Raw genomic sequence first — 71,504 nt, forward strand, 5'->3', positions numbered from 1 at the left:
GTTCAAACCAGGGCTGCTGCTCCTTTTCTTTTTAAAATTTAATTTTTAAATTTTATATTGGAATATAGTTGATTTCTGGAGTAGGAAATGGTAACCCACTTCAGTATTCTGGCCTGGAAAATTGCACAGACAGAGGAGCCTGGCAGGCTACAGTCCATTGGGTCACAAAGAGTTGACATAACTGAGGGACTGAACATGCACATAGCTGAATTACAATGTTGTGTTCGTTTCAGACAACAGCTGAGTGATTTAGTCATACATATACCCCCTCTTTCCCCCAGATTCCTTTCTGAAACTCAGAATACCGAGTAGCGTTCCCTGCGCTATACCATAGGTCTGTGTTGACTAGCTTATACATATTAGTGTCTGTTTACCAATTCCAAACTCCTGATTTATCCCTCCTTCCCATGTTTCTACTTTGGTAGTCATAAATTTGTTTCCATAGTCTGTAAGTCTGTTTTGTAAGTAAGTTCATCTGTATCATTTATTTTTTAGATTCCACATATGATATCATATGATATGTTTCTTTCTCTGACTTCTCTTAGTATGATAATCTCCAGGTCCATCAATGTTGCTGCAAATGGCATTATTTCATGCTTTTTATGGCTGAGTAATATTCCGTTTCATATATATGTACCACATCTTCTTTATCCATTCCTCTGTTGATGGACATTTAGATTGCTTCCATGTCCTGCCTGTTATAAATAGTGCTGCAGTGAACACTGGGGTGCAAGTATCTCTTTGAATTATAGTCTTCCCTGGATATATGTCCAGGACTGGGATTGCTGGATCTTATGGCAGTTCCATTTTTAGTTTTTTAAGGAGTCTCCATACTGTTCTGCATAGTGGTTATACCAATTTACATTCTCACCAACACTATCAGAGGGTTTCCTTTTCCACACCCTCTCCAGCATTTATTGTTTCTAGATTTTTTAATGACAGCCATTCTGACCAGTGTGAGGTGATAACCTCACTGTAGTTTTGATTTGCATTTCTCTAATAATTGGCAGTGTTGAGCATCTTTTTATGTTCCTGTTGGCCATCTGTATATCTTCTTTGGAGAAACATCTACTTAGATCTTCTGTACATTTTTTAAAAATACTGTGTTTTTAGAAGAGCTGCATGAGCTGTTTGTATTTTTAGTGATTGATCCTTTGTCAGTTGTATCATTTGCAAATATTTTCTCCCATTCTGTGGGTTGTTGTTTATGGTTTCCTTTACTGTGCAAAAGCTTTTAAGTTTAATTAAGTCTCATTTGCTTATTTCTGTTTTTATTTTCGTTAGAAGGTGGATCCAAAAAGATACTACTGCAATTTATGTCAAAGAGTGTTCTGCTTATGTTTTTCTCTTAAGAGCTTTATAGTTATCTGGCCTTACACTGAGGTCTTTAATCCATTTTGAGTTTATTTTTGTGTATGGTGTTAGAGAATGTTCTAATGTCATTCAAATGGTGAGACTAGGAGGTGAGGTAGGGCATTTTGGAAACACTCAAGGACATTTTTTGTCAAGATGACTGGGAAATAATCTATTGGCATTTAGAGAGTAGGAGCCAGGAATGCCAGTCTCCTGTGCTATGTGGATAGTTCCACACACAGTTAATTGTCCTGCATGATTTCTGGTGTTCCCTCTTGCCCTAACATTAAGTATGGAAAAGGAAAAAAAAGTGGTTTGAGTGTAACACAGAGAAAAGGCAGAACCGAGGTACCAGTGGAGTTGGTGCCTGTAATCCTGGCCTTCCAACCATGGCAGCTAAGACTGCAGCCCCAGAGAACCCACTAGTGGCAGTGGAGGCAGACACATGACTTGGGCTTCCTTGGCCACGGCAGTGCCCGCAGCACAAGAAGCTGGGCTGCAGTGGCAGTTGTACATGGGACGCTGGCCCACTAGCTGCTGAGATGCCTGTGGCTCCAGCCCCCTGGTCTACCACCTGCGAACCTGACAACACCACATGGCAGACGCACCCGCCCATCCCCAGCCTGCTCCCACTGTCCGCCTCTCAGTGTTGATGCAGCCTGAGATTCAGGGGATCCTGGATGAAACAGGGATGAAAGCATCCCGGTGCATAAGGCAGCCACACCTGCAACACTGACCCCAGAGGAACAGATGTGATAAGGAGGGCATAGGGTCACATCTCTGACAGTCGTGGTAAAGAGTGCAAAGTACTGATTCTTGAATATAATTTATCAGAAGCAGTGCATGGAAGAGAAACCAAAAACTTGTGCTGCAGTGCCACCTACAGGAAAACAAAAGAAAGGCCTTTAATTTCTAATCTTTTGTTTTTTTTGTTTTTTCTTTTGTGTATATGGATGCATTTTTATTTTATTTTATTTCATTTATTTTATTTTTTATTTTTTATTAGTTGGAGGCTAATTACTTCACAACATTTCAGTGGGTTTTGTCATACATTGATATGAATCAGCCATAGATTTACACATATTCCCCATCCCGATCCCCCCTCCCACCTCCCTCTCCACCCGATTCCTCTGGGTCTTCCCAGTGCACCAGGCCCGAGCACTTGTCTCATGCATCCCACCTGGGCTGGTGATCTGTTTCACCATAGATAATATACATGCTGTTCTTTCGCAACATCCCACCCTCACCTTCTCCCACAGAATTCAAAAGTCTGTTCTGTACTTCTGTGTCTCTTTTTCTGTTTTGCATATAGGGTTATCGTTACCATCTTTCTAAATCTTTTGAATTAGAATGGGGCAGAAATGTTGGCTACTTCAGGAATTCCCAACCTCCAGTACTGGTCCATAGCCTCTTAGGAGGTGAGCAGTGGATGTGAGCAGTGGGCAAGTGAGTAAGGCTTCATCTGTATTTACAGCTGCAGGAAAACAAGTTCACCGATTCTGCATTATGGTGAGCTGTATAATTATTTCATTATACATCACAATGTAATAATAGAAATAAAAGGTGGCAAAGTGGTATAAAGAGTCTGCCTGCCAATGCAAGAGATTCGGGTTTGACCTCTGGGTCAGGAAGATCCCTCGGAGTAGGAAATGGAATCCCACTCCAGTATTCTTGCCTGGAAGATTACACAGACAGTGGAGCCCAGCAGGCTACAGCCCACAGGGTTGTGGAGCTGGACATGACTGAGCACACACACAAAGTGCACAGTAAATATAATGTGCTTGAATCATCCTGAAACCATTCCCCGACCCCTGGTCAATGGAAAATGACCTATGGAACTGGTCCCTGATGCCAAAAAGGTTGGGGACCACTGGGCTACTTCAAATGCACTGGCAGAAGAACTATGCATCAAGCACCATGAAGAACCACAGTAACAACATATTACAAATTGAAAATGACAGTTCTCCAGAAACCAAACTTAACATCATAGAATATTGCAATCACACTGGTAGAGAATTCAAAGTAGCTCTTGTGAAGAAACTCAGTGAGCTAAAAGAAAACTTAGGCAGTTCAACGAGCTTACTAATAAAATTAATGAACAGAAGGAGTATTTCACCATAGATATTGAAGCTTTAAAAAAAAGAACCAATCAAATTCTGGAGCTGAATAACTCAATAAATGAGATAAAGAATGTATTAGAGCAAGCATTGGAAATAGAGCAGACTATATGAAAGAGAATTAGTGAGCTTGAGGACAGAAATCTAGAAAGGATACAACTAGAAGAGGAAAGAGAAATGAGATATTTAAAAATGAGGAAATTCCGTGAGCGTTATTTGACTCTTTTAGGAAGTGTGACATTAGGGTAATGACTGTCTCAGAAAGAAAAGCTTGAGAAGGGAGCAGAGAATTTAAATACCTGAGAATTTCCCAAACCTGGGGAAGGAACTGGATATACAAGTCTGTGAAGCTAAGAGAGCATCCCAGACACATGCCAAAAGACCTTCTTCAAGACACATTAAGACTGTCAAAAGTCAATGACAAAGAATGAATTTTAGAGGTTTCCCTGGTGGCTCACTGATAAAGAATCCACCTGCCAATGCAGGAGACACAGGTTTGATCCCTGGTCCAGGAAGATCCCACATGGATCAACAAATCCTGTGCACTACAACTACTAAAGCCTGGTGGTCCAGAGCCTGTGTTCCACCACAAAAAAACAACTAAAAAAAAAAAAACAAAAAAACACAACTGCGATGAGAAGCCCATGCACCATGGTGGAGAGTAGCCCCTGCAACTAGAGAAAGCACAGTGGCAGCAACGAAGACCCAGCACAGCCAAAAATAAATAAAATTATTTTTAAAAAAGAATGAATTTTAAAGGCAACTAGGGAAAAAAGGATGGTAACATACAAAGGAACCCCCATTAGGCTTTCAGCAGATTTCTCAGCAGAAACCCTGCAGGCCAGAAGGAAGTGGAATGACATTCTTAAAATATTGAGAGATTAAAAACTGTTGCCCAAGAATACTCTATCCAGCAAAATTATCATTCATATATAAAGGAGAAATAAACACTTTCCCAGGCAAACAAAAACTGAGGGAGCTCATCACTACTATACTTCCTTATAAGAAGTCTTGTAAGGGGCTCTTCTACCAGAAAACAGAAAGGCAAAATACATAAAACTTTGAGCGAGGTGATACATAGAACCAGAAAATTGCAACTCTCAATAAGATTAGATTTTAAATACTATTATAGCATAAAGGTTAAGGAGGAGAGCAGAAAAGAAAACAAACTAGTGTATACTTCAACTTTGTAACAATGTAAAGAGATAATGTGAGACAACGGAAACAAAAAGAGGGGAAAGGAAAAGGAAGAAGCCTATATAGGTAAATGAAGATAAGATACTACCAGCAGAAGGATTATTTTACCTATGAGACATTTTATACAAACCTCATGGTGACCACAAAACAAAAATCTAGAGCAGAGACATGAAACATTAAAAAAAAAAAAAAAGAAAGAAAAGAGGAAATTGACAAAAATATCACAGAAAACCACCAAACTAAAATAGCAGACAGAAACAAAAGGAAAAGGAACAATGGCGATACAGAGCAAATAAAGGATAAAATGGCAATATTAAGTCCTCATTTATCAATAATCATCCTAAATGTAAATGGATTGAACTCACACATTGAAAGACACAGAATGTAGGATGGATTAAAAAGTTAGACAGATGGAAACAATTTTTGGTGGTAAGGGTGCTGTAGGGTATACAGAGATAGAACTGAAACACATAATATAAACCAGCCTTACCTCGATAGATAAACCCAACAAGACAAAACCAGAGGAAGGAGCTCAGAAGTTCACCTTTATTAGGCTCCTACTTCTCTGTGATTGCCTCAATTTTTGGTTTGCGAGGATTTCATCTTAAAAAGTTGACTGAAACAAAAAATTCAAAAAAAGATTATTCAAAATTCACAGAATGAAATAAATGTAAAAGAAATAAACTTTCAAGGCCCTTTTAAAAGGAAAGTTTGTTAACTCACATCTGAAATTATTAAAGCTTAAAATTGCAGTAAGACTTCTGGACATCCTATATATGTTATAAGAAGGCGTTCTAGATCTGACGTAGTGGAGAACTACTAACCTGCGCTTCACACCTACTTAGAAAGAACAGCCAGTTGAAAATTCATGAAAGTTGGACCCAACGTGGCGTGGAGATTAGTGTCTGGAAACCTGCTCACCGTGACCTCCACCCTGGGGTTGAGAGCGCTGCAAGTTTGGAGGCTTCTCTCAGCCGCGGTTGCCTTTTACGTGTGAAAGAAGCGCGGGACAGACAGACATGGGGACCAGATGAGAAGCACAGGGCTCACTGGAGGACCGACACAAACCGCCAGGGCCTCTACCCACAGACCCGCCTTCACCTTTGTCCCTCCCAGTTACGCAACAGTGCGGGCACACGGGATGGGGGGTGGGGGGGCGCGACAGGTGGCCTCCGTGCCCTCCTGGGAGGCACCCAGGGGTCCCGGCTGCACGCACGGTGCGCTGGCGGGTAGCGGCGAGTCTGCCCTGCCGGCGGTGCCCCTGACCCGCTTGCCCCGCGCCCCAGGCTGTCCCCCGGGCGCGCTGGAAGCCCGGGTGTAGCCTGCACTTGGCCTTGGCTCCCCGGGCTGTGGCGCCGGGCAGGGCAGCGGCGGGACCTTTCCGGAACTTTCGTCGGGGGGAGGCTCGCTCTCCCCGCCTCCAGCCTCCGCCCGGGGGCCGGACGGGCCCCAGCAGAGGCGGCGAGCCCTCGCAGGGAGCGGCAGCTTTTGCTGCGCCAACGCTGTGGCCGGAGGCTCCGCGCACCTCTGGGTAAGAGGCATCCCGCGGCCGATATCAGGCACTTGGCCAGGGAAAAGGGACCCGGCGGAGGGAGAGGTTACCCCTAAGGCCGATGGTTAACCCAGCTCTGTCCCGCATCTGGGACAGCGCGGCCCCTGTGCATCGCGTTCCATTCCGCTTCACACTTTTCTTCTCCACCGGCGGCATCCACAGCTCTTGCAGCCCCTGCAGGAACCCGGGTTTTGCGAAGCCCTGGGGTCGTGGAGCTGCTGCCCTGCGAGGGGAGGTTAAAAACCAATGTATCCGTGGTCTTGTGTATGGGAATTTCTTGGTGCCCTGGTGTGTAGGAATTTCTGGCATCTTCCACTTGTTGACCGTGTAACCCCAGCGTGGTCCCAGCGCCCAAAGGGTTCTCAGCCCCCGGGGGTAGGAGGTGACGTCTGCTGGTCTGCCCACAGTGGGGCGCGTTTATCCACACAGCCTGTGGGACGGAGGGGAGGGGGCTCAAGAAGTATCCTTCAGCTATGGCCGGAACCAGCCTTGGAGAGCAGTTAGGGCCCGTGCTAAACAGGAACTGGTGGAAAGGGTCCTCTGGTGAAATTGGGGTGCTTTCCTTTCTTTTCGTTTCTCTCGTTTAAAAATAAAAATCCCAACCTAGCCTCTTACTCAGAGACACAGGGAGCCGAGCTTTGGATTTGCCTCGGCTGCCCATTGCTGTGGTGTAGGGTTCTGACCCATTTTTGTGCCATATACCAGTTTGGCAGTTTTGGGGAGACTAAGCACCACTTTTAGGTTCAGTGCTTTTGAAGGTGTAAATAAAAAGCAGAGTGTTTTAAAGGGATCCTATTCCAAATCACCTGTCCAAATATTAAGAGAATTGATGATATAGTAGTATATATGCCTTTTAAAAATAATGTGTTAAGTAACATCATCTAGCAGGATCTAATAGCTATAATAATTTTGAGATAGTAATGAACATAAATAATTTTCCAGATTTGGGTAATGCCTGTAATATAAGAAAATATCTGTGATTTCTATTGGTGATAAAGTCATAGGTACTGCTTGTATCTGCTGGGGTTTGTTGCCTGAGATGAATGAAGTGTTTGTTACTCAGCTGTGTTAGATTCTTTGGGACCCCATGGACTGTAGCCTGCCAGGCTCCTCTGTCCATGGGATTCTCCAGGCAAGAATGATGGAGTAGGTAGCTATTCCCTTCTCCAGGGGATCATCCCCACCCAGGGATTGAACCCCGGTCTTCTGCATTGCAGGTAGATTCTTTACCATCTGAGCCACTATATAAAATTGAAGGAAGTGCTAAATTTCAGTTAGTAATGAGTGAAAATGAAGATATAAATGTTTATTTTCTACCCAAGTTCCTGGTTAAGTGGAAGGTACTGCCCAGGAAGTCAGGTCACATGACTTCTGATCTTGATGCTTCCACTGACTAGCAGCATGAGCTTGTCTTTGGGACTTCTTTTCACCTTGACTTCTTCATTGTACCGTGGAGACAATCATACTTTCCCCTGGGTTTAAGGTGTCCAGTCTATACCTGGCACAAAGGAGTGAAATAAGTACTGGTTATTAGAACTTGTGGCCCTCTCTGGACCCCAAGCCATTGCCATTATGTCCCCAATCCTGGTACATAGAATGTGGTGGTGGTTCAGTCGCTGAGTCGAGTCCAACTCTTGCCATCCTATGGAATGTAGCCCTCCATGCTCTTCTGTCCATGGGGTTTCCCAGGCAAGATTACTGGAGTCGGTAGCCATTTCCTTCTCCAGAAATTAGTCAATAAATATTTTTTGAATGAATAAGTACATTGGAAATTATTGCTTGTAACTACAACTAAAAAACTCAGAATTTATCTAGGGGACAGCTGGTGGTTTGTGAAATGACTCTGCTTAAAATAATTTGGGTTTCTTTTTCCTGGTGGCTGAACACATCTGGAGCTGGAATGCTTGAAATGTCAGCCAGGGCCCTTGGGTCTATGTGTGTGGGTCTTTGTGACTAGTGTTCTGCCAGAGAAAATGAAATTTCGTGTTGATAGGAAACTAGAACTCCTTTGGAGAACAGTTTCTCCTCCATTTTACCCGTATCTAGGCTCGTTAATTTGATGTGATGTAACACAGGAAGTTGTCTTTTAGGGAGTGGAGACTGATCCATGATGAGGCATTTCTGCGCCCAGTGGCACATTTCTCTTTCCTCTTTTCTTTTCACCTTCCCCTGCCCCATTGCACATTACCCTTGAAGATTTGGTAAATAGGAGCAGTAGATAGAAGTTGCTACAGGCTGGCCAGATTAGATCTAAAGCCAGCTAGCTGCTTCTTAATGCCCAGCCTTAAAAGTCTATGTAATCCAATAAATGTGGATGTTAATAGGAAGAAGAAAGTCAGACTCAGCCAGTGACCCCTGTGATTTACTTTGTAAAATTGCTAAGTTGGGGTGGGAAGATGGGGAGAGAGCTTTGTAAAGAACAGTAAATTTAGAGCACACTGGGGCTATGGCCGCAGCTTTGGAAGGGGCAAATACTGGTATTACAGACTGAATTGCATCCCCTCAAAAATTCGTATGTTGAAATCCTAATCCCCATACCTTAGAATCTGACTGTTCAGAGAGAGGGCCTTTAAAAAGGGAATTAAAGTTAAATGAGATCATAAGGGTAGGACCCTAATCCATTATGACTAGTGTCTTTATCAAAAAAAGGAAAAGATACCAGGGGTGCAAGTAGAGACAAGACCACAGGAGGATGTAAAGAGGCCCAGGCCTAGGAGAGAGGCCTCAGGAGAAACTATACATGCTGACACCTCGATTTTGGACTTCCAGCCTCTAGAATAGTGAGAAATAAATCTCTGCTGTTTGAGCAATCCAGTTTGTGGTATCTTGTTATGAAAGCCTGAGCAGAATACTATACAGGCTGAGGAATGTTAGATGGAATGTGAGCTCTTCATTCTCTTTCTTCCTTTGTTACACTGACCTTCAAGACTATGTGTTCCAAATGATGCTGCTAAAAGATGGAGGAGGAAGGCTCAACTCAAATAAGTTTTTTTTTTTTTTTCGGAGCCACTGACATTACTGGTTCAATTTTTGCTGTAGGGTAGCCTTGTGTTAATGAGGCAGACTAATTAAATCTGGACTTTGCCCTTTGAAAACAAAAGCTTAAGCATCTGACCCTTTGGTTTTGCAGATCCGTGGGATGAACCCTCCATGCCAATTGTCTGGTTGCCTGAGTGGGGTTGACTCCCAGGGTAACTAGGAATATCAAAGTGAAAAGAGTTGGTTAATATAGCAATATTATACTGCTGTCATTACACAGGGCCTCAAGGGCCCCTGATCTTGAACTTCCAGCCTCCAGAACTGTTAGAACATAAATTTCTGTCGTTTAGCCTGTTTTTTTTTTTTTTTTCCCTTGTTTGGTTTTGTTTTTAAGCGCAGCCTAGCAAGTAAATGGCAACCCAGTCCAGTATTCTTGCCTGGAGAATCCCAGGGACAGGGGAGCCTGGTAGACTGTCGTCTATGGGGTCGCACAGGGTTGGACACGACTGAAGCGACTTAGCAGCAGTAGCAGCAAGTAAATAGATCTGGGCACTCTATTCTAAGTCGTGATCCCAGCAGGTCCTTCACTTTCTCTTAGGACCCCTCTCCCTTACCTACCTAAGAGAATCTCATATGCTCTTTCTAGAGATACTCTGTATTGTCCCTTGGATCCTGTCTGAGGTTGTTAAGGCCTTCTTCCCCTTTGTGATCTGTTTTTTAGGAAAAAACAGAACTTGACATCTTAAGCAAATGACCAGCCTAGCTGCTGAGCCATGGACAGAGCAGATGCTTTATAATTGCATGGTGGGTGATGGGTTGATGGTGCTGGTAGTGATTCTTAAGGACCAAGGGGTAATTCCTTTCTAATCATAATGATTTTCCAAGTTTTGACCCTAGCTTGGTCCTCAGGGAGCTTTCATTCCATGCAGCAGCTCCAGCCCTATCTACAGTGATAGAGAGGAGATACCTCTGTCTTTATCCTGGGACCAGTCTCTGACTTCTGGGGCCAATGGTGATTTCACCCTACATGCTTTTTTTCTTTGGCAGTTTGCTTTAAGGCAGCCCATGATGTCTTCGTAGGAAAATAATGGGTTTTAATAATCACCTTGCTTACAGTACAGAATGTGACGGCATCCCAAGGAGGTTCTGGGTTTAGTAGATGTGGTTTTGTGTTTCTGTGAGCCTGTGAATGGTGCCTGAGGTGGGGGACTAGATATTCTATTTTCTGGCCAACTGGGTTTGCACGGTAATCATGAGTCTTTCAAGGTCTAGGTAGTCAAATCTAAGCTTGTTTTGAGTCACAGAGAAGGAGGGGCCCTTAAAATCAGCTGGACGAAGTGACTTATTTTACACTTCTGGAAATGGACTCAAAGTGGTTGTGACTTGCCCATGGCTCCACAATGTCTGTTTTATTACTTATAAAACAGGGATAATAATACCAACCTCTCAGGTTGTTGTGAGAAATTATGTGAAGAACATAGCCTGTGCTGTCACATAGAAAACCCTCAGTGATTTATTTTTCTGGTGTTTTTCTTGTATCTGGGATAGTGCACAGCGGCTCCCAGTGGATCATGGTCAGACTTGGGGGAACAGAAAGGGAGATATGGTTTCCATTCTGATTATGTTCAAGGCCTGGTTACAAACCCTTGTCATTCTTTGCTGCAATAACTCAGAGCCCAATCAATTTAAAGAGCTGGTAGAACAAGTATTCCCATTTGAGTATCTGCTTGTGAACCTGTTTCCCTTTCCCCCTCATTTAGAGGATCACAATGTTTAGAGAAGGATGGGACCTTTGAACCTATGCAATTCAATCCTTTATTCCATTGTTGAAGAAAACATGACTCAGAATAGTTAAGGACAAGCCCTGCCTGGCACTACCTGGAATATGGATTTGGGTCTCTGACTGCTGACATATCCTCATACGAGGTTTATGCAGTAATGGGGAACTGTGCCATTTATCTAGATGTAGGAAAGACATGAGTTTTAGGAACCTGGCACACCCGTTACCTGGTACCCCCTCATTCTGTCCTAACCATTAAAGGATTGAATTCGGCATCTCTTCAATCACATTCAAAGAACACTTGTATAACTTATAATTAAAGAGTCTCTTCTCATTGTGTTAAGACCTCACACGCTGGATTCCAGGCAACAATGTGCCTGACAAATTGGCCAGTCCCTGTTTATAATGAAACTCCATTCCTCAGAGTCTTCTTGTATGTGAAACTCTGAGTGGGAATCACAGTGCTCCTGAGGCTGATGCATGCTTTTATTGTGATCATTGAGTGGGTTCAGGAGACCAAGGCAAAGCTGGGTCCTTTCTGTGTGACTGGAAGCAAATTAATTCTATGTTAGGCTCCCCCTCCCCTGTGTGCCTTGTTCTACAGTCTCAGGATGGACATGCACAGGCTTATGCAAATGTTGAAACCTTCAGTATACTTACTTGACCTGAAGGCCAACAGTGAATGGTGGGGTAAAAGGGGAGCTAAATTGTGATGTTTTATGCACTAGAACATGAGCGGTCGAGCTCTCATTGGCTAAAGCAAGCGAGGAAACAAGGCACTTCCCCCCATATAATTCAGTCAAAACCTGAAATTTTTCAGTTGCAATAATCCAATTGACTGACATTTTCCCCTTTTCTGGAGCTGTAATGTGAGCTAATTTCCCTTCCATGAACAGAGTTTCGGTTTTCTGCTTAGTTAATGTATGGTTAATGTATGTAATGAAATCATCAGTCCTTCCCTATTATGAGGCTTTCTGACTCTGAAATGTATATAGGCTAGGAAAACTTGTCGGAAATTTCTCAGCAGCAAAGGGAGCCAGTGTTTCATTGCTGCATCCTCATTAGTAACCTTTAATCAGCAATTCTTTAAAGAAAATTCCTACAGTTTCCTCCCAAAGAGTTAGGGAACTAAAGAACCCCAATGTGACTCTAAGCCCTGAATCATCAAGGAGCTGTGTGGAATTGTTTCCTGGATCTATTTGCTCCTGGTCCACTCCTAGAGCACTAGTCTCACAGCTTAATATTTAAACAAACATTTGGCATTGCAACAGCTCTAGAGGTAGAGTTCTGACATGGCCCTGCAGGCCTACATGAAGGTTGCTCCATTTTCTTAATTTGTTAACAGTTCCTGAATACACAGGCGAGGCCATTACTCAAGGGGAGGTGAGCCAAGAGGAAGGTTGCTGCCTGTGTAATCCCTCGGTGGGCTCCACTCCTTTGGTTCTCAGGGTTCCCAGAGGGTGTGGTTTCCTTCTCTCCCCTGGTGCTTTGGACCTTTGCTGCACTTTGAGTAATCCAACCCCGTGACTTATACCCTCTCTTCCATATAGCCACCCAGAGCAAGGTCCCATTTCACATCCTTCCTTCTTTATCCCCTGTGGCTAATTTGTCACAAAAATTGCTTCAACATCGGTTTTGCATTCACACCTTCATCTCTGTTCTCATGTCTATTCCAAACCCTTGCTGGTTCCTAAATTTCTGAATCAGCCACTGAATGACCTTGACATCCCTGGTCTTCTTCCTCATCCCGGGCTCCTCAGTGCTTAGCACAGTGCCTGGCACATAGTAAACACTCAAAAATGCTGAATTCAACTGAATTGCTCTAAGTCATCCTCTCAACTCCCCCACGGGGATCTTCTTCAGTTTCCTTAAGAGCTTCCAAGGGCTCTCATTGCCTTTAGCAGGGACCACAGCTCACACGCAGCCAGGGCTGAGCAGTAACAAATACGAATCTTGGCTCTGTGGGGCTGGGTGAGCTTTAACTTCGTCCAGGGTGTAGACGGGCAGTTCCAGCCAAGAGCTAGCAGGGGAGAATGTGAGCTTAGGGTTGTCAGAGAAGCCAACGACCTGGAATGTTGAAGGTGTGTGTGCGCTCCCTTCAGTCCCGTCTGACTCTTTGCAGCCCCATGGACTGCTCCAGGCTCCTCTGTCCATGGGATTCTCCAGGCAGGAATACTGGAGTAGGTTGCCATGCCCTCTTCCAGGGGATCTTCCCAACACAGGGACTGAACCTGTGTCTTTTATGTCTCCTGCATTGGCAGGTGGGTTCTTTACCAGTAGCGCCACCTGGCATATTCAAAATTTTTAATGTTGGTACTAATTCAGAATTTAGGCAGAATTTGTGAGTCAAACACAGCTCTGGTCTGCATTGGGCCTGCAGGTTGCTTCTTTGTGACCCTTAGATTAGATGACTATTGTCTAGGATTAAGCTTCCAACCCCAAGCTTTACTTACGTATGCCCACCCAGTCTTCTTTCTCCCTCTTCCCAGTGGACTCTGGCTTAGACTCCCTTCCTCCTTGCCCACAGTTGTGCCATGCTCATTCTAGGTGATTCTGTTTCCTAAATCTCTTAACTGTCCCAGACTAGCCCAGACAGGCCCTTGCCTAGACTTCCCTGTTTCTGCCCAAACAATTCCTCTCTCTTCAGTTGCCTAGATGTCAACTTTGGCTTTTGTTTTGTTTTGTTCTCCTGCAGGGGCCCTTCCTACCTCTCATTCAATCATTCTCTTTCCTATCTAAATTTTTATTTGTATTTCTAATGCTAACACTGTATCAGGCCCTTATCATTACACCTGGACCTCTGCACTAGTCTCCTGATTTCCAGAACTGGTTTTGCCTCTCCTTCGATTTAATTTCTCCCTGACACCAGATTCATTTTCTCAAAGCTGCCTCCTCTGTTCTATCACTTCTTAAAACTTTTTTTGTTTTTCAGTATAAAGCCTCAATTCCCTAGCATGGCCCTTTATAATTGGACTGTGATGTTTCTTTATTATCTACTCCTCTCAATGTCAGTCAATTCTGGTTGGCCTTCCCAGCTTATTAGTCACGGTCTTGGGAAACACTTGGCATGCTCAAGGCTGTTAAGAGGGTTTAATGAAACAACTGTTTACAAAGGTGTGGGCAGGGTTAGAGGGAACCAGCAAGGGTAGTGAAGCAAATGTATTTGATTTGGGGCCTGAAGAAGCAAGCAGAGGGAGTGATTACTGGCACCTTGAGAAAAAGCTGGATGAGGAGAGGGCCACCCCACAAGAGCCAAGGCCTTTGGCTGGAGGAATCCAGTTTTGCTGAGTGAAAGCTTGGTTGGGAAGGTCTGGACAACAAATATCATAATTTCATTCTTTTCCCATCCTCTAATCTACTGGTGCCACCCATTGGCTGAATCCAACTGGAAGCCCGAGGACCAGGGAGGCCAACTGATGCCCATCTCACAGGTCAGCTCCCAGGGCTTGGAGAGAGCAGAGAAGGCTGGGGGGAGGCCTAGAGGGTGGTAGCCCACTCTTTTACTTACTTATGCTGTTCCATCCCATTGACGTACCCTTGCATAGCATCTCCACTTGTCCAAATACTGCCAGTCTTTTATCTCTTGCTCAGATCATGTCTGTTTCACCAAACTTTCATTGGTTGTTTCTTCTCTCCTCAAAACACCAGGGGTGTTTAGCTCCTACTGATTACATTGCATTTTGCTCCTTCAAGTTAAGTCTAAGAACTGGGATATAAACCCAGAGTTTTGGAAGCCAACCCCAACTTTCCTCCCCACCCCGATCCGGAGATGATGTAGGTGGTGAAAAATACAGGAGCCTCATTTTTTGGCAGCTGTTCTTGAGAAGGTGGTTAGAGAGTGCTACACTCTTGGTAGGGTACAGAGGTTTTCTGCCTGCTGCCCCCAACTGTCTGGACCCAAGGGATGACAAGAACTCAGATACTCCGTAAGTGTTGTGAAGATAGATGGGACCAGAGTCTTGAACCATTGAACCAGAGTCTCAAACCATCAGGCAATTTCAGACTCTCTGGGAAAACAGATGCGTCAGAATGCCAACAAATAAACGATGACCACAAGAAAGTTCTAAGAAGAGCAGGATAGGTACTACAGTTTGTAGACCAGCCTGGCTGGAGGCACTACAGAAGCTGGGACTTGGGCTGGACTTTGGGCCATGGCTAAGATGAAGAAACGGCAGGAGGGAGCATTTCAGGAAGGTGTTATAGTGGAGGGTGAGTGACTAATATGTTCTCCATTCCCCTAGAATGCAAGCTCTGTCAGCACAAGGACCTGGTGTGACATGTTTGCTGTTCTATTCCCAGCATCCAGTACAGCTTCTGTCATAATGAGGGATAAGATCTCAGTCACTGCCTTAGTCCTCTTGGGCCCCTATAACAAATATAGTAGCCCCCTCTTATTGGTGGGGGAATATGTCCCAAGACCCCTTCAGTGAATGCCTGAAAGCATGCATAGTACCGAACCCTGTATATACTGTTTTTCCTTCTACCTACACATCTGTGAAAATGTTTAACTTATAAATTAGGTACCATAAGAGATTAACAATAAGAATAAACTAGAACAATTAGAACAGTGTAGTATAATGAAAGTTGTGTGAATATCATCTCTCAAAATATCTTATTTATGAATTTAATATGAATTTAATTTTCCATCCCAGCTAAGCACGTATCACTCTGGGGTTGTAACTTTTACAGTCTGAGGTACGACAGCAAACTAGCATGAATTTCTTTTTCTTCTTCACAGTCTCATGATAGGTTTGTTCTTACCATACCTCTTACCAATCTCAGCATAAGGTTTTTTTTTTTTCCTTTATTGAAAACTTTCACCTTCTAATTTAAAGGAAGTACTTTACAGCTTTTTTTTTTTTGGCCTTATTCAAATTGTCAGAATCATTACTCTTGTGTTTTGGGACCTTTATTAAGTAGAAGAAGGGTAACTTGAACACAAGCACTGCAATACAGTTGATCTGATAGCTGAGGTGGCCACTAGGTGACTGACTGGCGGAAAAAGCTGGACTAAGGGATGTCATGTCCCAGGTGGGATGCAGCAGGATGGTGTGAAATTTCATCACTCAGAGTAGCATGCAGGTTAGACTTTGTGAATTGTTTATTTCTGAAATGTTCCATTTAATATTTGTGGACTGCCATTCACTGTAGATAACTGAAACCATGGAAAGCAAAACTGTGAATAAGGGGACTGTGGTACCACAGACATATGCTGCTGTTTAGTTGCTAAGTCATCTCTGACTCTTTTGCGACCCCATGGGCTATAGCTTGCCAGGTTCCTCTCAGGCAAGAGTACTGGAGTGGGCTGCCATTTCCTTCTCCAGGGCATCTTTCAGACCCACGGATCAAACTGGTGTCTCCTGCATTGGCAGGTGGATTCTACCATTGAGCCACCTAGGAAGCCTCTACCAAAGACTAGCTGGCTTATATACAACAGAAATTTATTTCTTGTAATTCTAGAGCCAAGTCCAAGATCAAGGTACTGGCATGATTGGGTCAGGGCCGATGTCGTTTCTTTGTGTCCTCACATAGTAAAAGGGGTGAGGAATCTTTCTGTACCCTCTTTTATAAGGGCACTAATACTATTCATGAGGGCTCCACCCTCAGGACCTAATCAACCCCAGAGGCCCCACCTCCTGATTAACACCATAACCTTTGGGAGTTAACATTTCAACATCTGGACTTTTTTTGGGACACAAATGTTCGGGCCATAGAGTGAATTAACAGATGGCTGGATTTATTTACTACCTTTACATGTCAGAGGTATACATGATGAATGAAAGCAGAACTTGATTCAGAAAAACTGTATTGGGTGTGGAGGAAAACATAAACACTTTCAAGCTAGAAAAAAAAAAAAGATGTGCACACATCTCATTACCTTTAATTTTCCAATATTTAAATTCGACTTTCTAACATTAAAAAAACAAAACTTTCCCCTGAAATTTGGCTCACCTTGTTCTTGGCCTGCATTATCAGCAGCTGGCAAGCTCTGCTGTTCTTGCATTAGCATCTAAAGCTACTAGGCTGGGAATGGGACCAGGGCGGATAGGGAAATTGCTATGTGTCAGCACAGGTCCTTGTGTGTAGTAAGTATGTAACGCATACTTGTGGAAACACTCTTAGCTATAGCAGAATTGTGATGATGCAAATTTCATGTGACTCTTTCTTTTCATAAAGATATACTTGCACATTTAGTGTTGCTAAATAATTTAATCTGAATACCTTTTGTGTAGGAGACAAATCTGTAAATAAAAATATAGCTTAGACAATGTTTTTTGAGCACTTCTGATTGATGACACTTCCCTTTTTATCAAGGTTAAATGGGTAAAAAAGACGTGAGAACTTTCCTTTGTGGGGAAGATATCTTGTTTCGATACCGCAGGTGAAAGAGTGTGACAAAAGAAAGGAAGGCCCCATGCTGTAATCTTCAGGAGTAATTATTGCATTAAAAAAATCATACCATAACTGTGTTATTTAATTGTAAAATTTGGCCCACTCATTCACATAATTATAGCATTCAACAGTAATACATAATTAAATTGCTTTCTAAATGCCACCTGACAGTTGAGCGGATTTGCAAGGAGGAGCAGAGCAAAATTTGTTAAACATGTAAAATCTTTCATCTGACTGAATCGTAGTGAATGCATTTTGGTGTAAGTATATTAAAATGTACCTGAGATTTGGTTTCAAACAGGCATGGTGAGACCAGCCCATCAGGAGATGACTGCCATGAAAGACGAAACTTTGACTCCCAGTTCCCTAGGAACAGGAGGCCTGCTCCACCACGTTGGGTCACATGGGGAAGCCCCCAGATTGGTCAGGAGGCAGGCAAATTAAGGGGAAAGCATGGACAAAACCTGGGTTTCCCTGGTGGCTCAGATGGTAAAGAATCAAGACCTGGGTTTGATCCCTGGGTTGGGAAGATCCCCTGCAGATGGGAATGGCTACCCACTCCAGTGTTCCTACCTGGAGAATCCCATGGACAGAGGAGCCTGGCGGGCTATGGTCTATGGGGTTGCAAAGACTTGGCCATGACTGAGTGACTAACACTTTCACTTTTCGTGGGCAAAACCTATGGTCTGATTTTCATGAGGCAGGGGGAGCAGACTGACCAGGTTTGCTGCTGGCTAATTTGAATAATTTTAGTGGACTCTGGACTGTAGGGGCTGCCCTTGTTGTCTTGATGTCTGGCCCGGGGATGATTAGGGGCGAGGAATATTGCCTTCTGGAATGTAAAAGCCAGGCAGAGGAAGTGGTTCAAGTTTGGGCTCTGGTTTGGCTGGTATAATTACCAAAGGTGTGCTTCCAGGCTGAGGTGTTTACATTTTTAGAAGTTGGCTAGTCCTAGAAACAATGTTTCTTTAAGACTAACAAAACCCCCAGATGTCAAACAATCATAAAATACAGAAATTAAAAATGTGATTAATACAGTAGGATTCAGAATATCTCCAGGAAGGTTTCAGGAAGTGTCTTATCCAGTGCCACTGATAAATGCTGCAGATATGTCTGCAGACTTGACTTGCATGTGCTTCAGATTGAGATGTGATCACATTAAGGAACCATAGCATTTTGAGGGGCAGTGTGTGTCACTTTCGTGGCAATCCAGTCATGGTGACAATTTCCCTTTGAAAGTTTAAGTCAGAGGGTGTGATGGCTACTGTTATGTATCAACTTGACTGGGCCATAGGGTGCCCAGACATTTGGTTAAACATTATTCTGGGTGTGTCTATGAGAGTGTTTCTGGAGGAATCAGTAGACAGGGTAAAGAAGGTTGCCCTCCCCACTGTGGGTGGTGTCATACAATTAGCTGAAGGTCTGAATAGAACAAAAATGCTGACACTCCCACGAGTAACAGAGATCTCAGAAGAATCTTGAATCACCAAGGATCCAGACATTTATTGTGACTTATTTTCTCATTCAATATTATCTAATTTTGTATCTATAAGTTTGGTCCCCAAGTTGTATAGGCTTCCCTGCCCATAAAACTTGGATCTGCTTATGAGGCTGCCCTTCTGGGGCATGGCATGTGAGAGCCCAGCAAAGAGGTCGTCCTGAGATCTAGAGCTGGAGGAGGTCCAGACTGGGAGCTTACCACCTCTGAATTGCTGGCTCCTTCTAATGCCTGCATTGCTGCTCCTAAGGGCATTCAGGAAAAATTGCTTTATACAGAAAGAACTCATTGTGGCTCTGGTCTCGCTGCAGATTCAAGTGGCCTTTGGGAGATCACCTTGGGTGTCTGAGCCTCAGTTTTCCTATTTGTAAAGTGCTATCAATACCTCCAGTGTAGGCTCAGGTATGGGCCTTGTGAATTGTAAAGTTCTAGGCACATGGGAGGGAAGTATGATTATAATTGTGTTGCTACTTGTATTTCCATCATCTTGCTATTACTTGGAATATGCATAGCCGTAGCATTTCAGTGACTAAAGAGCAAAGCTAATGTCCATCCTGGCACACTGTTTTTTGCTGTTTCATTCTAATTTTTTTTTATTGTGGAAGCTTTCCAGAATATACAAAAAAAATCACAGATTGCCACAAGGAATGCCCATATAAATCCATAAATTGGCTTCAAATTATTATCAACTCTGAAATAATGCCATTTGTAGCAACATGGATGGACCTACAGATTATTATACTAAGTGAAGTCAGACAGAGACAAATATCATGTGATGTCACTTATATGTAGAATCTGAAAAAATGGTACAAATGAATTTATTTAAAAAACAGAAATAGACTCACATAGAAAACAAACTTATGGCTACCAAAGGGGAAAGGAGGGGCAGGGATAAATCTGGAATTTGGGATTAACAGATACAGATCCATATAAAATAGATAAACAGCAAGGACCTACGACTGTATAGCACAGGGAACTATATTCAATATCTTATAATAACCTATAATGGAAAATAATCTAAAAAAGTATGTACACATACATACACACATACATATATATCTGAATCACTTTGCTATATACTTGAAATGTAAATCAATTATACTTCAATAAAAAGTTAAAATTTAGAAAATATCAACTCATGGCCAATCTTGTGTCATCTACACTCCTACCTACTTGTCACTTGTAATATTGTCAAGCAAATCCAAATGATTTCAACTATAAGAATATCAGTATGTGTTTTTAAATTTTAAGAGCCCTTAAAATTATATTAATATCAATACTATTATTCTACCTGACTCACTCCCCCCAAAACTTAAATTTTTTCTTCCAATTTGCTTAGTAAGATAAAATTTAATATCATATTTTCCCTCCCATCTCACTCCATGGGGCGTAATCTACGTTATATCTGAATGTAAATAATATTCAGCTGGTAGGCATTTTCCTTGAGTTATCTCTTAAGTCTAATGCTGTGAGACTCCTCAACCGAGGAGTCAGTTTGAATTAAACTCTCCTCTTCAATTAGTGATGTGACCTTAAGCAGGTACTCCACTTTACACTAAACTTCAATTTTCTTGTCTGTAAAATGGGGATACTAACACATTCTTTACAAAGTTATTGTAAGGAGTCTGTCTCTGAGATAGCGTAAGTACAACTAAAACACTCGGTAAGTGTTAGCTGTTCCTGTTATGACAGTCTCTCCCTGCTTTTTCTTATTGAATCCTGTCTTCTGGAAGTAATTTGGTGGAGAGAGATAAATAACCGATGATGGCCTTAGTTAAAAGGCCCAGAAAGCCCAAGGGGGAGGAGCTAATGAAGGAGGAGGCGCCTTCTAGGCATTTTGCCACCTGCGCACTAGGTGTAAGCCCAACTCATGTTGTGTGTAGATGAGGTTCACTTGTGTCTCAGACACTGGGGCCCAAAGAGATCCAGAACTTCAGGACTTCACAGCTCTGTGTAAGCTTGATAGGGAAGCTGGAGGCCCAGAGGGCAGGTAGGAGAAACAGGGAAGGTGACAAAAGCTGGAGGCTGCCTGTTGTCTGTTTTTCTCGTTGGTTTTGAAAGTTTATATGAAGGTGATATGTTAAAAAGATGGCCTTGTGGTTATTGAAACCCAAAGCAAAGAGGGCCCAGCCTGGTGTGGGCTTGAGATAAAATAATAGTGACCCATACAAAGAACCCTCAGTTTCCTCAAGAGCAAAAATAACTGAAAGATTGACTGTAAGTCCTATTGGCCTGATGGATCTTTCGTTAAGATGCTCTGAATAATCCTTGTTCAGAGTTCAGCTCTGTTTGAACTCAGTCAAGTGTCCTAGCTGACACCCAGTGAGTGGCATGTCACACGGCCCGGGATTAGGGAGCTCTCGGCTCTGGCAATCTGCACTGATTTTCCCTGAAGGGCTGGCTGTAGAAAGGTGTGGAATTCCAAAGATTTGTCTGGACCAGGACCCCAGATCAGCAGCCAGCAATGTAAGTAGGAGGCCATCTTATCTTTCAGTTAGCAGGGGTTTTACTTCTTCAGTCAGACTACAGATATAGTAGAGCATTTATTTTGATTCTTTGAAGGAAGCACTCAATTGATTTAGGATTAATTGAGGAATTTTTATCTAACTTAAAAGTATGACATTATTTAATTAGAACATGTATTTGATAAATGAAATACATTTATTTCAGTTAAATAAATGTGGCACTTGTTAAAAGAAAGTTAACTTTGCCTTATTGATTCTTTCAAAAAGAGTGTGTGTTTCACTTTGTAAGAGTGTAGAGCGAAAGCGGCTGTGTTTCCTGCATTGTTAGTTGGTAATTCTTATTTCTTAACTTCAGGTACATGTGTTTCAGGCTACCTTCTAGGGAGACTCAGAGACTTAGATTTATGCTCCTTAGTTATTTTGTTGACAGATTTTTTAAAAATTTCTTTGCTGTTGACTCCAGGGTCAAGTTTGGTCTTTTTTTTGGCTTTTTTTTTTTTTCATTCTGGTTCAGATTATGTGACTTGCTTCCTTCAATTGTCTGGTTTTTCGATTGTTTCTCCAGTCTTGGCTTAGGTCAATGTTCCCACATTCCAAAGTGGGATCTAAATTATGATTTTGCATTATTGTTCTGGCTTCTTTCTGGTCTTTGACTTTGACTTTGACTACCTTCTCTACTGATAGTGTTAGATTGTAGTTCTGGTTTTTCTGATCTGAAAGTTAGGATGACGTTATATTGTTAGAATGAGTGTGTTACTGAGATTTTCAAGTGTTTTGAAACTTGGAACATTTCCTCTAACATGTTATTTTATGTTTGTGAAATTTTTGTTTATGTTGAAATTTGACTGCAAAGGCCCGGACATTCTGCTTGATGACGATTATTAATGAAGTTGATAGAATTAGTTCAGAGGACTTTGTGTTTATTACTACAGAATCCAGAAATAAGCTATGGGGAACTGCTGAAGTAAAATAGAACTTGCCTTCTTGGCTGAATGAGGGAAGTATTTGCATAAACTTTTCCTCTTTCAAGAGGAGAACCATGGGATACTAGGCTGGAAGGGAATTAGGAGGTTGAAGGGCCTCAGATTGTGTGGCTTGAAATCAGAAACTTTGCCAGGCTTCCTTTCAGGTCATTATTTTGTAACTCCATGGAGTAAAGGTTCTGTGTCAGGGGAATTGCCTGGTGGTCCAGTGATTAAGACTTCCACTGTTCAGTCCTTGATCGGGGAACTAAGATCCCACAAGTCATGTGGCCAAAAAAAAACCAAAACAAGATGTTGTGTCAGGACCATGAAAAAGTGGTTTTCCTAAAAGTCGAGTGAGGAGATTTGCTGTCATATAGAAAGGCAGAATATGAGGACTGTCTATTCATCATAAAATATCTTCTTCCCAACCAGAGAGTAACATTCTACTTGGTGATTTCCCCCACTCCTCAATCATTAAGAAACAAAAAACAAACAGAAAACTCAAACAAAACCAAATTGAGTGATTTTTAAAATTTAAAGCTTATTAAAGAAAATGTGGGAAAAGCACATGCAAAGAAAAGGGAAAAAGTAAATTATAGCTATATCAAAACATTGCTACTATTTTAGGTGTCAATACCATGAAAAAATGGTTTCCCTGTTGTGGAAAGTATGGAAAATATCTGGATTTTTTCATTCAAGATTTTCATGTTAGCACTGTTTATTGTTGATAGACATAGTAGATATAGTGGTTTAAAGCAAACACCCTGGCACTTAAGTGTCCAGGTTCAAATCATAATCCACATGTGAGCTCTGCCTCAATTTTATCATCTGTAAAATAGTGATGATGATAGTCAGCTCACAGGTAAAATGTTTGTGTAAAGGACTTAGAACATGTTTGTTATTGTCATCAAAATAGTTTATTATTATAATATTAATGTATGCATATAGTAGAGATTTTATAAGATACAGAAGAGCAGAAGAAATCAAAATCACCCATTATTCTAAAACCCAGAGAAAACTGCCTGTGTTAAAATCTTCTTATTTTTTTTAAATGCAGTTTTCAAAAAAAAAAAATAAATAAAATGCATGTTTCTCTTACATAGTTGAACTTGTATTTCCAATTTATATTCTGATCACAACATAAGCATTTTATATGCTCTTTGTAAACATAATTTGAAAAGACTACATAGGTCTTCTTGTGTAACAGTATTTTATGTAACCTTTCCTCAAAGTTTGACATGTGGATGGTTATCTCTGTTCCCCCTACCCATTTTAAATAGAAGCAATCATAAATTAGCCTTGGTTAGAACAGTCTGGAACCTGAGCCTTCCCTTCCAGTCTAGAGCCTGCAGTTGTTTTTTCGGTAACCAGGATGAAATCAGATCCAATCCATAAGCCAGTTAACTCAGATTTGACTGTATTATGAATGAATATGTGAGATATATCTTTGTAGAATCTTGTCTTCTTAAGTATTAGAGGTTATTTCCTTAGACCTGAGTCCCAGAAATGGGAGAGCAGAGTCAAAGGATGAGAAATGTTTTTGATAAGAATCATACTGACTTAAACTTGCAGCAACCGTGAATGAGCCTGCCTCAGTTTCTATAACCCCAGGTACCCTCCCCCAGATCCGGGTTGCCTGTCAGATCTGAAATACTGAGGAAATTGTCATGGGTGCCAAAACACTGGAACAGAGTTAATCCTAATTAAAATCATCACTCTGGCTCCTCCTGCTCACTCCTCCAGGGCGCTTTCTTCTTCCTTTCATAGCCTTTCCCCATCCCAGCTTTCTCTAATTCCCTTGTGTAGCCTTCCTCTTCTCCACCGGTGGGAAGTCATATAATTATATTGTTCCCATTTAGAACTTAGTGATCTTAGAAGCTAGAAATGTTATCCCCCAGCTGGGTACTTGCTGGGTACCCCCAGCTGGGTACGTTTTATAAAGTGTTCCTGGAGCATAGGAACCCACAGGATGGTGCTAGATGATGAAATTTGGGGCTCTGTAATACACAAGGAGGGAGATATTTTGGGCTGGGCCCCTCAACTTACATGATAGATCACATCCAAGATATAAAGCCCGTTCTGAGGATGGGATGAAGTTAAGGCCAGTTTCTGAGTAGGCTTCATTTCCTCACTGTCAAAGCACCAACTGCTAGAGCAGAAACACCTTTTCTTAAAGGTAAAGTACATCTCTTGGAAAACCTATCAAGGGGAGATTATTTACTAAATTGGATATAATAAAAGACTTGTCAGCAGGATATGCAGATTCTTTACATAAAATATAGCTTTATGATGCTAGGGAAGGACTCCTTTTATGGCTTTTTAATCATCTGGTTGAAATTGCCAAAGGTGTGGAGGGCCTTTGCTCATGTGTCTGTAGCCAGTGATCTGATTAAATTGCATGTCCCTGGGACAGCAGATCCAGGTACTTCAGAGTGGGACCGAGGCTCTGATTTCTGTGACCTGAACCCTGAGCTGTAGAAGGTGGGTTTCTTGCGGAACTCTCTGTTTTAAGAAAGGTCTCAGGTGGCAAGGAATTGTAGACTCATACATCTCTGATGGACCGAAAAGCCAAAGAAAGAGCTGAAGAATGTGCCAGAGAGGAGAAGAGGGTGACAGTGGGTTATGCTAGATGATGCCCTCGCTTTAGGGATGGACAAGGATGGGGACAGGCACGTTATGAGAGAGAACTTAAAAGGTGAGGTTTACCTGGTTCACACAAAGCCTGCGATGTCCCAAAGGAAGAAGGAGAGGGAGAAATGGAAAGCTTAGCCAGTTGTTAGCCATCAGTGGAGCATTCCCAAGAAGCTCTTGATCATGGCCAGGTGGGAGGGTGGTCTTGAAATAGGCCAGCTGGAACCGGCCAGATGCCAGTCTCCCCTTCTTCCCTAAAAGAAAATGCTTTGGTCCCATAGTGGCTCTTTCCTTATTTGGAGTCTTATCTGTTCCTTTGTAGCCTGATCCGGCCTGAAGATGACCTCCCTGGCCTCTGTGGTGTCTAGCTCCCGTGCCCGGCTCTTCGCCTGCTTCCTCAGGCTGGGCTCTCAGCAGGCCAGCCCCCTGCAGCTGCACACGGGGGCCAGCCTCGCAGCCAAGAGCCACTATGAGGTGCTGGTGCTGGGTGGGGGCAGTGGTGGGATCACCATGGCCGCCCGCATGAAGAGGAAAGTGGGCGCAGAGAACGTGGCCATCGTTGAGCCCAGCGAGGTAAGTCTTCCCCTTATGAGTGTGTGTTGTGTGTGTTGTGCACATGCACGTGTGGGTTAGGGGCTGAGGTGGGGATGACTGTCATGCCCTGGGCCTCCATGTCCCCAGGTTCATGCTTCTCTTTCTGGGCATAAAAAGCTGGTCTTCCAAAAGGATTGGGAGGAGGTGGGGGGAGGGAGAGAGCAAGGACAAATCTCTTGGCTTCTTATGATCTCCTCTGTGTTAGTTTCTTAGAAGTACCATAACAAATGACCATAAACCGCATGGCTTAAAACAGATAATTTATCCTCTCACAGTTCTGGAGGCTGAAAGTGCAAAACCAAGGTGTTAGCAGGGCCATGGTTCCCCTAAGGCTGTTCTGGGCAAGGGGAGGCTGTCCCACGCCTCTCTCCTAGCTTCTGTGGTTGTGGACAGCCCTTGGTGTTCCTTGGCTGGTTGTGCATCACTCCAATCCCTGCCTCTGTCTTCACAAGGCCTTCTCTGTGTGTGCCACTAGTGTCGGCACAAGACCTTTCTACAAGGACACCAGTCATTGGATTAGATTTTAGAGACAATCCAATGGATAAACATTAGAGAGTTGAGGACACTCTAATCCAGTATGCGTGTGTGCTAAGTCATTTCAGTCGTGTCTGACTCTTTGTGACCCTATGGACTGTAGCCTACCAGGCTCCTCTGTCCATGGGTCTTGCCAGGCAAGAATACTGGAGTGGGTTGCTGTGCTGTCCTCCAGGGGATCTTCTGGATCCAGGGATTGAACCTGTATCTCTTACATCTCCTGGCAGGCAGGTTCTTTACCACTAGGGCCACCTGGGCATGCCCTAATCCAGTATGACCTCATCTTAAATTGATTACATCTGTAAAGACCCTATTTCCAAATAAGGTCATGATCACAGGTCTCAGGGTTTGGACGTCAGCATATATTTTGAAGAGAGACAGTTCAACTCACATTACCCTCCACCTTCAATCTCGTGTCTAGAGGAAAATCAGTGGTCATTGCACTTTCCTTTCCCTGTTCCAGTCTGGAGAAAAGATGAAGAGTTGATGGGTGAGGAGGCCTCTGAAAAGGTGTCAGTAAGTTTGAGAAATTTAAATGCAAGGGATTATAAACAGATTATGAAACAGAAAAAGATAGCAGACACCAAAAGGGAAGTTGGGAAGTGTTTATAAGGCACTATTTCATGAAAAACATTTTAAGGTTGTCCAGAGCTTCAGAAGAATAGTCAAGATTTTTGACAGTTTGCCTAATATTTCCTAAGGAACCAGACATGCACCAGTGGGGAGTTGTATCTTTGGGAGGAAAAATCAAAATGGGCCTGATGCCTATTTAGTGGAGAGGGTAGGGCAAGAAAGGCACACTTCTTTTCAGCAAGTCTTCCCTGAACCAAATGAGGCTGCCCAGGGCTTTGCTATATTCTCTGATTGGTATGCTGTGATCTGCGGGGAGATGGTAGGGTGCTGTCTGTCAATTTCCCCCTTTTTTAAATAGAAGAGCTAAGTTTAAGTTTAGCTCTCCCCACCTTTTAAAAAAACTATTTAAAAAATTTTATTTATTTGTTTTTGGCTGAGCTGGGTCTTTGTTGCTGCACACTGGCTTTCTCTAGTTGCAGTGAGTGGGGCTACTCTCTAGTTGCACTGCAAGGGCTTCTCACTGCCGTGACTTCTCTTATTGCAGAGCACAGGCTCTAGGGAGCTCAGGCTTCAGTAGTTGTGGCACGTGGACTCAATAGTTATGGCTCATAGGCTTAGTTGCTCCGAGGCATGTGGGATCTTCCTGGATTAGGGATCCAACCTGTGTATCCTATATTGGCAGGTGGATTCTTTACCACTGAGCCACCAGGGAAGCCCCAATTTCCTTTTTAAAGTGACTTTAATTCAGGGACAACATTTTAAATGACAGTGGTCTGAGAGCTGTATTAGCTGGCCTCTGGTGGATTGTAGTTATCCCACAGAGGGTCTCCCGTGGGGCTACTCTTTGTAATGCAACAGGCTCCTCTGAGGAACTAGACACAATTCAGGAGGCCGGGATGGAGTCTGCCCTGCTCCATGAGGACAGGCATAACAGGGCTTCTCGGAGGAGCTGCCAGTGGCTCAGGTGTTTGCTACTTTCCTTCCTGTGTCTGGTTTAGGGATTGCTGGAGCGCATGCTTGTTGGCACTCTAAAAAAATGATCCGAGCTTGTATTTTCATTCCCTTTTCTGTTCAAGATGGACTTGACATCATTGAGCTCTCATAGCTGGTGACTTCTGCCCCCGTTTGATCCCATGCATTATGGCTGTAGGGAGACTGCAAAGTTGTTCCTATGTCCTCTTCACTGTCTGGGGCTGTTGGCAATTCTGTCTGGCCACTTTGAGGCATTTTGATAATGTTGAGATCTCTTGGTCCTCCAGTCTACTCCATGGATACATGGGAATTATCAGAGGCCATTAAACCAATCTGCCCTTTGACCCTGAGTGTAGGACTTCCACAACTAACTGAGATCAAGAGTGGACCATCTAAAGCAAGAGAACTCCAGAAAATACTGAAAGTTTGGGTATCAGGGGGTAGGATCTGATGCCTCCTGGCTTTGGGTGTAAAAACCTCTGAGAAAGGAGAAGAGGACCTCTGAGGGCTGACTGGGGATATCTGCTGTCCTCCCCAGGGGCTTGGGAAACACAGGGGGAAGTTAATGAAGTTCTGAGCATCCCCAAAGTGGCAGAAAACTTTTCAGACTCACCTCACAAACTTCTGAGTAACCATATTTAGCCTTCTGGATTTAATTTTTCTTTATATCTGTATACATGAAATGGACTGATAATATGTGTGTGTATGTGCTATGTGCTAAGTCACTTCAGTTGAGTCTGACCCTGTGTGACCCCATGGACTGAAGCCTGCCATGCTCCTCTGTCCATGGGATTCTCCAGGCAAGAATACTGGAGTGGGTTGCCACGCCCTCCTCCAGGCGATCGTCCCAACCCAGGGATCGAACCCTTATGTCTCCTGCACTGGCAGGCAGGTGCTTTACCACTAGTGCCGCCTGGGAAGCCCGTGTATGTATGTATGCTTGTTTATATAGCATGTGGGCTTTCCAGGTGGCTCAGCGGTAAAGAATACACCTGCCAATGCAGAAGACGCAGCTTTGATCCCTGGGTTGGGAAGATCCAGTGAAGAAGGAAATGGCAACCCATTCCAGTATTCTTGCCTGAAGAATTCCATGGATAGAGGAGCCTGGCGGGCTACAGTCCATGGGGTTGCAAAAGATTTGGATGTGACTTAGTGACTAACACAACAACAAATATAGCATGTACATGTTAAACACCAGATCTACTTTGTGTAGACGTTCAGTCGTGTCCGACTCTTTGTGACACCATGGTCTGTCCATGGAATTCTCTAGGTAAGAATACTGGAGTGGGTTGCCTTTCCCTTCTTCAGGGGATCTTCCTGACCCAGGGATCTAATCTGTCTGCATTGCAGACAGATTCTTTACTATCTGAGCTACCTTACCTACAAAAGAATTCAGCCAAGATCAGCAAAGAAAGTCATAAACTATCTTTAGTGACCACTGTGTTATCTATTGCTTAAAGTGGATTTAAGGTAACTGCCCTTCAGAATTTAACATAGTAGGAAATAGCAGTGGAGTTGGTGGGGGAAGACTAACCTTTTGGAGACTTCTCTGTGATGCTTCAAGGGTCGGGAGGGAGGAATTGGGAGAGTCTAGCTCATGTATCTTTAGCTATGACTCTTTTGATCAGCCTCACATTGTAATGAATCTCCAAATACTTTGTTTTTTAGACACATTTCTACCAGCCCATCTGGACCCTGGTGGGTGCTGGTGCCAAACCATTATCCTCATCTGGCCGTCCCACAGCAAATGTGATTCCATCTGGTGTGGAGTGGATCAAAGCTAGGGTGGTTGATCTGGATCCAGACAAGAACTGCATCCACACAGATGATGACAAGAAGGTAACCACTGGGGTCCTTTGGCTTTTGTTCACCTGAGGGTTTATACTGAATGCACATTGTATCAGAATGGACAGCTTCGTGGTGAGAGGGTGGGGTATCTCTGTGTGTGTGTGTGTGTGTGCATGTGTGTGTGCTGAATACTGTGTGAGATGAGACAGGTGTGGGAAAAGGAGGACGGGATAGATGGAAGGACTGAGTGATGCTGAATTAATAAATGAACAATGAAGACAAGCATTTGTTGAAAACCACTGTTTGCCCTGTTGCTTACTACAGTATCATGTACCTGAATTCTTATTGAACAGACACTACTGCTCTGTGTTAAAATACCAGGTACCTCCCTCCTTTTTCCTTTGAAGCAGTGGGCCTCTCCACTTGACAGATGGCCCTGCAGAGGAAGGGGACGTTGGAAAGTATCCATCTCTCACCCTAGTGGGTGCTCTGCCGTGTGACTGTGGTTGGTGTTAGGGCTAAGAATTGCTGCTGCTGCAGCTTGAAGGTCACAATTGCTCAGCACCATAGACATCTCCTCCCACCCCCACCACACTTGGATCCCAACTTTTCAGCAGCTGCAGCCCCTGGGTTTGACTGAGGGGATGAGGGCAGGATGGTGAGAAGACAGGCTCAGAAGCCATCCTGTCCCCTCATCTGCTGCTGAGCCTGGGACAGCTGCCATGCTGTCCCAGGGTCTGGTGGCTCTTGGGCCTTAAGGGTGTTACTGGCCTTATACCCTGACCCATATCCCTCCAAACTGGGCACGCCAGCATTTTCACAGAACTGTAGAATCAGAGTTGGTGGAAATCTTTCAGCTCTAACCTCTTGCTCTAAGCAGGGACCATTGGCTGCAGGCATTCTCAACCTTTCCTTAGGTCATGGATCTTTCTAAGCAGGACCTTAGCCTGCTCTACAGAATGCATATATGTGCCTAATTTTGCATTTAATTTCAAGGAGTACAGAGATTTTTTTGTATCCTTTCCCTGAACCCTGATCAAGATTACCTGCCTAGTTTCTGCTCTTCCTTCCTTCCTCCCTCAGTATTTATATTAAGCATTATTATAACCTGTGTATACAGTTTTAAGGATATACGAGTGAACCAAAAAGGACAAATATCTTTATTGTTCAGGATTTTATATTCTAGTGGAGGAGGACATACAATAAACAATAAACATAATAAGTAAGTTATATAGTGTGTTAGAAGGTGATGTCAGTTCAGTCAGTTCAGTAGCTCAGTCGTGTCCGACTCTTTGTGACCCCATGAACCGCAGCACGCCAGGCCTCCCTGTCCATCACCAACTCCTGGAGCCTGCTCAAACTCATGCCCATCGAGTCGGTGGTGCCATCCAGCCATCTCATCGTCTGTCATCCTCTTCTCCTCCTGCCCCCAATCCCTCCCAGCATCAGGGTCTTTTCCAATGAGTCAACTCTTTGCATGAGGTGGCCAAAGTATTGGAGTTTCAGCTTCAGCATCAGTCCTTCCAATGAACACCCAGGACTTATCTCCTTTAGGATGGACTGGTTGGATCTCCTTGCTGTCCAAGGGACTCTCAAGAGTCTTCTTCAACACCATAGTTCAAAAGCATCAATTTTTCGGCGCTCAGCTTTCTTCACAGTACAACTCTCACATCCATACGTGACCACTGGAAAAACCATAGCCTTGACTAGACGGACCTTTGTTGGCAAAGTAATGTCTCTGCTTTTTAATATGCTATCTAGGTTGGTCTTAACTTTCCTTCCAAGGAGTAAGCGTCTTTTAATTTCATGGCTGCAGTTACCATCTGCAGTGATTTTGGAGCCCCCAAAAATAAAGTCTGACACTGTTTCCACTGTCTCCCCATCTATTTCCCATGAGGTAATGGGACCAGATGCCATGATCTTAGTTTTCTGAATGTTAAGCTTTAAGCCAACTTTTTCACTCTCCTCTTTCACTTTCATCAAGAGGCTTTTTAGTTCCTCTTCACTCTCTGCCATAAGGGTGGTGTCATCTGCATATCTGAGGTTATTGATATTTCTCCCGGCAATCTTGATTCCAGCTTGTGCTTCTTCCAGCCCAGCGTTTCTCATGATGTACTCTGCATATAAGTTAAATAAACAGGGTGACAATATACAGCCTTGATGTACTCCTTTTCCTATTTGGAACCAGTGTGTTGTTCCATGTCCAGTTCTAACTGTTGCTTCCTGACCTGCATACAGGTTTCTCAAGAGGCAGGTTAGGTGGTCTGGTATTCCCATCTCTTTCAGAATTTTCTACAGTTTATTGTGATCCGCACAGTTGAAGGCTTTGGCATAGTCAATAAAGCAGAAATAGATGTTTTTCTGGAACTCTCTTGCTTTTTCGATGATCCAGCGGATATTGGCAATTTGATCTCTGGTTCCTCTGCCTTTTCTAAAACCAGCTTGAACATCTGGAAGTTCTCGGTTCACGTATTGCTGAAGCCTGGCTTGGAGAATTTTGATGAATGTTAATTAAAAAATAGAGCCGAGTTACTTGGACTTGGGCACAGGGGTTAGGGGCTTGAATTTAAAGTGGGTTAGTATTTACATGTTGCACTTCTCTGAAAGTTAGCGCTCTTCATTTTTTTTAGGCAAACAGGTAATATGAAAGTTCTTCCTTTAATGAGTCAGAACCCACCTTCCTGTAATCTCTTTTCTGTTTTGTCTTTGGCCTCTAAGGTGTTAGTGGCCATAATACTTTTCTTGTTCCTTATTCTTCCTGTAGTGTGGGAGAGAAGGTCTTCTCTCTTTTCAGTGGAGAAATCGTCCAGCTATTTGAATCTGTCGTCTTCTCCTCCTGTCCCCACTTCCTCAGATCTCATGGGCTCCAATCCCCTCCCTACCCTCTTTAGCCTGCACTGGACATCATCTGGCTTGTTAGTACCCCGTGATCCATGGCCCCAGTAGGTGTCTGGGAGAGTAACCAATGCTACAGAACAGCCCAGAATAGTGTGGGACCGACCATTCTCTCCCACAACTGGCTAGAGTCCAAGCTAGCATTTGCCAATGACAGTTCTCACAGTGCTGATTCATGCTGGACTAGATGTCCGTTCAAACCATGGGTCTTTTTTTCACATGATCTACTGTCGAGTCAGGCATCCCCCATCCTAAAATATATACATATTTATATATATATATGTTTACACAAATAAATATACATTTATTTACATTAAATTTAAAAATTTATATCTTCTTTATATATTGTTTTTCCCATGTTGATAAACTTCCTTATTTTCCCCAATATCTCCAGGAGAACAGACTGAATTAAACACAAGATTGTTCTCAGTTCACCGTATTGAGCTTTGGGGCTTCTTTTTCTCACCAGTCTGCTTCCAGTTAAGGGACCAGCAGACCTGTATCTTTGAAGACACGTCACCCCTTCGGTACAGCAGTGCCTGCCTCCTAGTCAGACCCTCTGCACTGCAGGAGTAGCTCAGTACCTTTCTGATTGGCTTTGTGTGTGTCTTAAGGAACATAAACTTGTCTCACCTCTTGAGAATGAGAGGTACTGGGAGGCACCCTCACTTCTGAAACCTGCTTAGACTCTAAGGTCTAGACCCTTGGGAGAATTGTAGTGCCTTGTTAGGGCTAAGGAATAAGGTGGTATATAAACTGGTGAGACTTTTGTCCAGGATTTTTTAAGCAAAAGTATTCCATAGCCAGGGCTTCCCTTGTGGCTCAGCTGGTAAAGAATCTGCCTGCAATGCGGGAGATCTGGGTTCAGTCCCTGGGTTGGGAAAATCCCCTGGAGAAGGGAAAGACTACCCACTCCAGTATTCTGGCCTAGAGAATTTCATGGACTGTATAGTCCATGGGGTTGCAGAGAGTCAGGCATGACTGAGCAGCTTTCACTTTTCATTTTCTATTCCATAGCCAAGTATCAGAAATCTGCATATCATGTCTCATCTTGCTTTTGGTTCATCCTCCCAGCTTGCCTGGATCTTTTACATTTGTGATTCTGTCATCCAGTTAGCAGTTTTTCCTTGCCTTTATCCATGATGGGTTCATTTAAGTTCAAGGTTTTAATTCAAGGTTTTAATTCAAGGACAGGTTAAACCTGTCCCTAGAGAACTTTCTTCCTAGCATACATGAATCAATCAGTATTCTTTTGAAAATATTAAACAATTTACATAATCGTTTCCATCATTTGTTTACACTTCCCTGTCCTGTCCACAATGTGAGGGCATTGCTGAAGTCCAGACTCACTGTGTCTGTGACTCTTCCCTGACCGAGGGATCTGTCTGTTTGGAGTGTGTTCCATAGGCCCAGTGTGTAGATGGATCCTTGCTCCTTCTCCAGACTTAACCTGGTTCTATTCCTTGTTCCTGCTCCAGCATGCTGGCCTCTCCTTTCCTCAGACACCTCAGCCGCCTCTTCCCTGGTACCTGTGCACAGGCTGCTTCCACCTCTTCCCCTCGCGAACTCCTAGCTTATCTTTATCTGAGACATGGCCTCCCTGACCTACCGGAGTAGTCAGGTTTCCCCCTAGACTTGCCATCCCAGCACGCTGTGGTTTAGTAATTGTCTGTGTGGCTCTCTGTTCACGTCTGTCTTGCCCACTAGACTGAATTCCTGGAGGAGTAGGAACTGGGTCTTTCTTGTTTGGTGTTGTATCTCCAGGACTTAGCATAATATCTGTCACATAGAAGGTTTTCAGTCAATCTTTGTGATCAAGTTGTGCCTCAATTTCTTCATCTGTAAAATGGTACTAATAACTGACTTCACTGGGTTGTTGTGAGGATTAAATGAATTAAAACATGTAAAATATTCAGGACAGTGCCTTGAACAAAGTGAATGCTTAAGAAATGTTGCTGTTATTACTTTTTAAAGAATACATGAGGGACTTCCCTGATGGTCCAGTGGTTAAGACTCTATGCATCCACTGTAGGGGGTGTGGGTTTGATCTTTAATCAGGAAACTAAGATCTCACATGCTGTGTGGTGCAACCAAAAAGTAAAAAAAAAAAAAAAAAAAAAAAAAGGAAGGGAAAAAGAGTATATGGGAAAAAGAAGGAAAAGGAAATATTTATTGAGTAGCCACTCTGCTGAGAGTTCTTGACTGCCGACTGATGGGAAGCAGGTTTGCAGTGTGCAAACACTTGCTGATGCCCTTCTTTTTCCAAATTATTATGAGACATCTTTTTATTAGATGAGCCTGGAATTTTGAAATGGATAAACATCTTGTTTACTAAATTGTTAGTCATAATTTACCTCTCCCACCCTCCCCCCATATAAAATTACAAAATACTTGTCCATATTTAGCCTTTTGGCAAGGTCTGCACTGTTCTCTGAAACTGTTCAGAAGTTTTGTCTACAAGTTTTTGTAATTCCTTAGAGTTTAGATCATCTGCCCTGGAAGCTTGAACTCATTCAAAAGACATGAAGTGTACTTGTGTTCTTTGCTACTTTAGGATTTATTCTCCCTTATTTTTTTCATAGTCTTAAGCTTGTATATTATTAGTCCATAAAAACATTCAATATTATGCTCTAATAGAACCATCAAGGCATGCACAAACCAAAGGCTTTTCTTTACAGTGCTCATATGTCTTATATGTGGGTCGGGACCCCCAGATCCTATGCCATCTTTGATCTTACATCCTGAAGAGTCACTCAGCCATTTAACGATCCTGGTACACTTTCCTATAGAATAAGGAGTTTAAGGGCACTCAGTCTCTATGGGTAGGCAAATCATACAGTTGAAGGTGTATCTATTTATCTGTCTACTTTGACAGATTGTATTTTTCACAAGCAGCCGAAATCAACCATCTACCTATCCATTCATCCAACAAATGTTGCAGATGTCCTCAGTTTAGTGTCTTGTGTTAGATTCTAGGACTATAAGGAATAAGACATAACCTTTATCCTCTAGGAGTGTTCAGTGTAGTGAGGAGGACATTGCTGCTGAATAACACAAGTGCTAAAAAGCATTAAGTCCACTGTGCTGAGGGAGCTGCTGGGAGGGACCAGCAGGGAGGGGACTGAGTCATAGGCAGGTCTCACGGTGGAGGTGACCTTGGAGCCGAGTCTCCTAGGTCAGGACCTCTTCAGCGACTTGCTCCCCTTGGCTCCCCAGCCCAAGTCAAGCTCTTTCAGGTCTCGGAGGCCCCTCTCTTCCACTGTGATCTGCCCAGCTGGCTGCTCTGCTTCTCTATTTGTGTTTTTCACAAGCACCTGAAACCAACCATCCACCTCTCCACCTATCCAGCCTTCTCTCCAAGGCTGAGGCAGTCACCACCTGTGGCCAGGCTGGGCCCCCACGTTCACTGCTGTCGTTCTCCAGTTTTGTAGGCAAGTCTCTTTACTTTATATCCTTTTTGCTTACGCTCTTGTACTTCAGCTTGTCTTCCTCCTGATCCTGAACCCACATTTCCATCGTAATAAGTATGGATACTTTTGCCCTCAGCATGGATGAGCACAATGCCCATATTTAAATAGAGGAGTTTTAAATTCCGAACAGCTTGTTCAGTAGGATCAGGTAGGTTCTATCACATCTTTTTCAGTGTCCCTCAAAAGAGCAGTTTCTCAGTTACGCTGTTGATCCAGTCTCTACGACAGGACAGATTAGCCTGAGATTCACACATTACCCCGTAGGTGGGATTTACAGGTTAACTTTTAAAGAAAGTTGATTGTTTTAAGATTAGAAAGTCATCCTCCCAGCCTTCAACATGAAACAGTCAGTTCAGTCGCTCAGTCATGTCTGACTCTTTGTGACCCCATGGACTGTAGCACTCCAGGCTTCCCTGTCCATCACCAACTCCCAGAGCTTGGTCAAACTCATGTCCATTGAGTCAGTGATAGCATGAAACAGTGTTAACCCAAATAACTGTGGTCCCTTTTCTGTTGTGCTCCACTGTGTAAAAGCGCAGGCATCTCAAGCTCCCAGAAGCCAGGCCTGTTGTATATTTGTGAAGCAGTGACATGGGAGGCAGCAGAGAGGTGGGCATGATGGCACCCTGGAGTGCTCATCCCTGCCTGCTGGCCTGCCCACCAGCTGCAGCCCCACGTCGTCGTGTTACAAGATGGGGACACAGTGGGGCTACTCATGTCTGGGGTCTGAGTCAGTTCTGGGGCTGCCACTTTTTGGGTCTTGGTCTAAAATGTCATTTTTTTGTGTTTCAGATCTCCTACAAGTATCTTATCATTGCTCTTGGAATCCAGCTGGACTATGAGAAGGTACCTAAAAAAATTTTTTTTTTAAATTTATTTTTGGCTCTCCTGGGTCTTTGTTGCTTTTGCACAGGCTTTCTCTAGTTGTGGCAAGCAGAGGCTACTCTCTCATTGCAGTGGCTTCTCTTATTGTGGAACATGGGTTCTAGGGTGCATAGGTTTCAGTAGTTGTAGATCACAGACTCTAGAGCACAGGCTCAATAGTTGTGGTGCATGGGCATAGTTGCTCTGTGGCATGTGGAATCTTCCCGAACCAGGGATCGAACCATGTCTCCTGCGTTGGCAGGTGGATTCCCTTCTACTGCGCCACCAGGGAAGTCTGAGAAGGTACTGTTTTAAGCTACTTCTATTACTATGTCATGGGCTTCCCAGGTGGCTCAGTGGTAAAGAATCCACTGCCAATGCAGAAGATGCATGAGATATGGGTTTGATTCCTGGGTTGGGAAGATCCCCTGGAGTAGGAAATGGCAACCAGCTCCAGTATTCTTGCCCAGAAAATGATATGGACAGAGGAAACTGGTGGGCTACAGTCCATGGGGGTCACAAAGAGTCAGACACAACTGAGCATGCATACATAAGTATGTTATACTGGCCTACTTATGCTATGATCAAAACTGTATTTAGTTGTTTTATACTCATTTTGCCAAGAAAGAGTATTAAGAAATCCTCTTTCAGTTTTCTCAGCAGCCTTTTTATGGTTTTAAGAAAGTCTTCTCTAAGATTCTGTCAGTGATCATCGTTTGTTCTAGCTTCAGGCTCTAATCAGAGCTCAGCATGTCCAGGGCCTGATGGTAATTCTTACAAAACAGCAGCCTTTCCCACACTTACAAGAAAACTACCTTTCTCTGTAGGACCGAGTTGGTTGTATTTCCTTTGAAAGTAAGATTTAGATTGTGAATTCTTAAGCAGACTTTAAGGGTAGAATACCAGCAGTTAGCTTATCAGGCACTGAAGGGATGTCTAAGTTTTGTTGTATAGAGACTGGGTTTTTGGTATAAAGTGACTGACACAATATAAATGCTGCCCCAGCAGTTCCTTAGACCTCCCTTTTCAGAGAGCTAGGGAGCCAGATGCCCTCTGAAAATTTGTGAGATTCAAATTTATTTTCCTAAAGCATAATGGAGTGAGTTAGTAATTATGATTTCCAGAAGCTTCTTGGGGAATATGAATAAGTAGTTGAAGCACATAAGGCATTTGATAACCAGGTCACAAATTTCAGGAAAGTGGTTTAGGCGAGGGCCTCATCTGAGTTGCATCCGCTGGGTGTTTGATGTGTGTAGCTGGGTTAAAAACCAGAATAGTGACATGCCCAATGTAGGAGGTAGAAGAAATGACCTGGGACCTGTTCTGTGAAGGTTTAAACAAGCCATGGATTAGTGTGGAGGTAGCGATGAGTTTGGTGCCATGGGTCATGAGTCTCATATAACTAATAAGCCATGGAGGACTCTATCGAGAAAGGTGCCAGTGGTAGTTTCTGGGAAATCCATGCATCTTCAAAAGGCCCACAAGAGTTGACTTAACAAAGGTAGCCTATCTCTATGGTCATGTCACCCTGATGGCTTAAGGCCGTGTGAGGAGAATTGTCTGAAGACACCAGTGCTGAGAGTGCTTGCACCCTCTTGTAGTAAACAAGAAACAATAATATTTAAAAGTAGCTGTTACTATGGAGTCTCTACCATGTGCCAGGGACCATGCTAAGAATCTAATACTGATTCTTCATGACTGCTTGAGAGGTAGATATTTTTGTCTCCTCTTGATAGATGAGAAAACCAAGGCTAAGAGGATGTGAGTAATGTTTCCAGGGCTACTGTGTTACTTAGCAATCTTGGAGATACTAGAAAACTACCCAGGTTAGTGTAAACAAAGGAGAGATGGCTTTGATGAGGATGCCAAAGTGTGTGGATCTCGGGGGTGGGATGTCACTGGGCCTCTAGAAGGACTGATCTCTGATCTGGGCTTTGATGAGGATGCCAAAGTGTGTGGATCTTGGGGGTGGGATGTCATTGGGCCTCTAGAAGGACTGATCTCTGATCTGGGCTTTGATGAATGTGAGCAGCTTCTCTCTGCCCAGCTGCCTCTGGCTCTTCGCCCACCAGCTCCTGGTGAATCTCTGCAGTGCCATGTCCTGCTCTCTGGTCTTTTCAGTGTGGTAGGATGGTCCACAGCTCCCCACGGAGTGGGGGTCAGATTCTCATCTCTTTCTCAGACTTTCCTGCTCCTTCTGCTTCCGGGTTCCCAGGGAAGCACCGTGGATTCAGTGGTGTCATAAACTGCCCTTTAGGCACAACTCTCCTTAAAAAGAACTTGGTTACTACGTTATGGCACCGTTTTCCTTGATAACAGTTTCTTCAGACTAGAGAAATATGATGAAGGCACATTGGCTATTTATTTATCTCCTGGATCCTGAGTTTTGCTTTGGGAACTGGAAAGCATGGAGGTCATGTGGTAAGGGCAGCAGGCAGTGGGCAGGGGCCTCAGTATCTAGTTGTGTAAGAGTCTAGGTGGGTCTCTCAACCTTGCTCTTTAGTTTCCTCATCTTTGTCTGTGGGTCAGTAATATTCCACCCCCTCCCTCAGAGGGAGTGTAGTGAGTAGAGTGAATATTAACATAGATGTAGGATGGCAGAAACATTAAAATGCAGGGTGATTTTATAATAGTAAATGATTTTATAATAGTAAGTCTCAACTGTTGTTGAGACTGCTAATATTACAGCTACTTAAACTGTAGCAGAAGATATGGTTAACAATCAGAGGAATGCTCACTCTTAACATGCGATGGAGGAGACCGAGGACTCTGTTTCCTTGAGACTTGAGGAATAGGTGTTGGGCGATTCCATGAGTCACGAGTGGGTGCCCTTCAGCCTGGAGAGGTTTTGAAGGACCGCTCATCTTGAGACTGTTTTTGATGGTTCTCTGATCATCCTTGAGTCTCTTAACTCACTCATTTCCATCTCCATTGTGTTATATGAGCCTTCTAACATTTAAGAGAAGGACCCAGTTAATCTTCCTGACAGGGATATATGGACGTTTACAGAGCATTGTACCATACACGTGTCATCTTTCTAGTCATCTTATAACATGGTTTCTTTACTCCTGCCAGCAATCCTACAGAGCAGTTACTTTTATCTGCATTTCACAGATGATGAACATAAGCGTTTCAGTGAGCATCAGAATTACTTGGAGGGCCTGTTAAAACAGATTTCTGGGCTTGCCTCTGAGTTTCTGATCCAGTGAGCTTGAGCTAGGGTCTGGTAATCTGCATTTATAACATGTTCTCAGGTGGTGCTGTTCTGGGGACCACACTTGAGACCCACTAGCTGATTTATTGGGCCGTTTACTGGGGATCACAATGCTTGTAAGTGGAAGAGCTAGGACTCAAACTGGAGTCTGTAGGTTCTCAAGTCCATGCTTTTCATTTCCTGCCTTTGCTGCTTTTATCAAGTGCTTGGCCTGGTCCAACCTGTTACAGGGTAATTTAATTTTGCTATTACTGATAGTGTGGCTCTTGGTTCTGCCTGTTGTTCTTCTCCTTCCCAATAAGAAAACTTGTTCTCCAAAAAGGAAGTAAGGCTGGCTTCTTGTCCTCACTCTGATGGTGGGAAGAGAGGTCCAAATTCTGGTCTCCCGGCCACAGAGACCCAGGGTCTCCCCTCGGCCTCATCTGTCCTCCACTTTGGCAGATGACTGCAAGCCCCACAGCTCTGGGCTTAGCAGAGCCCTCACTCACCTGCTAGCTCCACTGTGTGTGAGTCCAGGGGGCTCCAAATTGTGCTGAAATACATGAGAGGCGGTAGAAATGATGGAGAAGAAGGATCCTAAACACAGATTCCATTTTCATTTTTGTTAAATGATAATTTTTTTGTGTGCTTTGTTGCAGATCAAAGGCCTCCCTGAAGGTTTTGCCCATCCCAAAATAGGGTCCAATTACTCAGTGAGGACGGTGGAGAAGACATGGAAAGCTCTGCAGGACTTCAAGGAAGGCAACGCCATCTTTACCTTCCCTAACACTCCGGTGAAGTGCGCTGGGGCCCCGCAGAAGATCATGTACTTATCAGAAGCCTATTTCAGGAAGGTATGCTTCCTTTCCAGGGATGGGCAAGGAGGGCAGAAGGGATATCATTTTTATCCATGTCAAAATATTGTTTCTGTTTCTAAATTTAGTAGTTCAGTCCCTAAGTTGTGTCCGACTCTGCAACCCCATGAACTGCAGCACACCAGGCTTCCCTGTCCTCCACTGTCTCCTGATGTTTGCTCAGATTCATGTCCATTGAGTAGATGATGCTGTCTGACCATCTATCCCTCTGCTGCCCACTTTTCCAAAGTATTGGAGCTTCAGCGTCAGCCTCGGTCCTCCCAATGAATTTTCAGAGTTGATTTCCTTTAAGATTTACTGGTTTGATCTCCCTGCTGTCCAAGAGACTCTCAAGAGGTCTTCTCCAACACCACAGTTCAAAAGCATCAATTTTTACTTTTTATTTCACATGTACAAAATTATGTAACTGAAAGTTTGCAAAATAGAAAAAAGATGTCATTCATAATCCAATTGCTTTGGTATAGCTACTGTTAATCAATTTGATATGTACTTCCATTGTTTTCCCTATTTTTTTAACATGGTATAGTCATACTATCAGTTCAGTCGCTAAGTCATGTTCAACTCTTTGCTTCCCCGTGGCCTGCAGCATGCCAGTCCTCCCTATCCATCACCAACTCCCGGAGCTTGCTCAAACTCATATCCATTGAGCCGGTGATGCCATCCAACCAACTCACCCTCTGTCATCCCCTTCTCCTCCTGCCTTGAATTTTTCCCAGCATCAGGGTCTTTTCCAATGAGTCAAGTTTTTCACATCAGGTGGCCAAAGTATTGGAGCTTCAGCTTTAGCATCAGTCCTACCAATGAATATTCAGGACTAATTTCCTTTAGGATTGACTGGTTAGATCTCCTTGCAGTCCAAGGGACTCTCAAGAGTCTTCTCCAACACCACAGTTCAAAAGCATCAATTCTTCAACACTCAGCCTTCTTTATGGTCCACCTCTCATATCCATACATGACCACTAGAAAACCATAGCTTTGACTAGATGGACCTTTGTTGGCAAAGTAATGTCTCTGCTTTTTAATATGCTGTCTAGGTTGGTCATAGTTTTTCTTCCAAGGAGCAAGCATCCTTTAATTTCATGACTGCAGTCACCATCTGCAGTGATTGGAGCCCAAGAAAATAAAGTCTATCACTGTTTCCTCTGTTTCCCCATCTATTTGCCATGAAGTGATGGGATTGGGTGCCATGATCTTAGTTTTTTGAATGTTGAGTTTTAAGCCAGCTTTTTCACTCTCCTCTTTCACTTTCATCAAGAGGCTCTTCTGTTCCTCTTTGCTTTCTTCTATAAGGGTGGTGTCATCTGCATATCTGAGGTTATTGATATTTCTCCCGGCAATCTTGATTCCAGCTTGTGCTTCATCCAGGCCGTCATTTCTCTTGATGTACTCTGCATATAAGTTAAATAAGCAGGGTGACAATATACAGCCTTGATGTATTCCTTTCCCAATTTGGAACCAGTCCGTTGTTTCATGTCTGGTTCTAACTGTTGCTTTTTGACCTGCATACAGATTTCTCAGGAGGCAGGTAAGGTGGTCCGGTATTCCCATCTCTTGAAGAATTTTCCACAGTCTGTTGTGATCCACACAGTCAAAGGCTTTGGCATAGTCAGTAAAGCAGAAGTCGATGTTTTTCTGGAACTCTCTTGTTTTTTCTATGATCCAGTGAATGTGGAGCACTTAGAACAGTACCTGGCCAACTCTAGGACCTCATTAAATGTTTACTGAGTGAATCAACAAATGAATACATGAATAAACAATTCAGGTCTATCTTCCCTTGGACCTGACTTTCATCTCTGGATCTCACTGAACAGAGTCTACCTCAACCCCTGAATCAAGTTGGACTGAGGTGTTGTGTTACTGACGGAAGATAAAAGAAGGAGGAGGCTGTGATCCACACCTCACCCCACCAGTGCACAGTGATGGAGAAAGCTGATGAGGTCTCTTTGGAGGGTTTTAAGTCTTGTCTAGGTTAAAAAAAAAAAGGGTGGCTGGAGTAATGCTTTTATGTTGATTGTTTCTATTTTTTTCTTTTTTTCAGACTGGAAAGCGACCCAAGGCCAATATCATTTTCAACACTTCTCTTGGAGCCATTTTTGGGGTCAAGAAGTATGCAGATGCCCTACAGAAGATTATCCAGGAGAGGACCATTACAGTTAACTACAAGCAAAATCTCATTGAAGTCCGAGCTGATAAGCAAGAGGCTGTTTTTGAGAATCTGGACAAACCTGGAGAGACCCAAGTGATTTCAGTGAGTGTGGAGGCGAAACTGTCAGCTGAGCAGTGCCATGGATGCAGGCAACACTGAGGGACCCACTTTTTTGTCCATCGTTGTCGTGTGCTTGGGAGGCTAGTTACAATGAGCATCTTAGGGTTGTGATGGGGAGAATGTGGACCAAAATGGGGAAGGGAAGAGATAAGAGGTTGTGTCCATGGGAGATGAGAAGGGTTCATATACTGTTGTTGCTCTTTAGTCTCTTAGTCATGTCTGACTGTTTGTGACACCATGTACTGTAGTTCACCAGGCTCCTCAGTCCATGGGATTTTCTGGGCAAGAATACTGGAGTGGGTTGTCATTTCCTTCTGCAGTGGATCTTCCTGACCCAGGGATTGAACCCGCATCTCCTACTTGGCAGGCAGATTCTTTACCACTGGATCACCAGAGAAGCCCTCATCTACTGGTACCGAGTGAATTTTTATCCTGTTTCGTGTCTGTATTTTTGGTACTGAGTCATTTGAGGCAGCCAGAAACATTTCACAACTTTAGTTGCCTAGAGTTCAGGAAGGGCTTCTTAAATGCAGGATATAGTGATTGTCTCCATTTATGGTTTGTGACAGCCAGGCCTGCTTGTGGGTAGTTCAGGAATGATGGATATCTTTTACCTGGGAAAGAGGGTGTCTTTAAACATCTCATACCTGTGCATCAAAGGAAATGCTTACAAATCCTTGAAAGATCTGGCAGAGCCACATCCTGCTTGGAGAGATCTAGTCTTTGTATGTGGGCTTGGCTTCTGTGCATCTGTTTCTTCTGTGAAGTGGGAATAGTACATTAAGAACAAGATGTAAAGGCATCCAGAGAAGATGCAGAGAAGCATCATTTGTTTATATCATTTTGGCAAGAGCTGTTAGCAATGAGGAAACAGTACACAGTCACATTTTATTCATTCAGCCTTTTTAGAGGAATGAAGGATTCCATAAATGGAAATTTTGAAGTGAGCCAAAGATTAATTTTCTAAACATCAGAACTTCACAGTTTAAGCTTTTTAGTGGGAGCTTTTTCTAAAATATATTGCATACATCTTTCCATTCTTAAATGGTATGTAGTGACTATCATTTAAAATGCTGTTAATGACTCAAGGTCATAATTTTAAAAAACTTTCATTTGGAAATAAACTTAGAGAAGTTGCAAAAATAAAAATAGTACAAAGAAAGCTGTATATAGCCTTTACCTAGATTCATTTATTGCAGAGTTTTACCCCATTTGCTTTATCATTGGCTTCACTGTTTCTCTCTCCGTATATAAATAGTATGTAATGTAATATATTTTCCCTAAAGCATTTAAAGGTGAGTTATGTACATCACAGGCTTCCCAGGTGGTGCTAGTGGTAAAGAAGTGAAGTTGCTTAGTGGTGTCCGACTCCCTGCAACCCCATAGACTGTACTCTGACAGGCTCCTCCATCCATGGGATTCTCCAGGCGAGAATAGTGGAGTGGGTTGCCATTTGCTTCTCCAGGGGATCTTCCCGACCCAGGGATTGAACCCGGGTCTCCCACACTGCAGGCCGACTCTTTACCATCTGAGCCACCAGGCTGGTAAAGTGGTAAAGAACCTGCCTGCTAATGCAGGAGACACTAGAGATGAGTGTTTGATTCCTGGGTTGGGAAGATCCCCTGGAGGAGGGCATAGGAACCCTCTTCAGTTTTCTTGCCTGGAAAATACAATGGACAGAGAAGGCTGGTGGGCTACAGTTCATAGGGTCGCAAAGAGTTTGACACAACTGAAGCAACTTAGCACACGCTCATGTACGTCATGGGTCATGGCCCTTTACCCCTAAATATTTCACCATAATTTTCCTAAGAGTTAGGAGTATTCTCTTATATAACCACAGTATAGTTATCAATTCAGTAAATTTAGCAAGGATACAATATTTTAATCTATGATTTGTATTCAAGTTTTGTTGATTGGTGAATAGTATTATAGTACTCCCTGTCCTCCAGAAGTTGGTCTACAGGCAGGTATTGCATTTAATTGTCATGTATTTTTAGCCTCCTTTAATCTGGAACATTTCTACAGCCTTTCTTTGTCTTCTGTGACTCTGCATTTTGAAATAATACAGTTCCCTCCCCCACTTGTATTTTTTAATAGGGTGTTCCTCGTTTTGAGTTTGTGTTTCCTGGTGATGAGTTTCAGGCTCTGCATTTTGTGTGATATACGGCATAAGTGATGAGTCTTTCTAGGATAACACATTGGAAAGCACAGTGCTCATCTGCCCCTTGATGATGTTCATTTTGATCACAAGTCCAGATATGGTCCAATTTCTTCACTGTAGAGAATTATTATTCTTTTTCTTTTTTGCTACTAGTAAGGAGGGGGGCACTTTAAAACCATGCAAACACCCTACTCACTATTCATTAAAATTTCCCTATAGATTTAGCATCCATTGATGATTTTTGCCTAATCCAGTCTTTACTATGGTGGTTGCAAAATGGTCCAGTCCAGCATTCCCTCTACCTGTACTGGTAGATTCTTGGCATCCTGTCAGCAAAAGCTCTCCCTTCCCAATTAATTATTGGTATGAACTTACGAATGCCTGTATTTCCCCCCACTGGTTTTGTCAACTGAAAAATATAGTCACAGCCTGAAAGTAGAGTGTTATTTTATTTGGTGGGAATATTTAGGACTCTGAGTCAGGCAGACAGCATCTCAGTAGCTCTGAGAAAACTGCTCCAAGGATGCAGGAGGGGAAGTCAGGCTGTATACAAGTTTGCAACAAAGGAAACAGGCAGCCTGAACATCAAAGAGCAGGTAGCAAGTTAAGGAATTCAGCATTCTATGTATGGGAAGATGCAAGCCTCTGGGCTCACTGAATTCATTCCTTTCATAAGCACCTCAGCTATCTGGGGCCAATCCTGTTTCCTTGTTCACCTTGCTGCTTCATTTCCCGAGCTCCTCGGCAATCACCGTGGCGGGTGGCAGCATCCGCTGGATTGCAGTTTTGGGAGCCCTCATTCATATTTCGAGGCCAGAAATTGCTGATGGCTGTGACATTTCTTGTTTATTGATATGTCGGGAGATCTTTCATTTCACAGTTTATAATTCATTCTGTCCTTAAGTACTTTGGTGCTCAAGTTGTCCCAGACTGGGTCAGCAGGAACCCTTTCAGAATGGCTCTTAATGTCCTTGTGACATGTCCCCATTACATTTTTCAGCACTTCCTTGCTTTCTGGTATCCCAGGATGTCCCAGGCTTGTCTCCTTGCCCCAGTTCAGGGTCATAATTTTGAGTAACTCTTATATAGTTATGCATCTAGGGCCTACTGGGTTGTTTAGGGCTAATTTTCCTCTTATGAAAGGACCTCAGTCTACTCTGTTATTTGGTTTTGTGTGCATCCTCTTTGTAGTTTTCTAGTTTTCTTCCTTCCTGGCTGTCAGGCAGTTGTGACTGGGAGATCTTTCTAGATCCAGCATTTTAAAACTGCTACTTCTAATCTTTTTATTGGCTGGAAAATGAGATAGCCAAACTCATTAAATTCTATGTAAAGTAAAAGCAAATGGGTGGTGTGTGAGGGTCCACAGCATATTTTTATGAGCAAAGTGTATGAGCTTGAGTGCACGAACTTAATTTTGTTATTAGGTCCTTTTAACTCTGGTTCTCTGCTGTGCCATGGCTAGTTGAGGCTTGCAGATAGGGACTTGGGGTTATTGTTCTTCTGAAGGGTTTATAAAGAAAGAAGATTATTTGTGTCCCTTTTGAAGTATAGGCTTTTAGATTAGATTTTCTCTTCAGACCTAATTCTACTCTTTAAAATATGAATTTCAAAAAATCTACCAAAAGGCTTTAGAGCAGTGACTCTCAGCTCTGGCTGCACATTTCAATCACCCAGAGGACTTTCAAAACATGCTGATGCCTGAGTCTAACTCCCAGAGATTTTGATTAATTGGTCTGGGGTCTGGATTGAGGATTGGGAGTTTCCAAAGTTCCCCTAATGATTCTCATGTGTAACCAGGACTGAGCACCACTACCGTAAAGAATTAAATGTACCCAAAGCCTCTAGTCTCTGATCCTTCATAGAGAGCTTGTGAACTGGCCCAAGTCTCCAGTTTTTGGAGATCTGAACTTGTTTTACATCATGGCGTCCTAGAACTAGAAGAAATTTTGGAGATTATCTAGTACAGTGCATTTCCTTATAGAAAAGGAAAGGAAAGGTGAAGTGACTAAGTAATAGCATTTCATTTTTCATTATAAATGAACCTATTCCTTCAAGCCAGAGTTTCTAATACTGCCATCTACAGGTTTCATGTTTCAGAATCATTGGGGTGGAGGTTGTTAAAGTACACATTCCTGTTCTTCTCCCAGACCTAATGGATCGGGATCTTGGGGTGGTAGGGCCCAGGAACCTGAATTTTCTACAGATCTTCTTTATAAATATAAAAGTTTGAACACCACTACTCTGAATAGGTTATTTATGTTAATAAAGGGGAACCATGTTATTTACTAGATTCAATTTATGGAAATAATGGATAAAAAACAATCTATAACCTAATGCCAATATTAATTTCCAGCAAATCTATAAAATGACCCTAGTAGTTCTTTTGCTCAAGTAATATTTAACTTCCCTTCTAGAAAAGATGTATGAAATTCATGTGTATTTGTGAAATTCAAGCACATATTAGCTCTAATAGATAGAGATGATGCTAGTAAGATTTGGCCCTCGGTTCTGGTTACCTTTAGAAATACAGACATGGCCTTCATAATTTGGTGGATGGTGGTTGTTGATTATTCCATCTGCTGTCCTGCAGACATGTGCTCAGTTTGCATGTAAATTAACAGACACAGCCTCAGGGACCCAGGCCACTAAAGAGCCAACTAGAGTACTTTGCAAAGCACTGCACATTCACTCCACTTCCTCCACCTTAAGGTTGACTAAGGTCATAACCGAGAGTGGGAATAAATACAAGTCACATCCCTAACTCCCTCGCCATCATGACTGCCAGGCCCTGGTGATGATACGGAACTTGTTATGAAAATCAGGGGCTGTTGACTATCACAAGGTTAGGATTGTCCTAAGATGCTAAAGTTTTCACTGTAATGAATTGTTTTGTGAACACTTAATTAATTTGAAATTGCTAGATGGAGTTGGTTAAAAGTAAATAGAATAAACTACAAAATATTATGTAAACAAACAAAAAAGCATATCACATAAGCAAAAGAATTACATGAGCCATCAAAACTGATTAGGTTGGGTCAGTGCCTAATTGCCAAGGGTAGCCTTGATAAAGGTTTATGGGGAAAACAAATCCATCCTGCTTTCTACACAGTTCAGTAAACCCAAGACTGAATTAGACCCCTCCTTCTTCAAAGTGCTAGTCAATATTCTTGCCGCCTTTCAGTTCAGTTCAGTTCAGTCCCTCAGTTGTGTCCGACTCTTTGCGACCCCATGAATCGCAGCACGCCCCGTCTCCCTGTCCATCACCAACTCCCATTATTTCACCTTAAATTGGTGTTTTGATGGTTGCCTTTTTGTGTTTTGAGAGTTGACTCATATTTGAGAATGGTGCTCACTTATAGCTCCTAACATGGGTTTTTACAAGTTTTAGGCACTATGAGAACCTCTTTGCAGAGTAAACCTGATGTAACCAGACTTTACAAGTCATCAGATGAGGGTCAGGAAGATAGCAACTGAGATACATCACCCACTTCGTTTCAATAATAAGTAGAAGCATCAATGAGTTCTTTCAAAATGTTAGTGAAGTTCACTCCAGTTTTTCAGATTCCCCCATGCCAGCTGCCAGAGGGATCCCGTGAACTCTGTACGGGGAGACCACGTCAGTTATTTTATCACTGCCTTGCATGGGAGCATGGATGATCTTGGCAAGCGTGTGGATCAGTACGAGCACTAACTGTACAGTGCTCCGTACAGCCACAGTCCATGTGTGTGTCAGGGAGTTGGGGCCAGAGCCTGTGGGGCTATGGAAATAATGGAACAAACACACATTTGGATGCTCTCCTTTTTTCAGTATGAAATGCTTCACGTTACACCACCCATGAGCCCACCAGATGTTCTCAAGACGAGTCCTGTGGCTGATGCTGCCGGCTGGGTGGACGTGGACAGAGACACTCTGCAGCACAAGCGGTACCCAAATGTGTTTGGGATCGGGGACTGTACCAACCTGCCGACATCAAAGACTGCTGCTGCCGTAGGTAAGGCCTTGAGCTGTGTTCCCTCCTCACTCAAAGCAGGGGTGCCTTCTGCTAAGGCATCATCATAATAAAAACAAAAGTTGGACACCAGCGGCATTTCATTATATACTAATTATATTAATGAAGAAACGTTTGTGCCTAAAAATGCCTTTGGCCTCCCAAAACGGAAGTGTTGTCAATGAACCTAGTGTTGTGTAATGAACCTAGTTGTCAATGAATCTAGTGTTGTGTAAAGAAGAAAGTATCTGTTGAATGCTTTGTACCAGAGTAGCATGACCTCATCTGCCTTTTCTGGGTCAGAAAGGTGGTTTTCAGGGGAGGGGGACATTGGAGAGAGAGGTACCACTTTTCCAGCTCTCTAGAATTCTGTTAACTTCTCATACTATCATGCTCACATCCCTGGTCTTCTTTGGAACATCCCTGATGCTAGGCAGGTTGGCTGTTTTTCTTCTGCCTGAAACACTGTAAAACTAGGGAAGCATTTGTTTCCCCAGAAAACACATGCAAGTCAATGAAAGCTTGCAGAGCAGAAAATTGCTGTGTTAAGACAGATACAGTGGAGAGTGCCCTGATTGGTACACGATTAAGGCCTCAGCCTGGGCAACTAAATTCTTCATGTCGATGTTCTGCTCTAGCAGTGATGGAGAGAATTGCCTTTTAGATTCTGTTTTCTGTAGACAGGAACTGTCTTTTTTAGATGCTATAAAACACGAACCTCCCTGCCGGTGGGTATGGGAGTGTTTCATGTGAATTGCATACCCGCAGAACATGTGTTACTTTTGTTGACTATGTCAACCTAAGAAAGGCTTTCTAGGAAATCCACTGAATGTCCTTCTTATTATTTATAGTCATTTTCCCCAAACTTTTCATTTCAAAAATCTCAAACCTATGAAAACTTTGAAAGTACAATGAATACCAATATACCCTTCAGGTATTAACCAATTATTCATATTTGTGACCAATATAATAATTAACCAATAAATGAATGCTTTGTCTGATCACACTATGTACCTTTTTTAAAGTCATCTGAAAGTAAATTTTGACATCATGATACTTCACGCTCAAATACTTCAACTTCTGTCTCCTAAGAAAAAGGACTTTCTCCCCTATACCCACAAGATCATTTTCATGTCTAAGAAATTGAACATTACATTATGAAATCATTAATACCACCCATTGTGAATTTCTTCAGTTTTTCTAAAAATGTCCTTTTCAGCTTTCTCTATCCACTCTTTCCCCCACCATCTGCAATTCCCCGTAAATCTGTGAGCCAGTCAAGGGCCACACTGCACACTGATTGTCATGTCTCTTTGGTTTTCTTTAATCTAGAACAAGCCTCTGACATTTTTTTTTTTTTACTTTCATGACATTGACATTTTTGAAGAGTGCTGGTTGGTTAGTACATAGAAAATACTGTAATTTAGAATTGTCTGGTAGTTTCCTATGATCAGAGTCGGGTTGTACATTTGTGCCTCCCACTGTGTCACTTCAGGAGCCCGTCCTGTTAGTTTGTCTGGTCCTTGGTAAAGCTAGAGTCCATCAGTGGGTTGAGTTGTGTTCTAGTTACAATCTAGAGGGATGGGATACGGAGCCTTCTTAACTTCTTCACATTAAAATTATTTGCAAATTAGTTTTCATGGAAAATCTAGACACTTCTGTTTCCCTGACTTTTCCATTTCTTATATAGCTGCCCAGTCAGGAGTACTTGACAGAACAATTTCCCTGATTATGAAGAATCAAACACCAGTGAAGAAGGTTTGTATGCCTTGTAAGAGTCACTGTCTCAACTTACCATCTTCCATTCTGCATGAAAACTGTTTTCCCACCATTTTGCTGCTTTCTTAATTAGTTTCTCTATTATGCAACTTCAATCTTTGCCTTTAGTATATCCTTGTTATATAATTTCTATATTTTCATTGTAAAAAGAGTGGAATATACAAAAAGGGAAAACATTGCCACTGCTCAGACTAAATAATAAGTTCTAAGATGTCTAGGCGGTGGTTGTTTGGTCACTAAGTTGTGTCTGACTCTTTGCAACCCCATGGACTGTAGCCAGTCAGGCTCCTCTGTCCATGGGATTTCCCAGGCAAGAGTACTGGAGTGGGTTGCCATTTCTATCTCCAGGGGATCTTCCCCACCCAGGGACTGAACCTGCATCTCCTGCATTGGCAGGCAGATTCTTTACCATCTGAGCCACCTGGGAAGCCAAGGTGTCTAGATAGCACGTGAAAAAAAGCCACTTTCCAACTCTGTCTCCATCACAGTATGATGGCTACACATCGTGTCCGCTGGTCACTGGCTACAACCGTGTGATTCTCGCAGAATTTAACTACAACTCTGAGCCCCTGGAGACCTTCCCTTTTGACCAGAGCAAAGAGAGACTTTCCATGTACCTCATGAAGGCTGACATGATGCCGTTCCTGTATTGGAATTTGATGCTGAGGTAAGTATATCACCTGGGGGAGAGGCATACCTGTTAGCAGATTGCGACAACCGGTACAGGGGAGTTGTTTAAAGGAGGCCTTCCAGCTTCAGGAGATATGACCCCGAGCAGGACTGGTGAAGGGGGTCCACCTTGCTAAGTCATGTCTCACAGATTGGTAATGGCAGTCTGAGAAGGGTTCTGAAGTCTCAGCCAGACATGATGGGCAAGAGGCTGCCCTGGGTGAGAGAAGGAGCCCTAGCAGAGCTACCACTCACCCACAGGGACACAGCCTCTTCTCTTTATAATCGGCAGTGACCAGTTCTCCTGTCTTTCATGTTCTGGTACTCTCTTGATGCTGGATAAATAATCATCATCATCATAGTCATAGTGAATCACTTTGACCTGTTAAGTACTTTATCATCTGCCACCTTAATTTTGTTTTTGTTATAAGAAAAAGAAAGCATACTAATTAAGAGCTAAGCTTTGGAGACCTGTGTCTGAGTCATGTCTGCCACCTACCAGCTATGCATCCTAGGGCAAGTTGCTTAAACTCTCTGTGTTTAAGTGTCTTATTTGCAAAATGAAAGGAACATTGTCTTCCTCACAGGATGGGATGAATGAGACAATACATAAAGAGACAGATCCATTGTAGGCATTTAATAAGTAAACAGTGACAAACTTAATAATTCCTCTTCCTTGTTGCAAAAAAAAAAAAAAAAATCTCATTTGACTCTCCCAAACCCTTTGAGAAAAGTAAGTCAAAATGTAGACACCAGTGTTTTTCAGCTAGGGATGATTCTGCTCCCCAGGGGACATGTGGCAATATCTGGAGATATTTTGTTGTCATAGCTGGAGGGGATGCTATGGGCATCTAGTGAGCAGAGGCCAAGGATGCTGCTGAATAGGACTGCCCCCTGAGAAGTATATGGTCCAAAATGCCAATAGGTTTGGAAACCCGGACCTGTACTTAATTTATGAGCTGGTCAAGGTAGAGAGGACTGCAGTTTGCACATAGTAGAGGCTTCGTACAGCTTTGCTGAATTGAGTCAGTATGTTCAGGCTCACAGAGCAAGTCAGTGTTAAAGTCAGTTGTGCCCTCCTAGACCTGGGTTTTTTCTACCTCGCTGTCAAGCTTGCTTTATACCCTGAGAAACATTGTCTGTGAGCAGCCTGGCTTCCCTTTTAACATCCTGCTGCCTGAAGTCACCCCCTTTTTTTCTGATGCAAAGAACTATTCGGTGTCATTTCTTACAGGGGCTACTGGGGAGGACCAGCCTTTCTGCGGAAGTTGTTCCATCTGGGTAAGAGCTAAGGATGGCCCAGCCCTTGCTCTCCCTGGACGGCTTCTGGACCAGAATCACAGCCATGGATTGACCAAAAGCAGAATGAAGAACTCAGAACCCAACCCCATAAAGAATTTACTGCTGGATGACAGTGACCAAATGCCTCCCTTCTCAGTCCCTCCGGCCAGCTCCCATGCAGGCTGCTCAGGGCAAGATTATTTGGAAACATTCAAATGAAAAAATAGACTTCTATTTTTTAAATAAAAGCTCCCACTGATTGAGATTCTATGAGAAAATTGGATCTTGACTAGTGGTATGAAAAGTTATAGCTATAGGGAGGAAAAGATGGTGGTGGTGGGATAGTTCACTTGTTACCTACTTTGACTTTTTGACTGAAAGCTGGCATAATTTCACCAGAGCCTGTCTGGATTTATAGAAACAAGAGTTATTTCCAGGGAGAGTGTTATTTGAAACAGTGCCTGTGAAGGCTGTGGCTAGAGCTGGTGCTGTGGGGGCTCAGGGGACTGGCCGCTGCCCCTCTGCTCCTCCGCTCTGTTCATGCTGAGGCCACGTTCTCCCAGCCTGTGACTGACGCAGGGAGCACGCACGTTGGCCTGTTCCTACAGGACGCATAAGTCCTCTACCGGCAACTTGGGCTCCAGAATTTCCCATCAGTCTGGCCAGAGCATCAGGCCAGACTTAGAAGTGCATCAGGCCTGCGGTGGCTCTTTCCCGTCCCTCCTTCCTTCCTCCCCCTCTTCCTCTCCCTTCCTCTCACAGGTGTCCCTCTCACATCATGGTCTGAAAGCCCTCCCTTTTCTTCTCCTGTTCCTTCTCCTTTAGCCTTGACAGACATTTCCTCCACTAAATCTCTTGGGAATCCAATTCTCTCATGGCCCCTGCTTTGCAGAGAATGTACACTTAGTGAGGGTGGGGTTGATTCAGTACCAGTTTTGGCCAAGAAAATTTTGAATGAGATCATGTTGGAAACACTGCAGGAAGTAGTTTCAGTGGACTTGAAGTTCAGCAGCAGCTTCAAAATCATTTTTTCTCCATTTAGTTTATTTGGAAGCTTACAGTTTCAGGTTTCAGTTCAACCTGGTATTTGAAAGCTTTGCATGTTTCATATTTATTTATAAATTCCACAAAAGGGCAGTGCATAACTGTTTATGCAATAGAGTTCAAACCTAAACTGTTACCCAGTTTGAGGAACAGTGTTTCTTAGGGTTGCTAAGTCTCTCTCGTTTCCTGAAGTTCCTGGATGGCTTTAGAAGTTCTGCTCAGGCATTTTTTCATTAATTTAGCAAAGATTTACTGAGCTCCTATGAGCTGCCAAACACTGCCTTGGCCCTGGAGATGCAGTCGTGATCCAGACAGATAAGGGCCCTGCCACAGCCTCGTGGTTCCTGTGACAGTCGCCTCTCCTTTCCCTGGGATGCTGGGAAGCTTGCTCAAAAAGGCCTTGGTTTGATTTGGAAAGTAGATTTTCTTCAGTAGCACATGTTTCTGAGGAGGAAAGGGAGTACTATCCTTGCAACAGACTTCTCATTTGGCAATAGAAGTGGGAGATGTTTTCTGGATGACCACACTCTGGTTTGTCTGGGGTTTTCTTTCTGGCATAGCTTTACCAGCACCGCTCCTCCCACCCCTGCCCCAGTATTCACTTTCCAAATGTCCCGTTTGGACAATAGATTTTATTGACCACTGTAGTGATCACTCAACCCTCCCACCCTCACCCGGGGTCTAGAGTAAGAGAGCAGTGCTACAGTAGGAGGCGCTGTTTCTCATCTGTGCTGCTGGAGGACGGCAGAGGTGGGGGTTTCCTGTCCTGCTCTGAGTCCCCGGGCCTTTACAGAGCTCCTGCCTGAGCCGGCTGCAGCCTGGCTCCTGGTGGGCAGCTGAGTCAGGGAGAGCTGGGGGCTGTTCACCCAAAATGATCTTTCTCTGAAAGGTCCACACAGTCCTGGGAGTAACGTCCCTAAATGTGGACACAAATGCATTTTCAAAGAGTGAAACTGTGTTTCTGGGAATGGCTGAGGCTTCAGGGTGAGTCACTTTGAAATCCCTCACAGGGTGAGCTGGAGTCTCCTGTGTCTGTTTATGATTGTGTATTCTGAATAAACCTCCAAACATCAGGAAGTTGCTTCAGTTCACATTATGCTAGGCAGAATTGACTGCCAAGGCCGGGGGAGTGCAGTAACCACTACTGACCAGTACATTGGTCTCTAGCTTTCATTCCTCTGATTTGGGAAAGATCAGAAATGTGGTGAATTCCAGAAAAGTTTGACTTCTGAAACCATATCTTCTTAACCACAAATGTGTGCTTGCTCAAGGGAGAGGCCCTGCTCTGGGACTGCCTTCAGTTTTCCTAGTCAGCAGCAGTAAATGGGGAGGGGTAAGACCAGGGTAGCTGGCGGTTTCTCCAAAGGTGGTGCTTGGGGTGGGTGAGGTTGCAGGTCCCATCCTGCTGATGCCTCCAGAGTCCAGAAGTGACACAGGGCTGGGAAATCCCTTCTTGGGTTGCCCCTCACCCTTGCCGCCACCCTTTGCCCCAGATCTTCTTCCCTTTCGATTTTTGCCCTGGTGTCAGCCCCTGGGTGAGCTGAGGGTACAGTGAAGACAGAGCTGGATGGCAGCTTAGGGACTTCTGAGCTCCAGGGAGGGAAGTGAGACTGAAGTCAGCAGGGGGAACACAGGGTTTCAGATTTGGTAGATTCTTTTTTTTGGTTTGAAAGACACTTTTAGTGTTTTTTCCTCTTATTTCTAAATTTTGTAGACGAATTCAGAGAATGGAGATCAATAAAAGGAATAGAAATCACTTCAAATCCATGACCCAGTTGTAACAACTAATAGCATCTTGGTGTCTTTTTCTCTAGTGTCCTAATAATTGCTGTTACTTATAAAGTTCCTGAAAACAAGTAGGATCATACTGTAAGTACTGTTTTGTGACCTGTGTTTTACACTTAATATGTGTTAAAGACCCAGTGGTTGGTTGTAGGGAGGAGGAGATTGGTGAGTAAGTTACTCAAGGTGCACAGATCATTTATCCTGGCTGAGAAAACAGAATTAATTAATGTAACAAATATATGTAAATGTATAATTCTCCAACAATCCTGAAGGTAGAATTATCAAAGACATGGAATATTGTTCTTTTGAGGAGGGTGGCTTTGTACTATAACATTTAAGAGTGGGTCCTCTGATTGTTTGCATGCACAGGATAACTCCAGTCTGATTTTAAAGCAAAAGTCCCCCTTTATGTCCTAAGACCACAGATGAAGCTTTCATTTCAGATAAGCTCATTGTGATCATTTCAGGGAGGGAAGGATCAAGAGCAATGGTTTGGATGAGATAAGCCTTTCTGAAAAGATGAGTGAAAACCAGATCTCTCTGGGTAGGTTCACTGCTAAGTAGTTAAGGAGATTGCTTGTCTTTATGCTGGAGAAAGTCAAGGTCAATACTTTGCAAGAAGCAGGTAGAAAGGTCGCAAGACACAGCTGAGAAAGATGGATGGTGACATATGGAACAGTTTTCTCCCCCAATATTGATTTTTGAAAAATGACTTCCCTGGAGGAGTGAATGCTGTGAACAACCCTAAATGAAGTTAAAACTTTCCATGTTTGCATGCAGTAAAACTCCTGTAATTACATCCCTCAGGTACCATTTGGGGCCACACCCAGGCCCCCAGAAGTGCAGACAGGCAGGAACTCTGGTGCTGTTCTGGCACAAACTGGGTTCAGATCTCTTGAGGCACAGCTGGACGGAACATAGGATTTGGAGCCACAGACTGGGATTTGGGTCTTGGCTTTCCCACTGACTGCTGATAGCATCCCTCTCGCATGTTTTACTCACCACTTTGTCACCTGTAGACTGGGTTAGTGATCCCTACTTCACAGAGCTAATGCAAGCTTTAAATGAGTTGAGGTATAGCTTTTGGCACGTAGACTGTAGCTATGATTGTTGTCATTGGCTCTAGTAGTTGAATGAAGTGCTCAGAAACACAGCCTCCTCTTAGACTAGAAATTCCTGCCTGTCTCGGAGAAATGGGGTCATGACAGGACTCTCCAACATCCTTATTCTAGCAAGAAAGATGGATTCTGTCACTTGTTACCACCACAGCTCTGTGCCTCGTTTTGACAGACTTTCAGAGTTGGGAAATTGTCAGCATTATCGACTAGCCCATGCGGGGTAGTGGGTAAGAATACGTGTTTTGGGTCCAAGACTATCTGGGTTTGAATCCCTGATCTGCCTCCCATTGGCTGTGTGACCCAGGGAAAGTCACAGAGACGCTCTTAGCCCCTGGTTAGTTCGGATCACAGAACGCCCTGTTTTCAATCTCAATCTCAGTCAATTCCTCTCTCCAGGTATATAAATACATATGGTAGATATATGCTATTTGTTATAGGGTTTCACTGACTGCAAGAATTTATTATCAGCTACTTCCACAAGTATTTGGGGGACATCTAATACACTCAAGGCCCCTGGGGATTCAGAAATCCAAGCCCTTATCCTGTGTGAGCTCTGTTTGATTCTTTCCATGAAGCGTCAAGCTAGAGGTCCCATCTGTATATGGTCATAGCATTCAAACTGTGCCATCTTACACCAGGCATTCAGGAAAAGTACCGAGAAGAAGGTAAAGTTTGAGTTGAGTCCCTGTATTAACTAGGTCTCATTCGGCTCCAAGTGACACAAATCGAAGTCAAATAGGCCTAAAAGAAAAAGGGGGACTTACTGGCTCATGTAACTGGGAAACTCAGGTGTAGACTTCAGGCTTGACTAGATCTAGGCATCATAAGGTAATCAAGGTGCTCTCTTTTCATCTCAATTCTCTTCCCCTCCAAGTCACTCTCTGTGACCGATATGCTTTCTCACTGTGGCCAGGGAGGAGGGCGACATGCATGTCCTCCTGGCTTGGCCTCCCTAGTGGAACAAAGAACAGGGCTTTGCAAATGTCAATAGCCCAGTTCTGGGGGCAGATTGTGATTATGTGCTTAGTCGCTCAGTCATGTCCTACTCTTTGCAATCCTTTGGACTGTAGCCCACCAGGCTCCTCTGTCCATGGGATTTTTCAGGCAAGAATACTGGGGTGGGTTGCCATGTCCCCCTCCAGGGGATCTTCCTCACTTAGGGATTGATCCTGTGGCTCCTGCATTGCAGGCAGATTCTTTACCCGCTGAGCCATTGGGGAAGCCCATAATTATGATCATCAGTCAGTAAACAAGTGTTTCCCTATCTGAACGAGGGCTCTTTTGTTCAGTGCTGTATTATCAGTACCTAGAACACTATGACCCAGGACAGCACATACTAAGTTCTCAGTAAGTATTTGTTAACTGAACGAACCAACTAAATTTTGGCCATGTGCCTACTTCATATGTAGGGAAGTGGGGTTTGCTACTTAAAGAAGGAGCCTGACGGACAAATGTTCTGAGTACCGTAGTCCATGATCACCTCTAAGGTCCTGAGGCATGAGGAAGATGTGGCCAGGAGCAGAGGAGTAGAAACTTCCAGGCATGGGGAACAGTACAGGGATGTGGGTGGGGGGCTGTGGGAATATGGGTAATTTGGTTTGGGCAGGAAGAATATTGGACGGCAGGAAGAAGACAGGGTGGAAAATGGGATTCTGGGGTACCTTGGGTTGGGATCTCTGATGTTGCTTTTTGTTCCTCCAGCCCACCATTTGCATTCTGCATCCTGCTCTCTGCCCTGGGAGGCTGCCCAGTGCAGGCAGTGTGAATGAGCTTCCCTGCTGTCTGGTTTCTGGTTGAGTTTGGCCATTGGGGGTTGGTAGGTGGTGGGAGTGAGAGATGAAGAAGGAGTGAGGTCGGGGCACTAACTCCTCTGACTCTCTCCTGGCGGGCCTGTGTCGGCCCTATGATAGGAACAGAAATTGAGAGAGTTTATAAACTTTTATAGCAATTTGACAGAGATATTTTATATCTGTTACCTGTTGAATCTAATAATAAAAAATTGGGGCTTGTATTTTATGTGTTTTCAAATTTTATTTTTTTCTAATAATCTTTTATTGTATTTTACAGAAGAACTAGCCTGAGAAGAATTAGATTTTAAAAAAATCAAACAAAATGAAAACATAGCCCACATATCTGGTTTCAGCAGATGACTGGAGAAGCCCCGCTTTCCTTTTGGGTTTGATGCCCCCTCTCTGTACCCATCCCAGCAGGCACAAGGGTGGAAACAGCTGCCTGGCTATGAATCCCGAGGGACTGCACTGTGCCTGCAGTTCCTCTGGCTTGGCTCACCTTTGTACATAAGCTCATTGTGAATTATCCTGACTTGCCCTGTCATCTGCTTCCTGTTCAGACAGCTGACACAACATCAGCTAAAAGAATGCAGAGCTATTGAGGGAGTTTACATGTGAATGACAGGGGACTGTAGCAGCGTGGGTGAGCTATGGATTGAGGAGAAGACTCCAGACAGACTGACCAAGGCCAGGACCAGCTAGCTTCAGCAAGGGATGGTGAGGGCTTGAATTAAGGCACCAAGGGAGGACAGGAGGGGAAAAATTCATGAATATTTAGGGAGACTGTATCAGTCAGGTGAACAGAAACCACTATATAAATACTGCAGGCAGAAAGGAATTAAAAATTGCAGACATTTGCAAACTATGACCTGTGAGCCAGACTCAGCCCACTGCCCATGTTTATAAGTAAAGTTTTATTAGAACACAACCATCCTCCTCCACGTCCCTATTGTCTTGGGCTACTTTTGCACTATGGTGGCAGAGGGGAGCAGTTGTGGCAGGGACTGCATGTGGGCCTCAAAGTCTGAAATATTTACTAGCTGGCTCTTTACTGAAAAGGTTTACCAGCTCCTGGAAAATTGGGAAGTTGGTACATGCAGAACTCCAGGGGCAGCTGAGGAAACAAGCATAAAGGACAAGAACTCTGGTTTTCAAGGGACTGCAGAAATTGCAGGAATATTGGCCCCGCTGATCTCAGCATTTGTCCCACCAATGCAGGTGAGTGCCTGCAAGCCTGTGCAAGTCTCGTGTCTACAGACCGAGAAGCCCGCCATTGCCAAAGGGTTAAGCTTCTCTTCCATCTCCCAACTATATTGATTCATGCATGCTAAGTCACTTCAGTCATGTCTCTGTGACCCTATGGACTGTAGCCTGCCAGGCTCCTCTGTCTATGGGATTCTCCAGGCGAGAATACTGGAATGGGTTGCCCTCCTCCAGGGAATCTTCCTGACCCAGGGATTGAACTCCTGCATTGGCAAGTGGGTTCTTTACTACTAGCACCACCATTAAAAGGGCAGAGCTCACTTAATTGCTGTACAGGGGGAATGGGAGGATGTGGAGAAGGGGACAGTGCTGACCTCTGCCCCCACATGTTTACTGTCTCAGTGGTCAGTCAGGGCTCCTCCTCACAGAATAGATGCCCTATTGTTGACTGGGGACCATCCCCTGAAAGTTAACAAGCCTGTGGCAAGAAACTCTTTCCACCCTATTTCTTCCTTATCGCAGCAAATTTCTTCCTTATCTCAGCCACCACATATCTGACTACTGATTGGTTGTCTTCTAAATGAGGAATGCCTTCTTATGGTTTATGTGCAAATACAATACTGCAGGTACCTAAACATCAATAACTGTACAAACAGCATAGTAATTGGAATGGTTGTGGTTAAAATGAAACTCTCCTAGAATCCAATTTAGAAATCTAGGAAAGGGCTGTTATTTGTGACTAGGAACTCTGTGTTCATAGTTTATAGAAAACACAGAAAGATTTTCAAGACCACATAGCAAATGCGAGAGAGAACTGGAATTTGAATCTCGGTCTGTTCTCACAGTGTCTTAGGGTCACTCTGAAAAGCTGCTCTTAGTTCAGTGCTGTCGTATTTCTTTTCAGGAGTAAAAGAAAAAAGAGCAATGTATTAGTCCAAGTTCTCTTATTTTCCAAGTAGCAAAACAGCAATTTATTGGCTTATGTACTTAGAAGTCTGGGAAGGAGATCAGGCATGGCTGGATCCAGAGGCTCAATTTCTTCCTCTCTTGTTTTGTTCCGGCTCCGCGTTTCTTTGTGTTGGTTTCTTCCTCAGGGACAGCACCTCATAGGCTGACGAAGTGGGGCAGGGGCAGGCTTATGTGGTCTGTAGAGCCCACACACCCTCTAACTGTTAAAATGGCAAAAATCTTGGATTTGAGGATCCAGGCTGAGTTTGTGACTTTTATTGAACCAATCACCATGCCCACTCTTGGGGGGAGAGGATTGGGTCAGCCCTGTAGGAACCCACTTGGGCTGAGAATGGGGGTGGAAGTGTTGATTCTCCAATGAGACAGATTCTGGGGTTAAAAACCTCTTTTTACTACAAGAAAAAGAAGGTGGACACATCCTATCTTCTCCATTGTCAACATTAATCTACTTGTTCACCCATTTTCTGGCCGACTGCTGGGTCTTCAGGTGAGTAAGATGCATTTGCCCCCCGGGGGAGCCTAGACCCTAACCGAGCCTGCGCTCTCAGGAAGGTGCTTCTGTGCACTCGCGAAGCATCCTCCGAACTAGAGAGGGGAAATGCATCTCCTCCAGGATGCCCTTTGACACGAGGGATTCCTGCCAAGACCTGCCAACTAGAGTCCTTTAAGCTTCCCAGGATCTCGCAGTGGGCGCACAGACGAAGCCAGTGAAGCACTGGCCCCTGGAGAGGGAGCGGGGAGGAGGAGCGCGCACCTGGGTAGGTCCTAGAGCCCGGCTGTGGGCGCCGCCCGCCCGGAGACCCCGAGCACCTGGAGCGCCTGCAGCACCTGCACGCGGCCTAGAAACGCGAGGTTTGAAGTAACGGCGAGCAGCGTGCGCTTACCACCTGCACCTGATTAGCTGGCGGCCCGGTGAGCGCTGGGTCGAGGAGCCAAAACTCCGCGTCGCTGGGAGTGTCTGCTCGCCTGTCCAACCACTTTCCCCAGCGGCCCGCACTGCACAGAGACCGCGGGGACGGCGGCGACGGCGCCGCGCTCCCTTTCCTTAGCCGTTCCTGCGAGGTGAGTCGGCCCAGCCACAATTGTAACTACAGTCACAACCAAAATACTATTCATTGGTGTAATTTGAGTATGTTGAGGCAGACACCTGGCTAGGGGCTTTGCGTCCAATTTCTTAATCTTCGTGATTACCATAAGGGAGGGCATTTTGCTTGTGTTTTAGGAAGGACCGAGGCTTAAATTAGAGACGCTAACTTGCCCGGCGCCCGTGACTAGGAAGCAACAAGGTCAGGGCAGAGCCACAAGAGGACGCGCCTCCTTTTTCTTTATTGTCCTACGAGTCTTCCTTTTCCTTGGGGAAAACCCATGGATCTGAGAAAGTAGGACTGACATATATACACTCCCAAGTGTGAAATAGATAGCTAGAGGGAAGCGGCTGTATAATACAGGGAGCTCAGCCTGGTGCTCTGTGACGACTTAGAGGGGTGGGAAGGAGGGGGTGGGGAGCGGCGCGAGAGGAAGGGGTTATATACGTATATACGTATGCATGTATGTGTGTATATGTATATTTGCATTATTGTAAGGTAGAAACCAGGGTCTTCCCAGGTGGCTCAGCGGTAAAGATTCCTGCTAATGCCAGAGTCGCAGGAGCTGGGGTTTCGATCCCTGGTCTGGCAAGATTCCCTGGAGAAGGAAATGGTAACCCACTCCAGTATTCTTGCCAGACTAATCTCTGTCCATGGTGGGCTGCAGTTCATGGGTTGGAAGAACTGGACACAGTAAGCATACATGCACACAGGGCGGAAACCAACACAACCCTGTAAAGCAATTATCCTCCAATTAAAAAAAAAACAAGAAATGGCCACCCCCCCAAAAAAAAACCCCATGTATTTTGACAAATGTAAAACCCACATAAACACCACATATATGTGCGTATGTATACATGTATGTATGTGTTTATTTGAGGAAATGAACAGCACTGGGAATATGGGGCTGTAGGTAGGATGAACACATTTCTGAAATTGGGAATTAGGCTACATCTGGTGTGACAGGAGGCAGAATTTTTGAATTTAGGAGTCTTGTACAGTCTGGGATGTTATCAATAACATATGGGGTGAAACTGTAAAGCCACGAGAGGCCTTGGTGAGTTACGGCTGGCAGTCCACACCACATGCCCACGCGTGCCAGCTACACACTTACCTGGACCTCCCTCTCAGGCGTGTCCTGGATTCTCTAAGACATACACCAATAATACATCAAGTGTTATAATTGATGACACACGGGATTAAAGGCTGGAGCAGCTGTTCTTCTCTGTGTAAGATAACCTAAAGGCACCAGTCTTCCTCTTTTTCTATTTCCCTCTCCCAGTTTCTCCTTGCTCCTAACTGTCGGTCTGATTGAGAGGTCTACATGTCTAAATTACTCATTCTTTACAGGGGAGAATATTGGTACTGGCCATTTCTGATTGCCTCATTTCACCAGGCCATTTCTGATTGCAAGTAACCACTCTAGTCTAATTGTCAATCGATTTAAAGTGATCATTTGGATCTTAGATGGCGGGATTAAGACGGGAATGAGAGTGAGACGGGAAGGCTTTCCTGCCGCTCTTGAGCCCCGGAGAGGGCTAGGTGGCCGGGCTTTGGGGTGTGTGCCCTGAGGCCGCGGAGCGCGAGTGGGACAATGCGAGAGCTGCCCGGGGCCCCGTCCCCTGGGCTGGGGACGCGCCGAATGTGATCGCCTCCCGCTCCCTCACCCGCCGCGGGGAGGAGGAGCGGACCAGACGCCGCCGCCGGACGACTGGACGCGGAGGCGGCCGGGCTCCCTCAGGTTGAAGTGTTGTGTAAGCTGCATCAATGGAGCACATACAGGGGGCCTGGAAGACGATCAGCAATGGTTTTGGATTCAAAGACACGGTGTTTGATGGCACCAGCTGCATCTCCCCTACAATAGTTCAGCAATTTGGCTATCAGCGTCGGGCATCAGATGATGGCAAACTTACGGACCCTTCTAAGACAAGCAACACTATCCGTGTGTTTTTGCCAAACAAACAAAGAACAGTGGTCAATGTGCGGAATGGAATGAGCTTGCATGACTGCCTTATGAAAGCTCTCAAGGTGAGGGGTCTGCAACCAGAGTGCTGTGCAGTGTTCAGACTTCTCCACGAACACAAGGGTAAAAAAGCACGGTTAGATTGGAATACTGATGCTGCCTCATTGATCGGAGAGGAACTTCAAGTGGATTTCCTGGATCATGTTCCCCTCACAACACACAACTTTGCTTGGAAAACCTTCCTGAAGCTTGCCTTCTGTGACATCTGTCAGAAGTTCTTGCTAAATGGATTTAGATGTCAGACTTGTGGCTACAAGTTTCACGAGCATTGTAGCACCAAAGTACCCACTATGTGTGTGGACTGGAGTAATATCAGACAGCTCTTTTCCCAGCACAGATGCTCCACACCCCACGCTTTCACATTCAACACCTCCAGCCCCTCCTCTGAAGGTTCGCTCTCCCAGAGGCAGAGGTCGACGTCCACACCTAACGTCCACATGGTCAGCACCACTCTGCCTGTGGACAACAGGATGATTGAGGATGCAATTCGAAGTCACAGTGAATCAGGCTCCCCTTCAGCCTTGTCCAGCAGCCCCAACAATCTGAGCCCGACAGGCTGGTCACAGCCCAAAACCCCTGCGCCGGCACAGAGAGAGCGGGCGCCGAGCTCCAGCACCCAGGAGAAGAACAAAATTAGGCCTCGTGGACAGAGAGATTCGAGTTATTACTGGGAGATAGAAGCCAGTGAAGTGATGCTGTCCACTCGGATTGGGTCAGGCTCCTTTGGGACTGTTTATAAGGGCAAGTGGCATGGAGACGTTGCAGTAAAGATTCTGAAGGTCGTGGACCCCACCCCAGAGCAGTTCCAGGCCTTCAGGAACGAGGTGGCTGTCCTCCGCAAAACCCGGCACGTGAACATCCTGCTCTTTATGGGCTACATGACGAAGGAGAACCTGGCCATCGTGACGCAGTGGTGTGAGGGCAGCAGCCTCTACAAGCACCTGCACGTCCAGGAGACCAAGTTCCAGATGTTCCAGCTGATCGACATCGCCCGGCAGACGGCTCAGGGAATGGACTATTTGCATGCAAAGAACATCATCCACAGAGACATGAAATCCAACAATATATTTCTCCACGAAGGCCTGACGGTGAAAATCGGCGATTTTGGATTGGCCACGGTGAAGTCGCGCTGGAGTGGTTCTCAGCAGGTCGAGCAGCCCACCGGCTCCATCCTGTGGATGGCCCCAGAGGTGATCCGGATGCAGGACAACAACCCGTTCAGCTTCCAGTCCGACGTCTACTCCTACGGCATCGTCCTGTATGAGCTCATGACGGGGGAGCTCCCCTACTCCCACATCAACAACCGTGACCAGATCATCTTCACGGTGGGCCGCGGCTACGCCTCCCCAGACCTCAGCAAGCTCTACAAGAACTGCCCCAAAGCCATGAAGAGGCTGGTAGCCGACTGTGTGAAGAAAGTGAAGGAAGAGAGGCCTCTCTTTCCCCAGATCCTGTCTTCCATCGAGCTGCTCCAGCACTCTCTGCCCAAGATCAACCGGAGTGCCTCGGAGCCCTCCTTGCACCGGGCAGCCCACACCGAGGACATCAACGCCTGCACGCTGACCACGTCCCCTCGGCTGCCCGTCTTCTAGTGGCCCCGCGCCTGGGCTGCTGGCGGGAAGAGTGGTCAGCAGGCACCACCATCTGTTCCCTTTCTGTGGGGACGGAGCTGGTCTTCCGAGAAGCTGCTGCTAAGGACCTTCTACACCACTCAACAGGGCCTTAACTTCACGTTGCCTTTTCTGCCCTTTCTGTCCAGGGAGGAGGAAGCCATTCGCCAGCTGGTTTGCCCTGCTCCCCCAGCGGCCCCCGAGCTCATGAGCCAACCTCCTCCAGACGCACCCGTGGCTGCTGATGGTCACACACTGGGCCCAGCTGTCAGCTGCAGGAGTGTCTTTGGGGCAACAAACGTGCTCAGAGGGGAAATGAAGGTGGCAGGCAAACCAGCCGTGACGTGGGACGTGTGGATTCTCTAAGTCAGCTTCTAGGAGGGACGCTATCACAGAAGGACTTCTCTGCAGATACCTGGTGTGGCGGCAAACAGGTAGTTTTGCACATAATGCACCGAACGGCCCAGGGCTGTTGGGACCGCGGCGGCCTGGACGAGCCCGCTTTGGTACTAGGGACTTGACTCGGGGACATGTCCTTTTCCTGACGGGCTCCAGCGCTGGGCTTGGTGACCGGAGGCGCTGGGCCTCCCCGCCCCGGGGAGCAGTCCTCAGCCTGCCGAGTTGTCTTCCAGGAGCGGCCCCTGTGGGGCGGGGCCTGGCCAGCCTTGTCTCTGCATCACATCGTGTGCAAGGAAGCCAGGAACACAGGTTTTCTTGATAATTTGGGTTTAATTTTGTTTTTATGTGCCTGACAAAACACAGTTATTCAATTATGTTATTTTAATAAAATAAATTAAATGTAAAAAAAAAAAATAAAGTGATCATTTGTAGCCCTTCATTAAGGAAGTTTATATCCACTGATTTCTCCAACCAGACTTTAGGCTTCTGGAGGGCAAAGACCTATCTACTTTATGCGATGAAGCCTTACTGTGTACTGTGTTGAGTCTTGATGTTAGGTGACTGTGTATCTGTGGTTCCCAAACCTGGTGGTACATTGCAATCAGCTGTGTGTGGCTTTTTTTTCTTTCTTCTTTTTTTTTAAAGACTTTGCCTGGGGATTCTGTCTAGATCACTTTGGGCTGAAGCCTGGAAATCTGTGTTACATGAATGGGTGGTGCCCATCCCCATGTCATCTCCTCTGCTGCACCTCTGTCTCCCCCATCTCTCATCATGGCTTCATGGTCTGGGGTGGGGGTTCCCTACGGCACTGGAAGAAGAGCTTGGGTCTACCAGCAGGGATTCAAATGGGCTGCTGTCACACTGCTGCCCCATTCAAGCGTTGCCTTAGGGCTGTGGTGAGGCGGACACTTCCAATGGGCAGAGCTGCCAGTGGTACCCTTGTTTGTCTGTTTTGCTTGTAAGGAGAGGTGGCCCGAGGTTGTTTCCACGGACTTTTGGGCAATGGTGAATGATCTGGTTAGGTGTGTGGAGCAGGAGTCTGGGGAAGAAGCCTGTGACTGAATTACGGGAGTGGGCACATCTTTGTGTTGACCATTAGCACTCAGCAGAGGATACTCCTGGTGGACTTGTCTGGTAGATGTCTGTCAGCCTCTGCTCCAGTCGCCCCGGTGCTCAGATGGATGGAGGAGCAGAGATGGAGGCTCTGCATGGGATCCCTCCTACCAGAACTGGTCCAGTTCTTGTCACTTCTGAATGCCCGATATGTTAATGGCAGAGACAAAAGATGAGCCCTTGATATGGTACCACTTCTAAGAAGTCCAGCCAGACATTAGTTGCCAAGTTGATGCCCCCAGGCCTTTATCACCCTGTACGGAACAGTGATTTATCTTTTTCGGAATTGACCCTACCAGATATTCATTGGCCTTTCCTGTACTTCTGATAGTATCATCCGAGGGTTTAAAGAGTGCCTGTTTACTGACAAGGGGTCCTACAAAACAACTTTTCAGCTCATTCAGCTGTTTCAGCTAAACAGCTCATTTTACCATTAAGGGAGTATGATAATTGGCCTATCAGCACAGAATCCTCTGGGCCTACCATATGCCCATCATCTGGGAGTGAAATAAAAGGTTGGACTGGCCTAAGGGGCTTTAGGTTAAAAGTTTAGGGTAAAGGATCTGATGAGGGCCAAAGATAGACCTGAATTCTTGCTTGTTTGTGTGTGTGATGTGAGCTCAGTCTCTCAGTGGTTCTGGACTCTTTGTGACCCCATGGACTGTAGCCTGTCAGTCTCCTCTGCCCATAGAATTTTCCAGGCAAGAATACTGGAATGGATTGCCATGCCCTCCTCCAGGGGATCTTTCTGACCCTGGGGTTGAACCCATGTCTCCTGCATTGGCTGGTGGATTCTTTACCACTGCACCACCTGGGAAATATCTTGATCATTAGACCTTCTTAAACCCTGCCCTGAGGACCAGGACTACCATATCTCTCCTTTTCTTTCCTTCAATTTTTTTGGAAAATAATTTCAAACTTACAAAAGGTTGCAAACATAAAATAATGCAAATAGAACCTATATACCCTTTACTCCGATTCACCTGTTGGAACATTTTACTCCTGTTTACTGTATCATTCGCCGTCATTATCTTTCTTTTTGCTCTCTAAATATATGGAATCTTTGTACATACATATTTATATACAAATTTATATATGTGTATACATAGTATATATTCATTGTATATATTCTTCCTGAGTAATTTAAAGGTAAATTACATGCATCATGGCTTTTTACCCTAAATACTATTAACACAGTGTACTAAATACTGAACTATATAATACTTGGGTGTACTACAATAGGAATAGTCTCTTATGTAACCACAATACAATTAGCCTTACAAATTTATAGTGATATAGTATTTTATCTAATCCATGTCCATATTCCAATTTTACCAGCTATCTTTTCTAGCACTTCCTACCTTCTGATATAGAATCTAGCCTAGTGTGAGGTATACATTTAGTTGTCATGTCTCTTTAGCTTTCATTAGTCTGGAACATTTCCATTGCCTTTTTTGGTCTTTTGTAACATTGACATCTATTTCCTGCTTTATTGAGATATCATTGACATATAATGTGGTACAAAGTGTTGATTTAACACACTCATACATTGCAAAATGATCACCATCAGAGCGTTAGCTAACCTATTGCATCACATAATTACCACTTTTTTTTTTTTGTGGTGAGAACATTTAAGATCTACGCTGTCAGCAACTTTCAATTATGTAATAGTGTGTTATTGACTATAGTCATTATGTCATACATTAGATCTCCAGAACTTACTCATCTTCTAATTGGAAGTTTTTACCCTTTGACAATGCCGTCTTTTCTCCACCCACCAGTGCCTGTTAACCACCATTCTATTCTCTGTTTCTATGAGTTCCACGTATAAGTGATATTATATAGTCTGTGACTTAGTTTTCTTGATTCCTCTGTCTGTGTCCCTTCTAGTCTCTGTTGATGCATTCTTCCAACCTCAGCTCCAGAACTAAAGCAAGTGTGCTGTGTTGGAGAAGGGTGCCCGTGTAGGGAGGGCATGGGGGAAACCAGAGAGACATGCAGCTGGGTATGGAGGGTCACTGACCCCATTCTCAGGAACATAAGGTCGGGTTGGGCCAGCTCCCTACTGAGTGCACAATTATAACCTTTTCTTTTGGGTCCTGAGAGGTGCAGAGTCTAGGGAATATTAGGCTTGTGGCTATGTATGTGTGTGTACAAGTTATGAGTACAATCTGGCTTCTCTCCTTGAGAAGGGAAGCCATCATTGAAAATATTATTTATTTAGCCCCAATCTGAGGCCTCTGAACTGCCATTTCTTCATACTAAAAACTGTAATAATAATCTAAAAAATAGCAACAATAAGGATAATTGCCCATCTCTCCAGGGTACTCTGAGGATAAAATAAGATAATGAACTCAAAAGTGCTTTGTAATCCAAGAAGAGCTATCATTATGCTGCATGTTGCTAAATACCAGTTATTATCACTGCCATCTTCCTGGGGGCCTTTCTCTTGTATGTTAAAGAGAGTTTATGTGATATCAGTCTTTTATTTCAGACAGTGTGTAGAACAGCCTTAGTATTTCCTCCTAATTTCTTGAGGCGAGACGACTAACTTGAAGTAAGGATCTCCCATGTACCAGGTGCTTTACACATATCTCATTGCAACTGAAAACAAAACCTTGTATAGAGTCATGATTTTTCTTCTTTTTTCTGAACTACTTAAGAGTAAGCAGTGAATATGATGCCTCTAAATAGCACAGTGGATCTTTCTCCCCCAAACAGCACTTTCCTAGATAACCACCATGCGTGTGTATGTGCTAAGTCGCCTTAATTGTGTCTGTCTCTTTGTGACCCCATGGCCTGTAACCCACCAGGCTCCTCTGTCCATGGGATTCTGCAGGCAAGAACAGTGGAGTGGGTTGCCATGCCGTCCTCCAGGGGGTCTTCCCAGCCCTGGGGCTGAACCTGCGTCTCCTGCGTTGGCAGTTGGTTTCTTTACCACTGCACCACCTGGGAAGCCTGTACCCTCCATGATGGTTGCCAAATGGTGATTTCCTATTTCCATCATGCCAGCTGCATTTACTAATTGACAATGTACTGTAAGGGGGAGTTTCCATTGTTCTTTCTCTCTCTTTCTTCTTTCCTCTTTGAGGTTTCATGGATTTTCATTTTATTCAGTGGACTGTAAACCCCATTATTACTTTAAAGTTCACATTTTCCAAGTTTGGGTTGTGGAACTCCCTTCAAGCTGATTTCTGAGTTCTTTTGACATGTCTTCATTAAATTTTGAGCACTGTCTTACTCTTTTTAAAGGTCAAATCTGTTTCTTTCCCCCACCCAGTTTTATTGAGAAATAATTGACATACATCACTGCATACATTTAAGGTATATAGCATGATGATGTGATTTTTATACTGTGAAATAGTCACCACAACTGCTTCATCTAACATCCATCTTCTCATATAGATGTAACAAAGAGGAAAAAAAAAGAAAAAGGAAAATTTTTTTTTCTCCTTGCGATGAGAATTCTTAACAACTTTCCTATATACTGGATTGACCAAAAAGTTCATTTGAGTTTTTCCATAAGACGTTACAGGAAAATCCAAACTAACTTTTTGGCCAACCCAGTGTCATCCTGCGATGTTAGCTATAGACATCAATGCTGTACTTCCCCAGTACCTCTTTATCTTATACAGGCAAACCTCAGAGAGATTGCAGATTGAGTTCCAGACCACCATGATAAACTAAAGCAAGTCAGAGGAAGTTTTTGGTTTCCCTATTCATATAAAAGCTTTATTTACACTATACTGTAGTTAAGTGTGCAATAGTGTTGCATCTAAAAGCACAATGTATATATCTTAGTTAAAAAATACTTCATTGCTGAAAAACGTTAACCATCATTTGAGCCTTCAGTGAACTGTCATTTTTTTGCTGGTGGAAGGTCCTGCCTGGACGCTGATGGCTGCTGACTGGTCAGGGTGGTCGTTGCTGGAGGTTGGGTTGTCTGTGGCAGTTTCTTAAAATATGACAATAATAAAGTTTGTTGCATTGATTGACTCTTCCCTTCAGAAACAATTTCTCTTTAGCATGCAATATCAATGATATTTGATAGTATTTTACCCACAATCAGCATGCACATTTATCAGTTAAGTTTGTTATCTTAAGTGGGGGAGAATCATGGTGCCTGAAAACAGGATAGTCACATCACAGATCACTGTAACAAATACTAATGAAAAAGTTTGAAATACCTGGAGAATTATCAAAATGTGACACTGAGACATATCATGAGCAAATGCTGCTGTAGAAATGATGATGACAGACTTGTTTGGCTGCAGGGTTGACGCAAATCTTCAATTTATAAAAAACATAGTATCTGTGAAGTGCAGTAAAGTGAAGGGGAATAAAACGAGGCATGCCTGTATCTGGTAGTTTTCACCTTTTGACCATCTTCCTCCAGTTCCCTTGCCCTTCACCCTCTGCCTCTCACAGCCACAAGACTGATCTCTCTTTCTGTGTGTGTGTGTTTAAAGATTCTGCATATAGGTGAGATTATATAATATTTGTCTTCCTCTCTCTAACTTAGCATAGTGCTT

At 44.1% G+C, this 71,504-nt stretch overlaps 2 protein-coding genes across 4 annotated transcripts; both read left to right on the top strand.

Annotated features, from left to right (window-relative positions):
- The first annotated feature begins 6,056 nt into the window (after nucleotides 1–6,056).
- Nucleotides 6,057–53,111, top strand: SQOR (sulfide quinone oxidoreductase). Of its 2 annotated transcripts, none has more exons than XM_043920284.1 (10): nucleotides 6,057–6,198; nucleotides 25,253–25,503; nucleotides 29,272–29,442; nucleotides 36,549–36,602; nucleotides 40,473–40,667; nucleotides 42,727–42,936; nucleotides 48,924–49,107; nucleotides 50,795–50,862; nucleotides 51,372–51,550; nucleotides 52,787–53,111. In XM_043920284.1, the coding sequence occupies exons 2-10, from the start codon at nucleotides 25,270–25,272 to the stop codon at nucleotides 52,842–52,844; spliced, it is 1,353 nt and encodes a 450-aa protein (XP_043776219.1). In that variant the 5' UTR covers nucleotides 6,057–6,198; nucleotides 25,253–25,269; the 3' UTR covers nucleotides 52,845–53,111. The 2 variants fall into 2 exon arrangements, with proteins under 2 accessions (XP_043776219.1, XP_043776220.1); XM_043920285.1 differs by lacking the exon at nucleotides 6,057–6,198 and adding an exon at nucleotides 14,252–14,409.
- Nucleotides 53,112–63,293: 10,182 nt separating this feature from the next.
- LOC122705335 (RAF proto-oncogene serine/threonine-protein kinase-like) lies at nucleotides 63,294–66,273 on the top strand. 2 transcript variants are annotated; one of them, XM_043920630.1, is made up of 2 exons: nucleotides 63,725–63,800; nucleotides 63,914–66,273. In XM_043920630.1, exons 1-2 carry the CDS (start codon nucleotides 63,725–63,727, stop codon nucleotides 65,440–65,442), a joined length of 1,605 nt encoding a protein of 534 aa, XP_043776565.1. In that variant the 3' UTR covers nucleotides 65,443–66,273. The 2 variants fall into 2 exon arrangements, with proteins under 2 accessions (XP_043776564.1, XP_043776565.1); XM_043920629.1 differs by having other exon boundaries at nucleotides 63,294–66,273.
- The last annotated feature ends 5,231 nt before the right edge of the window (nucleotides 66,274–71,504 follow it).

Source organism: Cervus elaphus, chromosome 12, assembly GCF_910594005.1.
Source record: "Cervus elaphus chromosome 12, mCerEla1.1, whole genome shotgun sequence".
Taxonomy (NCBI): Eukaryota; Metazoa; Chordata; class Mammalia; order Artiodactyla; family Cervidae; genus Cervus; species Cervus elaphus.

Excerpts from the sequence above, each read along its gene's own strand:
- SQOR (XM_043920284.1), top strand. The coding sequence starts at position 25,270 with ATGACCTCCCTGGCCTCTGTGGTGTCTAGCTCCCGTGCCCGGCTCTTC. Across the intron at positions 36,603-40,472 it reads TCCAGCTGGACTATGAGAAG|ATCAAAGGCCTCCCTGAAGG; the intron begins GTACCTAAAAAA and ends GCTTTGTTGCAG. Across the intron at positions 50,863-51,371 it reads ATCAAACACCAGTGAAGAAG|TATGATGGCTACACATCGTG; the intron begins GTTTGTATGCCT and ends TCTCCATCACAG.
- LOC122705335 (XM_043920629.1), top strand. The coding sequence starts at position 63,595 with ATGGAGCACATACAGGGGGCCTGGAAGACGATCAGCAATGGTTTTGGA.